This window comes from Haliotis rufescens, unplaced genomic scaffold, assembly GCF_023055435.1.
Source record: "Haliotis rufescens isolate VD_foot unplaced genomic scaffold, xgHalRufe1.0.p SCAF_17, whole genome shotgun sequence".
NCBI classification, from domain to species: Eukaryota; Metazoa; Mollusca; class Gastropoda; order Lepetellida; family Haliotidae; genus Haliotis; species Haliotis rufescens.
This window is the reverse complement of record NW_025963857.1, coordinates 13,087,653-13,140,568: the sequence shown is the minus strand read 5'-3', so window position 1 is coordinate 13,140,568 and position 52,916 is coordinate 13,087,653. Positions and strand designations below refer to the sequence as shown.

The window sequence follows — 52,916 nt, the reverse complement described above, 5'->3', positions numbered from 1 at the left end:
TTCCAGCAATATATCACGACGGGGAACAACGGAAATGGGATTCACACATTGGACCCATATGGGGAATCGAACCGGGCCTTCGGCGTAACGAAGTAATAGGAGTGACTGAGTGAGTGAGTTGGGTTTAACGCCGACAGTTATATCGCGGCGTCTCGGCTTAATGTAGGAGGAAAGCCCGAGGTGATGCAGGTCTTAGACGTTTACCACTTCGGTGAAACCCACGAGCACGGGTATGGTGCTGACAAACCTAGAAACATAATCGGGGCGAACCGGGATTCGAACCCACAATCATAGGTTTCTGGCGTGCCCAAGGGACGCAACTCTGCTGCACAGCGGATCGCGGCGCCTTAGACGACTGGGCCACCCGTGCCCCAAGAAGTAATAGGAATGTTTCATGAACAATATTAGTTAATTTACCATTGATTTCATTTCGTAATCAACTCGTCATGAACACCAACAATGTGCCTCTTGTCTATGTCATAGTCGCCTAAGGCGCTGAAATTCCTTAAGCGTGCCAGAAAACTATGATCGTGGGTTTGAATCTAGATTCTCCTGATTATGTTCCTAGGATTGTCAAATTCGTAAACATCCAAGACCTGCATCACTTCGGGCTTTCCTCCCATGTCAAACTGACACGCCGTGATAAGACAGGAATACTGTTCAAAGCGGTGTTGAACCAAACTCACCCACTCACTCATAATGTTTTACTGGCTCGCTTACTGACTTGTATTGAGGTGTTACGAAAATACTGCTTTTTATTCCAGATGAAACCATGTAAGCTGTTGCACAGAGGTCATGTACCATACTCAGTCATCGTGCGGACGACGCGCAGGCCAAGTGGTGTGTACAAGATAGCCTACAAGTGGGAAACTATCTATGTCAGTTCGCCAACAAGCAATATCATCAAGGAGCTTCGGAAACAGTTCAGTGGTGATGGCAAGCAGGAGATAGTAAAGTTCTTGCTGAATCTTCCCAAGGAGGAACTTGAGCTGGTGTCAGTGTTCTGGCTTAATGAGAGCATACACGTCCATCACTGTGGAAGGTCCTACCTGGAATGTATTAGAGACCTGCAGGGAAAGAAACCAATGCTTAACGACATACAACCGATTCTCTGCTCGATGCCAAATGCCGGTGTGACAGTTATCAATAATGATTCTAAAACTTCAAAAGATGATAGAGAACAATCACAGCATGTATCTATCCTACCTAGCCATGCTACTGAAGATCCAGACAGATATAGCCCTTTAGATGATCATAGTGCACCTACATTCCGCTTGATGCCGAGAAAGAGACCTGCGTGTGATGATGGAGAGAAATCACAGTTTCATACCGATGCAAAGAAAATAAAGTATGATCAACATGGACAACTGTCAAGGCATCTTCCGACAAAGAGTCCCAAGGACATTCCCATCTGTCGACGTCAAACAACCTTATCTTCTTCAGCCACAGTGCCGAGTACAGTAATGAACTTGAATATGAAAATAACTGAGATGTCACTGAGCAATGTTTCTACAATACCAGCCTTGGCCGTCTCATCCGGACGAAGATCTCAACCAATACGACCTTCTGAAGATAAGTCAATGAACCTTCAAAACTTTCATGAAAATCAAACAACCCATGATGTGCTTCAGCAGTTAGGTATTTCTCCCCGGTCACCAGAATTTGAAGCCAGGACCGAAAATGATAATATTGGGAAAGTGACTGGACATGCTGTACCAACGAACATCATTAGAAAAGATAAAAGAGTAGATGCGACACTTTCAACTGTCACTAAAGAGTACCAACCTGCCTGTCCTTCCACAATACAGGTAAATAAATATTCCCCAAAGAAGCTACAACGACAGAGCATCAGAAGAAAATGTAAATCTCCCAGGAAAGAGACATTAAGAGATCACTCAACGGTTCTAGGGAAACATTCACAGACAGGATCCCCTTGTTTCGAACCATCCTCTGCAGAGAAGGGCCAGAAACACACTGTCGGTTCTGCACATTCTCAACACACAAAAATAACACCTCGATATGAGCTTATGCAGCCTGAGAAGAGAACGAGGGGCAATGTCTATTCAGATCAAGAACAGAGAGTATCAACAACAAGTGGAAATGACCCTACTAAGAACAAGAAAATGACTCCAGTGTCTTCCGAATCAATTTCCGATAACAGTTTTGCAAACAAACCGTCTGTGGTCACGCCTAATGCTGTAAACCAGAAACCAGAACTAAATGTGTCCAAACTGTTGGAGAGAATGTTAAAAGCTGCACCAACCCAACAGAACCCACCAAACTTTCTTGGTCAGACAAAAACGCCTGGTGAAGGTAGAGGCTGTAAAACCAAGAATCCACAGTACAAAGGCCGAGGCTCCCATACTGGAAAGACTTTGGTTTGTGAGTCCATTGTCTCCAGTACGCAAACATATTCCTCAATCCAACACTCTCAGACAAAAGTTAGAAACAAAACATCCGGAGAAACACGTAAAATCAGGGCACGACAATTGCTTACGAAAGGCACAGATTCAACGCAAGGTGTTGGGGTATTCTCAGTGCTCAAGATCTTTGGCTCGAAAGTTTTGAATATGATGAACCCATTTGTAACTTCAAACGATGGTCAGTAGGGTTGCAAACGCTCAAACAACACTGAGCTTATACACTGCTTTAAACATGAGTGCAGTTGATGCGCGGCAGCAGCCCAAACTGATGTACTCTGTCGGACAAAAGAAAGTATTCACCCGAGGTTGATGATGAATAAAACAAACAGGAAATGGTCATTCGATGGTGATGTGTTTGATACAGGTATCACAGTAAACTGTTGTGTTTTAGACCTTACGTCTGCAGTGCCGCTATTCGCTGTGCAGATTGGGTCCCTTGGGCACTCCAGAAACCTATGATTGAGGTTTCGAATCCCGGTTCGCCCCAATTATGTTTCTAGGTTTGTTAGCACCATACCCGTGTTCGTGGGTTTCACCGAAGTGATAAACGTCTGAGACCTGCATCACTTCGGGCTTTCCTCCCACATTAAGCTGACACGCCGCAATATAACTGGAATACTGTTAAAAGCGGCGTTAAACTCAACTCACTTACTCTCATCCTTTCTGACAAACTTGTTATATCCCTGATTGTGTTTTGCGGAAGTGTCAGTAATTTATTCCTTGGGGTTTTGCTGCTGATATTACAGGAAGATAATAACTCATACCCCTGCAATGAAGAAGCCAAACATGAATGTGAATGTAAGGTGGAACAATGTGTACTTGTCTAACTGGAGCCTCGGATGATAGAAATGCCAATACGTGAATCATCAACTCATTGGTTAATAATTATTTTTCATGATTTCCTCCACATTATATTATCAGCAATTCTTTTTATAAGCCTGGATCTCACTGGTTCAGAAGACATCCTCCTTTCAGATCACGACCTTCACAGAAGAAATAACGTAATTTTTCCAGCAATACTTTCCGCAAGTTTAAGGAAGAGTTGGAAAACTGACGGGCCAAATCTGGTGAAAACGATCTGTCCTGCATTGTCCTGGTGGAACCAGACACTTCTAGTGAGTTTTCTACAATGACGACGTTTTCCTTGCCATTCACACGTAGTTACCTGTGCAGATGAGCATAATATAGGCCTTTAATAGTCTGACCTTTCGGGAGATACTCCATCAGTTTGACTCCTTTGGAAAACCAGAAAAATGAAGTCATCATGGTCACCTTGCCAGCTGATGGAACAGGCTTTGCCATTTTCGTCGGAGGAGACGTCAGGTTGGTTGGTTGGTTTGTTGTTTAACGCCGCACTCAGCAATATTCCAGCTATATGACGGCGGTCTGTTAATAATCGAGTCTGGACCAGACAATCCAGTGATTGATATCATGAGCATCGATCCACGCAATTGGGATCGATGACATATATCAACCAAGTCAGCGAGTCTGACCACCCGATCCCGTTAGTCGCCTTTTACGACAAGCATAGTCGCCTTTTACGGCAAGCATGGGTTGCTGAAGACCAATTCTACATCGGAATCTTCACGGGTCAGGAGACGTCAAGTGTTTCAACTGCTTTGACTGTTGTTTAATCCGATAGTGGGGAAGCCAAAACTCGTCCATGGTTACAAATCACTCAACTCATTGAGCTGGGTCTGCTTCAAAACGATGTTAAGTCTCACTAGAGAGGATGAACCTGAAGCGTTTCTAATCAGGAATCAGAAGACTTGGAACCCAGCGTGCTGAAACTGTTCACCATTGAGAATGTTTTTAACTCTGTTATGAGAGATGCTGATTGTATTGGCTATGTCGCGTATGGTGAGTCGTCAATCATCCCTTATCATATCAGTGAGTGAGTGAGTATGGTTTAACGCCGCTTTTAGCAATATTCCAGCAATATCACGGCGGGGGACACCAGAAATGGGCTTCACACATTGTACCCATGTCGGGAATCGAACCCGGGTCTTCGGCGTGACGAGCGAACGCTTTAACCACTAGGCTACCCGACCGCCCCCCTTATCATATCAAATATTTATATGTTTTCTTTAGCCGTGGCAGTTGAAGGTCTTCTTGATCTTGAAACATCTTCGTGACCGTCTCTCGTGTCTTCACCTCTTGAACTCCGCTGCCCACCTCTTAAAATTGGCAAAGGAAGGATCGTTATTAGATTCAACCTTAACATGAAGGGATATTTATTCGGTGCAAGGCCGATCGACTTTCAAGTCAACGGTGGGTAACTACTGGGCACCTTGGTAACTGATACAATGTAAGAGTTTGTAATGAGTGAGTGAGTGAGTATGGTTTAACGCCGCTTTTAGCATTATTTCACCAGAAATGGGCTTCACACATTGTACCCATGTCGGGAATCGATCCCGGGTCTTCGGCGTGACGAGCAAACGCTTGAACCACAAGGCTACCCGACCGCCCTGATTGTTTTGGAAGTTGTGAGAGATATTATGTTTAATGGCTTGAATGAAGTTCGGGTCGCCTCGTGGTCGCCAAGTCTATAATTGCATAGGCTGCCTATTGGGTATCCTCCCATTAGTTACACGTCCCATTTGTCACACACCTTAAAACAACATTGGTCATGGCTGAAGGCACTGACTGATCTGCACTATGTTACTTAAGTATTAGAGTGGAGTGATCAAAGAAAAGTAGAAACGTAATGTTGAACTTTATGTCGGGTATGAGAACTGCATGAAGTATATTAAATAGACACTTTAGAATTAATTATTTTAAGCCGTTTAAAATTCAGGCATGAATTTTATACTGTTTGAAATTCATGAGGCACAGCATATGAAGAGCTTCCATACTTAGAAGAATTTTCGATAATAATACATTTAATAGTTTTAAAAGGAAGAGAAGATTAATCACATCTATAAAATGATTAGTATACAACAGTATACTACAGTAGGATGCGTATTGTGTTGAGTAGGGGTTAGCCCACAGTGTGAGAAGAAAATTGTCGGGTTTGTGGTGGTAAAAAAGACTTAGGTAATACGTCAGAATCATTTTCTGGCAAAGCACAATTCCAAGTGACCGGAAAATGTATGCGGCTGTGTACAGTGAAACAGAATATGCTGATGTTCCAAACGGCCATGGTCAGCAAGAAGGGGAACACAACTGATGCCCATGGAGATGCCTAGTTCGTGCCCAAATGTCTCATACACACATTTCACTAAGGTGTTATTGGTGAAGAAGTCCATGGCCAGAATTTCACTTATTGTGTTTCCGTGGGTCTCGTAGCGACAGTCCAGGTTTGGCATATAGCATGTCTCCAACTGTCTACACACTGCTGGGCGATTTTGGTGTCAAATGAAACCCTATAGCGGGGCGTATTCATATGGAGTTGGATTATTTAAAACGTACGCACAAGCAAACACACACGCACGCACGAACACACACACACGCACGAACACACACGCACGCACAAACACGTACGCACAAACACACGCACGCATGAACACACACGTACGCACAAACACAGGCACGCACGAACACACGTACGCACAAACACACGCACGCACGAACACACACGTACGCACAAACACGCACGCACGCACAAACACAAGCACGCACGAACACACGTACGCACAAACACACACACACACACAAGCATGCATACACCCAAGCACACACACACACATACGCGGATACAAATGTATGAACATACACACGCACGTATGCACGCACACACTCACGCCTTTACATACACATACAGATGCTGCAATCAACTGGGTGGAGCCATGTTATGAGACCTAAAAATCCTTCCTGTTGGTTCTTCCGTCGAAAAATTTGGTCATGTACTTCCTGGCTTTGCGATCGAAGGGGCATTGAAATATCAATGCTCACACACATAGCAACAAAAATCAATGTGTTAATATATTAAACGATGTCAAACGATACGCGTGATCCCCAACCTCGTTGACAGCGGGGCGGTCGGGTAGCCTAGTGGTATAAGCGTTCGCTCTTCACGCCGAAGACCCGGGTTCGATTCCCGACATGGGTACAATGTGCGAAGCCCATTTCTGGTGTCCCCCGCCGTGATATTACTGGAATATTGCTAAAAGCGGCGTAAAACTATACTCACCCACTCACTCGTTGACAGCGGGTTACCGAGAGAAGACAAACACCGACTCGCGTTGATTTCGCCAACGGCCAGGCGTGATCTGTGGAGGGCGTCTTCTGGGTCAGAATCTTCATCATAGCTTTAAACATGAGCTGGATCAGGGGTATCTCAAAACTAAATTGCGGTCCGCAATATTTCAGCTTAATCACGGTGGCCAGAGCCACGCAAACCGTGGTTGAAAACATAAGCAACGACCCTTGCTGTTGGTGTACGATGACGCCGCCAGCCTTCTCACACAATATTACCACCCGGGCATAATTTGGCCTGACGGTGCGACGAGCTGGGGAACTATTCTACCCAGGAATAGTCCACGGGTTACAATGCTCTGTAGTCTGTCTTACAGACCCTGATACAAATATATCAAATAAAGCCCATGCAAGTCTATAATGTTTGGCAAGTCTAGATACTGCAGTATCTGAAAATGAAGAGAGTCTCTGGGCTCCCCTTTGTTATATTTTTATTAAGATAATTGAACAACTGTTTTTCTGTACGATATGTTCATTTCAGAGACAAGATGTTAGTCTTAATGCTCTGTATCAGGGCGTGTGTCGTGGCGCACACAAATAGGTGTTTTCCCAATCATAACATGAAATAATTATATTACTTTAACTTTTGTCTGTCCAAATTATATGATCAAGATAATTTCGTTTTTATTTTGAGGCTTTTAACCACAACTATTGAGGATTAATTATTTATGTCTTATATTAATGGCGGGTTATGAGTTACTAAACTCAGTATAGTCCTGTATCTGTATAAGATACTCAGCTAACCTTGGCGATGTGAGATATTCCCCTTTTTGTTTGTCAAAACACTTGCCACCTGCCTCCGTGGTGGATAGAGCGTCTGCCCGGAGACGGAAGGTCGGTGTTCGATCCCGTTAGAAGATGGTACTTGTTGTTACCCTGACTGGCAGTCTGTGGGCTAGCGCACTATTATACGGCATTAGTCCGGACTAGTACAAGCGCACGCACGCACGCACGCACGCACGCACACATACGCACATATGCATACGTGTCGCTTTAGATAATCGCAATAGTCTTGAATGCGACGTTAAAACCCCCATCAACTAAGCACAAGTCTTGCAACATCTCCATGCATACACGCACGATCGGCGTTTTTTCCTCGACCCTTATATCACAGGGTGGCTGTTGTTGACGGCATACCTCCGTTGAAGACTGAATGAGTTATCGTTATGCAGGGCTGCACTACTAAGAATTTATATAAGTGAAAATAGATTTCCCAGAACACTGACGCCTGTATGTAGGTCAGATACACAGTGATAACGCCGGGAGCGGGAGACGCAGTGTGCAGACATCCTAGATTCCGACATCAGCACCCAGACACACCCCTCACGTTCCACACAGGTAAGACAAGTTTATTCAGTGTTTATGTATAATTGTTGTTATCGACGTTTGTTGGTATCCGCGACAGTGCGAGTGATAGAGGTAGGAGAACATAGGGAGATTAATGGTGTGTGTGTGTGTGTGTGTGTGTGTGTGTGTGTGTGTGTGTGTGTGTGTGTGTGTGTGTGTGTGTGTGTGTGTGTGTGTGTGTGTGTGTGTGTGTGTGAGTGAGTGAGTGAGTGAGTGTGTGTGAACATGTCCTGTTATGTGTTTTCTTCTCTACATGACACTCTTTACTTTTGAAACACTAGTAGGGTGTCCTCACCTCGAAGCCACTTACATTGCTCTGTGTTACCCCCAAACAGACATTGAATAAACTTTGACAATGCAGGGGAGGCAACTCTGAGTTGGCGTCTGAAGCGAATTTCCTAAAAATCGGTGGCATGTTTGTTGTTTAACGCTGCACTCAGCAACGATTGTGAACTGTGGTTTGCTCACTTATTTCATAATTCGGGATCCGTCTCCGAATTGTATTACACATCAGTGCAAGGGAAGCAAGTCTGTTTTGTGCAGTTTTTCACGGACAAGATTCAGTTCGACCCCAAACGAGTTAGCGACCGGTCATTATATATTTTTTTCAAAGCGATTGGTGATTTTAAGTGTCATACGGTTGGAATTTTCCGAGGTAAGAGTCTGACGCGATTCCCCCTTTTTCATTCAATCCTCAAAGAAGACGATTACATTTGGACAGTCATTCATACAGGTAATGATAAACCTATTTTGTTTCATTCAAATACCACTGATATTGTTACTGTTTATTATTATCATCATTATTATAATTGTTGTTGTTGCTGTTGCTATTGTTATTATAATACAGGCCAGTATATGCTACAGTTTCAAAGTTCCATTGAATATTTCAAAGATGCAGTTTTGTGACCGATGAATACAGCGATCTTTAAATGTTGGCTTGTGAAGGTGTATGTCCAATGTCTCTGCTTTCAATTGTTTTTTTTACTTGATTGCAAGGTGTAATTATGAGATTGTTCATATCCATAGACGCAATTTGTCGACGATGTCATTCATCGGGCGAGGAGGATGTCGCCACTGTGGATGTAGAGAATACGTGAAGCCACCAGAGGGAGAGAAATGTTACCACTGCAACCACGAGATGGACCTTCACGTCGTCAAATATCAACCACAACCAACTGTTGGGACACCAACCAGCAAGACCGGTGAATCATCTGTTCAGAACACAATGGATGCTGCCACGGTGGATGTTAGCCTGATGCACACGGGAGAGGCGTTTGAACAAGGAGCCCCTGACGTATGTTTCGAAGAGACGTGGGAAGTCCGCGCACCGTCTGACTTGGCGCATGGACATTTCGTCAAGCCCCATGATAGAGGTGCAGTCATCACAAAGCGAGTATCACCAATGACAGGAAAGGATGGAGATATCGGATCTAGTGAAGGTAATAGTCATTCTACTGCAGCACCAAGATCAATAGATGCGAAGCCAGACAAAGAACAGTTAAGTCCAGTTCCTAAACGAACAGCGTCTGAGATCAGTACCCCAAAGAGGACACCGATAAAGGCATCCAATGTGTTCGTAGCTCCAGCACCTTACAATGGACCGGTATGTATTGGTACTTTGTAATAGATGTTTTTATGACATATCATACAAAAGCTATAAAGCTTCGACGTGTGATGATAAACTTTGAAGATGATGATCATGGTGTTGGTGGTGGATATATGATGTTTGATGATGATGAAGATGATGAAAAAAATACTATTTTTTTTCGGAATACTTTTTTGAAGACCTTTCAAGTTGATGAGTCCTTAATTCGGAGCCAACACTGTGAATCATCTTGCCCAGTCACCCAAACATGTCTTGGTCATAAACACAGTGTTTGCTTTGTTTGTAGAAACCATCTTGCTGGCGTCTTAGAATGAGCCATCTTGCCTACGGAACTGAACCCTCAGAAGCACTAAATGGCTCATACAAAATTGCCGAGGATGGTCGGACAATCTATGTGGGCAATGCCGAAAGTGCATCAATCAGAAGAGCACTGAGGAGACATTTCAAAGGAATGGACAAACAACACATTGGAGCATATCTAAGCACCCTACACGAAGAATACAAAGAGGAATTTATAACAGTGTTTTGGCTTGATATTACCATCAAACATGCCTGTAATTGCAGCTACCTTAAGTGTTTTGAAAGAATGGAAGGAAGAAAGCCAATGTACAACATGCAGGGCCATGCCTTCATCGCGCGACCAAAGCGAGTCGGTTCTTGTTCTGAATCTGGCCCAGATGATCACAAAATGGATACTCATGAAATCAAAAAATCGGAGTAAAGGATACTTTGCGAACATTTTGAATTTGAATAGGGCAAATGTATTCTCATTTGCATAAGTTGTGGTTAATTACTGTTTCTTTGTCTCACCTATTATTTTCATATGACTTGGTTGAGCTGAATAAAGATATCGTCAAAAGGAAGATTAACTTCGTTATTATTGTGGTCATATATTTGACATGGCATCAAAAGGGTTGTCGTCACGTTTACTGACATTTTTGGTTATTAATATAGCCAGTCAGCTTATCAGAGTGAGTGAGTGAATTGAGTTAAACGTCGCTTTTAGCAATATCACGGCGATTGACACCAGAAATAGGCTCCACACATTGTACCCATGTGGGGAATCGAACAAAGAGCTTCAACGTGACGAGCGAACGACAGACCATTTGTATTGGTTTAAAAGATAGGATATTTTTTATATAATAATAAGTGACCAAAACAATAACCTGTCTCGAACACTTACGAAAGGTGAGGGATAAGGGTGTTATATTGTGTAACATTGGTGATTTCGTCATGGCAGTCATATTGTGTGATTCATTATGCATGCTGTTGTCCATTAGTTTGTCTTGACCTGGCATGATTGGGAACGGGGCGGTCGGGTAGCCTAGTGGTTAAAGCGTTCGCTCGTCACGCCGAAGACCCGGGTTCGATTCCCGACATGGGAAGAATGTACGAAGCCCATTTCTGGTGTCCCCGGCCGTGATATTGCTGGAATATTGCTACAAGCGGCGTAAAGCCATACTCACTCACTCACTCATTCATGATTGGGAACAGGCCACAGGCAGTTATCGCCATAACATTGCTGACTGGTTGAAACAGCATTTTACTCGGTTACATTTCTAAATGACAATATTGTTTGTGGTAAATTTAAGTATTAATGTTATTTGTTGTTCAAAGCTGCATTCAGCCCAGTTATAGTCCAGCTACATGATGGCGGCTTTTTTAAAACTGTTTTTTTTCTGTACGATTCCGAGTCGAGCTGTCTAACAAATAGCAAAACCTATTGTATTTGTTCACGTTTCAGACATGGCAATGTTCACGGACATCAACCGAGACAAGAGAGGAGTTGTTCGGGGTAGGTGTCGAGACTGCCCCGAGGAATGTTCTCAGTATTCCCAGCCTGTCCTCAGACACAACTGTACATATTGCGGGTGTCCGGCGGCTCATCATGAGAGGGTGGAACCTCGACCTGAACTCATCATCAAGATAGAACCAGGGAAGGAGGGGGCAGGATCTCCGGGGCGGAGTGATGACCGACCACCACGCCGTCCGTCGAGAAGACCGGACGGGTGGTCCAAGGCCCAAGTCCAGCCAAGTACCTCCAGGCGAAATGAGTCGCCCACTGATTCACGACATCACCAGTATACATCACGTACAGTAATCCAGGTATTATTTCAACCCGTTAACTTAGCTCTTTAGCTTTAGAAAGTTTTAGAAGTTAGTTTGTCATTCGTGAGGTTTCATTTTAATGTAACCTTTCCTATATGGCTTATATTGTGTAAGCATCAGTGATGGATGGAGAACATGATTAACTAACGTTTGATCTTAGCTGCGACCGAGGCTTTGAACATAAGCACGTGCATACGTACGGTATTTGTTGTTACACCACAAACCTATGGAATGGGGGATGAAATTGACTTGATTGAACAGGTTTCTATCAGCTGCACTTTTAATATTTAACTTTAATGTTTCAGAAACGTTGTAAGACGTTATTTGTGGATGCTGGCGTCACATATTATCATCTTCAAGAGAAACTTACAAAAACTCAACGCGGCGTGTTCACAATTAAGTGGGAGGGAAAAATAATTTATGTTGGGGAGCCAAAGAAGACGCCCCTATTAACTAACCTTCGTGGTATCTTTACTGGTGGAAGCCAACAAGACATCAGCAAGTATTTGAAAAGTTTATCCAACGATTTGAAAGAGAAGCATGTCCGAATCGCTTGGCTGACACACGTGGATGACGACCCACACTGCGAAACGTGCAGAGAAGGCAAGAGAAAGCTTTCGTATCGACATTGTGTTTCAAATCTGCAAAGCAAGGATCCAAGGAAGGTCCTCTTGGATCTCAAGAGAAATTTTTCACTCCATTAGAATCAAAATGTTTCTCGTGTTTCAACTGACCACTAATTGTAGTGTTTAGTTTGAAACCTTTCTACTCCTGGCATCGTCTTTGTAGCTGTATGTCTCTTTATCTCAACAGTCTGTAGCATAATTGTGGTTTTAAGGATTTTCTGGGAAAATATATTTGTAGGTAAAATCCCAACTCCCCAGTATGCAACAAACCACTCAGGGTATAACAGAAGATTATGATGTTTGAACATGTATTTGGGTGAAGGAAAATGTCACATCTCAAAGTTCCTTTACCTTTCAAAGCTCTATTTACAAGACATTTCTACATATCTTGTGATAAGAACATTATAATGCTGGGCAGAATGTGAATTAGAATCACCTCATCATATTTTGTGTGATCCCCAGTAAGGTGCTCTAGCTTTAGTTGCCAGTGGCATACTGTTTTACTGTCCTTTGTCGATAGGTATTATCAAATAATTAACTTGTTTTCATCGCAATATTGCCGATGCGATGTAAAATGTTAAGTCGCTCACTCATCATATTTAGATATGATACAACCTGAGGCAAAGGAAATACGAGAGTATCCAGTAATTTAATATGTACTGTTTCCCTACTTTTGAACTACAGTAAACTATGGTTATAACGAACTCAAAGGAACTACCAATTTTAGTTCGTTATAACCGTAATTCGTTATCAGCATATATACAGCATAACTATAGCATATAGTCGGGACTAAAAAGTTAGTTCGTTATATCCGTTAGTTCGTTATAAGCGTGTTCGTTATAACCGTAGTTTACTGTATGCCTATGAGTTTGTGTTATGAGTAGATGCCCGAGCAGGAATAATCCCGAAGGCGTACGTGGGACTTAAAATATCAATCAACGGTTTATCTGGTTCAGAATCGGTTATCTACGATCGCCGTCATATTGACGTAAACGATTTACATTTGACTTAATCATTATCGTTATAATGACGTCTTTTGCACTTTGCATATGTTTTTTTGTTCTCATAATCATATTTTACAGAAAAGACATGGTCTTATCATAACTTGTTTTATAAAAAATATTTCTTTCAAACTTATATTCAAATAAAATTTGCTCAGAGAGTGTCATCTTTAATCCTGGGGGCACTGTTGATGAAATTACAGTAGCCTCATACCTCGACAGCGAAAAAGACAAACATAATTAGTGAGTGAGTGAGTATGGTTTTACGCAGTTTTTAGCAATATTCCAGCAATATCACGGCGAGGGACACCAGAAATGGGCTACACACATTGTACCCATGTCGGGAATCGAACCCGGGTCTTCGGCGTGACGAGCGAACGCTTTAACCACTAGGCTACCCGACCGCCCCACAAACATGAATAGGAAAGCAAGGCGGAACAATGTGTACTTGTACTGGAGCATGGGAAAGCCAGTACCGTGGATCATGAGATCGACAGATCCGGGGTAGAATAGGTCTTCAGCAACCCATGCTTGCCGTAAAAAGTGACTATGCTTGTCATAAGAGGCGACTAACGAGATTGGATGGTCAGAGTCGCTGACTTGGTTGATACATGTCATCCTATCTCATTTGCATGGATCGATGTTCATGATGTCAATCACTGGATTGTCTGGTCCATACGCTATTATTTACAGACCGCCGTCATATAGCTGGAATTTTGCTGAGTGCGGCGTTAAACAAACAAACAAACAAACATTAGATTGACTCTTCAGCAGCTCCTGCTCTGCCACGACATCTAGGGGTCAAATACTGCCCTCATGACCTAATATGGACAATGAAGTTTCTGCACTCACGACACAGCGATATAGGCAAAACAGTTCCTTCACTCATGAGCAAACTATATCAGCAAAGCAATGCATGTACTATTGATCCAACTATGTAGGCAAAACAATTCCCGAACTCATGCCGCATGTTCACAGGGAAACCAATTTTTACACTTTTATGACTCCACTATTCTTGCTCTCTTCTTTGAATATTTCTAAGCAAAGTAGAGAAAAAAACTTGTCGCCTGTGTCTACCGAAGTTAAAGCATTTCATTATGCCTTGAATTTTTCGTTTGTCATTATCATGCTCTCAAAGGTTCAACTATCTAAACCTCGTGGTTCTCGTGAACAAAACCTTTTTGGTGACATTTGCATCTTTTAATGTTTTCGGCAAAATAAAATAAATGAAATTCGAATGATTTGAAAGTATGATGTCATCAAATGAAGAAGCATACATGCCAAAGTATCGCTTCCACAATCCGACAGAGGATGGTATTTACACACCCGAAAATGCAAATGTCAAAATATATAATATAACCAAAAACGGGATATATATGTTTATGTTGAATCCGACTACTACACTCTAAACGTCATTACATTTTGAGTAAAGAGCATACAAATGGGTTTTCAATATGGCTTCACGTGTCCAGTAATTTAAAAGGGATAAAATCAGGGCGTGACTTACTCTTTGACCGAAATATGCATTTAGATAATATCACGCTTCACTAGTCAGTCAAGACATGTGATGAAAAATGCAGAAAAGAGAGTTTGGGTGATCCTGGAACAGTCAGGCTGGTTAAGCTCATCATCAGCTCAGGGCCCTTGCCCCCTCGACACGCAGCCCAGATAGCGAATGGGACTCCTCCCATGAAGCGCTGCCTTGTCAAACCCACTCAGACGCCCCAACACTGCAGCCTTCTGCATTATCCAGATTGTAAGAAGGGCTGTATTCCTGGTAGCAAACCCGAGTCGGACAACTTGGTACTTGGGATGCAAACGTGACATTCCGAAAGCGAGGTACGCATATTTGCCATGTTTTTCCTGAATCACATTAGTGTCAAAAGAGTCAGAAACGTCAATGATAGAAATGATTTATGATTGGATGTATCAAAAAAGTCAAGATCAGGTTTGTTGGCTTGTATACGTCTGAGGCTGTGAACGGACCTATTCCAAAGAATTTTTTATCCTTTTCTATGACCCGCCCTCTACATATTCCGGGTGGTACCATGGGTGTATCAAAACCACAAACATTGCGAAAATGCGTGATTTCATAAAAAAACCCACTATGAACATGCCAAAATGTCAATTTACAAATCAATAGCGCGTGTGACTACCTCTGGTTGCGATGCAAGCAACACATCTTCGTCTCATGGAATGGACCAGGCGTCGCACAAAGTCCTGTGGGATATCTGTCCATATCTGCTGGAGCATGTTTCGAAGTTCCTGGAGTGTCTGTGGAACACGTGGTTGACGTCGATCCATCTCATCCCACATGTGCTCGATTGGTGAGAGATCAGGGGAGCGAGCCGAACAGGGGATGACATTCACGTTGTTTTTGTTGAAGAGAATCCTGAACAAGTTGAGCAATATGAGGCCGGGCGTTGTCATGTTTATAGGTAATGCCTGGGCCATGACGACGTAAAAACGGTAGAACAACAGGGCCGATGATCTCGTCGTGGTAGCACCGTCCATTGAGATTTCCCTCTACCACTATCAAACGGGTCCTCTGTCCTGCTGTAATCACACCCCATACCATAACGCTGCCGCCCCCGAACCGATCTTCTTCCATGACACAATGATTGACGTAACGTTCACCTCGACGTCGGTACACTCGAATCCGTCCATCGCTGTGGCTGAGGGGAAAACGAGACTCGTCAGTGAAAAGAACTTGTCCCCACTGCATGGCCGTCCAACGTAGACGCTGTCTGCACCACTGTAGACGAGCTTGACGGAGTTTCCCGTCAAAATGGGACGTCTGGCGGGTCTTCTTGCGACAATCCCTGCACATCTGAGGCGACGACGTACGGTTTGTGAAGATATTCTTCGAAGGCCAGAGATGCTTCTTGCAGTCACTGTTGCTGGCTGGAATCGATTTCGTAGGTGTGTTGTTCGAATCCAGTTGTCTTGTCGATTATTGGTTACGCGTGGCCTGCCACTCCGAGGATGGTATCTGACTGCATTCGTCTGTTGCCAACGTTGCCATAAACACCAAATGGTGTTTCTGTGGATGTTAAATTGTCTTACAACATCACGTTGACTCGATCCTGCTTCAAGCATACCAATGGCTCGCAGACGCTCATTTTGGGACAGGCGTGGCATTTCGTAATGTTGAATAATTGCGTAATTTTGTTGTTTTTCTGAGTGGTTGTTGTCAGCACGATGCCAAACAATGCATATGGAATCCCGTTAACGCACATGTTTTTATACCCATTCTTGGGTAGTGAAATGCATGTGGCTTGCATAAAAGTCAACTTTTGCATGGAATGCATGCTTTTTTGTAGCAGTTGCGTTTTTATGACATGATTCCATACATGTACTACAATATTGAAAACCAAACTTTACTTGTTTGAAAAATACACTAAAATATTGGTGTCACAGGAACTTTTGTTGTTGAGTATATTTACATTTTGATGCAAAATCACACATTGACGGTTTCGAGTGGGAAGTGACTGGTCTTGAGCAGCAAACAGAAAGCCTTCTGTTTCACTTTTCAGGCCAGCCGCCAGCCGCCTTCATCCAAGCGAAGGACTTCTCAACACATTGCACATAGGGGCGGTCGGGTAGCCTAGTGGTTAAAGCGTGATATTGCTGGAATATTGCTAAAAGCGGCGTAAAACCATATTCACTCACTCACTCACTCACATTGCACATAAACTCGATGCAGTGGTCGTTCAGATAGCCTCTCCTTGAAAAACTGATTTTGATATGGCACTTCGCTTGGTTCACACTAATTTCTGTACCGCCCAGTAGTACAGAACAATCAACAAAATAAACAGTAACATTGAGATTATGTCCTACATACTTAGCTCGTTTAAGAAAACTGTGGAATGCCTTGTTTTCATCATGAGTCTTGATATGCTTCACAAAAAGATCATCAGGCAAGTAAATGAGTGCAAAAGTGCACAATACAAGTTTATTAATATTATTTTTATTATTTTTTATGTCCTGCTGTGGGTATATATGACCAAAGCTACATTATCCTTTGAGAATATGCTATGGAAATGCGCTGTGGTTATGAAGAAGAGTGAATGTTGGGTTTCATGCCGCTTTGAACAGTATTCCAGTTTTATCACGGTGTGTCAGCTTGATGTGGGAGGAAAACCCGGAGTGATATAGGTCTTGATCCTATCTCACTCATGTGTATAGTTTAGTTGGACTCACCTTGACATATCTTTGAAATAACATGTATGGCGTGTTTATGTGCGTGTATGTATGTGTGAATGCGTACATGTATTTACCTGCGTCTGCGTTATGTAAGTGCGCGTCAGAATCTAATATTCGCGATGCAGGTCTTTGTTTGACTCTGCTACAGGACAAGTTAATCGGAAATTCTCTAAGAAAGAACTTTCTGGATCAACCAATATTTATGTGACCAAAGAACAAAATTGAGATCCTCTGCCAAGGATTGATAGCTAGCTAAACGTGGCTACCCTTACTTAGGCTGGGCAAACACATAGTGATATACCTTAAGCTTGGCTCTCCCTAGACTAACACAAACTGCCGGGCAAAAGAAAGGATACACTGCAAACGTGGACTTGACCAAAACATTACAAACATCATCAAAACGTTACAAGGCTCCGCACACCATGTACACAAAAAAAAACATTTGAGACGGCTCGATCCCCGCTCGCGCCACACCTAAAGACGTTAAAAGATAGTACCTGGCTCCATTCTATAACAAAATGTTTTTTTTTATAGAGAGGTTGCGTCGTTTTCACAACAAGAAGATGTAACACTTTATGAGTACAACTAATATAGATATAAATATAGTTATCATTCTTATTAGAAGTTGTTCTCAGGGTTTATACGCCAATATTTAAACTCTAAAGATGAAAAGCAAAAACATTATGCAAAATAGAGAAATTATATCAACCATACCATGATTTAAGTCGGAAAACAATCACTCGACTCTGTTCATTCCGGAAGTAGAATCAACTTGACCCTTTGGGGCTCGTTGATTCTATTACCGGTTTCTACAGATTCTCATGATTTGTCCATCACGGAATCATTCGAGAAAGGACACGAGTCCACGTTCGGCTTGTCCTGGGGTGATGTGTGTCACAAATGTATTGTCGGAGCAAGGCCATGAAATATAAAGCCACCAGAACACAAAGTCTGGAGGAGAAATACATAACTTATCGAACTTATACACCCAGACATAGGTATACATGCATGTGTAGTCTCTGGAGCATCTACAGACACGTGTGTAGTCTGGAGCACCAACAGACACGTGTGTAGTCTCTGGAGCATCAACAGACATATGTGAATTTACTGGAGCATCAACAGACATATGTGTAGTCTCTGGAGCTTCAACAGACACATGTGTAGTCTCTGGAGCTTCAACAGACATATGTGTAGTCTCTGGAGCATCAACATACACATGTGTAGTCTCTGGAGCACCAATAGACACACGTTAAGTCTCTGGAGCATCAACAGAAACATGTGTAGTCTCTGGAGCATCAACAGACACATGTGTAGTCTCTTGAGCATCAACAGACATATGTGTAGTCACTGGAGCATCAACAGACACATGTGTAGTCTCTTGAGCATCAACAGACATATGTGTAGTCACTGGAGCATCAACAGACACACGTGTAGTCTCTGGAGCATCAACAGACACATGTGTAGTCTCTGGGGCATCAACAGACATATGTGTAGTCACTGGAGCATCAACAGACACATGTGTAGTCTCTGGAGCACCAACAGACAAATGTGTAGTCTCTGGAGCACCAATAGACACACGTGAAGTCACTGGAGCATCAACAGACACATGTGTAGTCTCTGGAGCACCAACAGACAAATGTGAAAGTCTCTGAAGCACCAATAGACACACGTGAAGTCTCTGGAGCATCAACAGACACATGTGTAGTCTCTGGAGCATGGATTTCAAAGACTTATAAAATAGTTGATAACTTTTTATTCTGTAAATTACTGAAAACATAACGTGATAAAAGGTAAAACTCAGTATACATGTATACCACCAGCTACAAATAATACCAGCATTTTCATACATTTCATAGCATATGATACATACATGTAGTTTGCTGACAGAACAAACTTTCATAGAATATTATTTTACATACCTATGTAAAATACATGTGCATATGAACGGGGTCTTAGATTGTGAAACAAATTTACAGTTTTGTGTATATAATGGACGATGTAATATTTAGCGATTCAGTATGCTGTTATTTCGAAACAATTGTTTGTCCATATGATTTTCTTGTAAGATTCCAACAAACAATATTCTTCATGGTACTTAACTATTTTCAATAATATTATGTTTTGTATGCTGAGAAAAGAATACGCTTCGCTTAAAACAAATATCCACCACTGCAGAGATACACCAACACTATCAGTTGTTACTTTTAAACACATACCTATACACATACATAGTACTATATTCTTTACAAGGATTATACTAGACTGTACAGGGAATCATTTGAAGTGGTATTTACAGCCGTGAACATATTTTCAGAAACAAAAGAAAACCGCGGAAGGTGCCGAGAAGATAGGGAAACATGCTTCATAGTTGAACCGAGAGTTACTAGGAAACCAACGTCCCTGCTATAAGGAGATCTTCAAATTTGTGACAGATTTCATAGCATATGGAAATGGGTTTCTGTGCTTGTAATTAGCCAATCGCCTATTACAAGATATCATTACTTATAGTCAACACTAGTATACAGTACACAGCAAATATATGCTGAAGAAACAATGTAACAAACAACTTTGATTAAATACGGAATCCATATTGGGGCATTAACACTGAAAAATGAACAACATAAACGTACGTCGATAGATCACTAGCCTCCATCAGGGGTATCGATAATGGACGTTTTTTCGCCTGCAACGAATGCCTGTTCTCAGGACTCTCTGGTTCCACATTGGTCCATCAGAATCTCCATGATGTCGTTTGCCGTCTTCAAACACCTTTGGCGTCGACTTTATACCCCCTTGTGAAGACATGTCTGATGTACCAACCACTCCTGACTTGGAAGTTTCCCCAGACGATCTAACATTTACCACTATACGGATTTACACAGTGTGGACCCCGAAATTGTCGTTCCATAAACGCAAAAGAAATGTTGAAGTCAGTTCTAAACATGGAGCAAAATTAAGTTAACTATTTGCTCCTCTCTTACGAAACCATACACATAAACTGAATTGATGATCACTGTACACTTAAGAATTCATTTTATGCAAGAAAACAAGACCTTGAAAATATAACTTGATATCAATTGACAAATATCACAACTGGCTGTATAAAAAGGCCGCATCTTTTGAATGCTGTCGGTTCAGTCCCAGTTATAATCATCGCGAGTCTTCGCAAAAGCATAACCTGCCCGATGAGGACTCACCAGTGACCTTGAATATATGAGATATTTCATTGATATATAATTGCGATTCGTTAAGGTATTAATTGTACTTGATACAAGATGAAATAATAGAAGTCAATTCAGGACACATATATAACAAAACAATACAACAGGCGTCAACGTCTCTTGTTACCCATTTTGAAGGGCGACCACCCCGAACACTAGTACTGACACTTCCGCAAAACACAATCAGGGATATAACAAGTTTGTCAGAAAGGATGAGAGTAAGTGAGTTGAGTTTAACGCCGCTTTTAACAGTATTCCAGTTATATTGCGGCGTGTCAGCTTAATGTGGGAGGAAAGCCCGAAGTGATGCAGGTCTCAGACGTTTATCACTTCGGTGAAACCAACGAACACGGGTATGGTGCTGACAAACCTAGAAACATAATTGGGGCGAACCGGGATTCGAAACCTCAATCATAGGTTTCTGGAGTGCCCAAGGGACCCAATCTGCACAGCGAATAGCGGCACTGCAGACGTAAGGTCTAAAACACAACAGTTTACTGTGATACCTGTATCAAACACATCACCATCGAATGACCATTTCCTGTTTGTTTTATTCATCATCAACCTCGGTTGAATACTTTCTTTTGTCCGACAGAGTACATCAGTTTGGGCTGCTGCCGCGCATCAACTGCACTCATGTTTAAAGCAGTGTATAAGCTCAGTGTTGTTTGAGCGTTTGCAACCCTACTGACCATCGTTTGAAGTTACAAATGGGTTCATCATATTCAAAACTTTCGAGCCAAAGGTCTTGAGCACTGAGAATACCCCAACACCTTGCGTTGAATCTGTGCCTTTCGTAAGCAATTGTCGTGCCCTGATTTTACGTGTTTCTCCGGATGTTTTGTTTCTAACTTTTGTCTGAGAGTGTTGGATTGAGGAATATGTTTGCGTACTGGAGACAATGGACTCACAAACCAAAGTCTTTCCAGTATGGGAGCCTCGGCCTTTGTACTGTGGATTCTTGGTTTTACAGCCTCTACCTTCACCAGGCGTTTTTGTCTGACCAAGAAAGTTTGGTGGGTTCTGTTGGGTTGGTGCAGCTTTTAACATTCTCTCCAACAGTTTGGACACATTTAGTTCTGGTTTCTGGTTTACAGCATTAGGCGTGACCACAGACGGTTTGTTTGCAAAACTGTTATCGGAAATTGATTCGGAAGAAACTGGAGTCATTTTCTTGTTCTTAGTAGGGTCATTTCCACTTGTTGTTGATACTCTCTGTTCTTGATCTGAATAGACATTGCCCCTCGTTCTCTTCTCAGGCTGCATAAGCTCATATCGAGGTGTTATTTTTGTGTGTTGAGAATGTGCAGAACCGACAGTGTGTTTCTGGCCCTTCACTGCAGAGGATGGTTCGAAACAAGGGGATCCTGTCTGTGAATGTTTCCCTAGAACCGTAGAATGATCTCTTAATGTCTCTTTCCTGGGAGATTTACATTTTCTTCTGATGCTCTGTCGTTGTAGCTTCTTTGGGGAATATTTATTTACCTGTATTGTGGAAGGACAGGCAGGTTGGTACTCTTTAGTGACAGTTGAAAGTGTCGCATCTACTCTTTTATCTTTTCTAATGATGTTCGTTGGTACAGCATGTCCAGTCACTTTCCCAATATTATCATTTTTGGTCCTGGCTTCAAATTCTGGTGACCGGGGAGAAATACCTAACTGTTGAAGCACATCATGGGTTGTCTGATTTTCATGAAAGTTTTGAAGGTTCATTGGCTTATCTTCAGAAGCTCGTATTGGTTGAGATCTTTGTCCGGATGACACGGCCAAGGCTGTATTTGTAGAAATATTGCTCAGTGACATCTCAGTTATTTTCATATTCAAGTTCATTACTGTACTCGGCACTGTGGCTGAAGAAGATAAGGTTGTTTGACGTCGACAGATGGGAATGTCCTTGGGACTCTTTGTCGGAAGATGCCTTGACAGTTGTCCATGTTGATCATACTTTATTTTCTTTGCATCGGTATGAAACTGTGATTTCTCTCCATCATCACAGGCAGGTCTCTTTCTCGGCATCAAGCGGAATGTAGGTGCACTATGATCATCTAAAGGGCTATATCTGTCTGGATCTTCAGTAGCATGGCTAGGTAGGATAGATACATGCTGTGATTGTTCTCTATCATCTTTTGAAGTTTTAGAATCATTATTGATAACTGTCACACCGGCATTTGGCATCGAGCAGAGAATCGGTTGTATGTCGTTAAGCATTGGTTTCTTTCCCTGCAGGTCTCTAATACATTCCAGGTAGGACCTTCCACAGTGATGGACGTGTATGCTCTCATTAAGCCAAAACACTGACACCAGCTCAAGTTCCTCCTTGGGAAGATTCAGCAAGAACTTTACTATCTCCTGCTTGCCATCACCACTGAACTGTTTCCGAAGCTCCTTGATGATATTGCTTGTTGGCGAACTGACATAGATAGTTTCCCACTTGTAGGCTATCTTGTACACACCACTTGGCCTGCGCGTCGTCCGCACGATGACTGAGTATGGTACATGACCTCTGTGCAACAGCTTACATGGTTTCATCTGGAATAAAAAGCAGTATTTTGGTAACACCTCAATACAAGTCAGTAAGCCAGCCAGTAAAACATTATGAGTGAGTGGGTGAGTTTGGTTCAACACCGCTTTGAACAGTATTCCTGTCTTATCATGGCGTGTCAGTTTGACATGGGAGGAAAGCTCGAAGTGATGCAGGTCTTGGATGTTTACGAATTTGACAATCCTAGGAACATAATCAGGAGAATCTAGATTCAAACCCACGATCATAGTTTTCTGGCACGCTTAAGGAATTTCAGCGCCTTAGGCGACTATGACATAGACAAGAGGCACATTGTTGGTGTTCATGACGAGTTGATTACGAAATGAAATCAATGGTAAATTAACTAATATTGTTCATGAAACATTCCTATTACTTCTTGGGGCACGGGTGGCCCAGTCGTCTAAGGCGCCGCGATCCGCTGTGCAGCAGAGTTGCGTCCCTTGGGCACGCCAGAAACCTATGATTGTGGGTTCGAATCCCGGTTCGCCCCGATTATGTTTCTAGGTTTGTCAGCACCATACCCGTGCTCGTGGGTTTCACCGAAGTGGTAAACGTCTAAGACCTGCATCACCTCGGGCTTTCCTCCTACATTAAGCCGAGACGCCGCGATATAACTGTCGGCGTTAAACCCAACTCACTCACTCAGTCACTCCTATTACTTCGTTACGCCGAAGGCCCGGTTCGATTCCCCATATGGGGCCAATGTGTGAATCCCATTTCCGTTGTTCCCCGTCGTGATATATTGCTGGAATATTGCTAAAAGTGGCGTAAAGCCATACCACTTCATTCATTAAAACTACTTACGGCAATCAAGGGTATCGACATGCGGCCTGTTTTTGGCACCATAGCCTGTTTGTCTTGTTTTCTATTCAATGGCCGCTCTGTCTTCGAAGATCTCTCTGTGTCCATATCTTGTCCTTTATTAATGCACGGTGTCTGGAAGTCCTTTAAACGTTCACACTCTTGTTTGGTATTTGTTTCAGGTTGCGACGTAACGTCATCAGAAGCACTAGCTATCAGCCCCAGTGCTGTCTCAGCAGTTCCCTGTTCGTCCTGGCAATGCAATACCCCATGTGCTGCAGGAGGCGGACAATCATTCCTCTGTGTGTGATCTCTTGGTTTTTCTCGAGGAACAGAGCTGTTTCGAACATGTGCAACAACCTTTGTTCCCTGTTCGTCTTGGCAATGCAATACCCCATGTGCTGCAGGAGGCGGACAGTCATTTCTCTGTGTGTGATCCCTTGGTTTTTCTTGAGGAACAGAGCTGTTTCGAACATGAGCAACAACCTTTGTCTGTTGGATTGAACCGTGCAAACTCGTACGAGATGTCGAGACCTGGCTCGGTTCCGGTTCAACCAGCTCCAGATTAGTCGGCCATGGGTGCTGGACATACACTGGTATGAAGTGTGAGTACAGCTTTATGTTGTGTGAGTTGTAGAGAGGATGCACCTGTGGCTTTCCAGAGTCATTCGTCCCAGGCAACACACCACGGTTATTCATGACTGTGCTGAAATGGAAAGTGTACATAAATGTATTGAGCGAGTGGGTGAGTGAGTCTGCTTTAACGCTGCTTTGAACAATATTTCAGTTATTTCATGGCGTTCCAACGAGTGGTAGTAAAGCCCGAAGTGATGCAGGTCTTAAACGTTTAGTGCAGTCCACGACCACGGGATTCGAACAAACGATCATGAACGATACGCTCCAAAGACCCACTACTCTGCACAGCGCATTGCGGCGCGTTGGAAGACTGGGCCGCCATACAGTTGATACCCCATTACTTCATAACTGTAATAAAGTCACAACCTTGACTTATATTGCTGAAAACAAGACTTGATAAACATTACATATTAACACATAATAAACATTAATAATAATGGGGGCACGGGTGACCCAGTCGTCTTAGTCGCCACAATTCGCTGTGTTGAGTTGCGTCCCTTGGGTATGCCAGAAACCTATGATTTTGGGTTCGAATACCGGTGTGTTCAATTATGTTTCTAGTTTATCTAGCACCAAACCCATTACCGTTTGACAAAAGTGGTAAACGTCTGTGACCAGCAGCACTTCAGCCTTTCCTCCAACATTAAGCTGACACGGCGTGATATGACTGGAATATTGTTCAAAGCGGCGTTAAACCCAACTCACTGTCTCACTTAATAACAATGCTGATCGGAAATGTAGTGTTTACTCCAATTATTAAAGTTTCAACATTCCAAAAGTAAAAAAATCTCTCTAGAATAAAGTGTGCGTGTGAAATAACGTTCAATAACAGTTGACCCTAAAAAGTGTGGGTTTCAGCTGCATGCTAAGAATGCTGGCAGGGGCCGACTGTGTGTTATCAGGGTCACGGTGACATTATACAGCTTGTTTCATAACACTGAATCGCTCAGATGAATCATTCTATGATTACTCCTCCTTACATTATATATCATCCGTTTTAAATCCCTCATTCATAATTGCTGACATTTAGCGCACTATTATACGACATTAATTCGAACTTGTTCAAGCAAGTAGAAAACACACACACACACACACACACACACACACACACACAGACACACACACACACACACACACACACACACACACACACACACACACACGTTAAGGACTGATTGTCGTTATGCAGGGCTGTTCTCGTCAGGATATGGCTGAAATACTGCCGATGTGACGTACTCTTTTAACTCACTCACTCTTCGACCCTTATATCACAGGGTGGCTGTTGTTGACGGCATACCTCTGTTGAGGACTGATTTAATTGTCGTTATGCAGGGCTGCACTACTAAGAATTTATCACAACGGAAGAGAAAGTAGATTTCCCAGAACACTGACGCCTATATGTAGGTCAGGTGCACAGTCTTACAACCTGGTGCAGGAGACGCAGTGTGCAGACATCCTAGATTCCTATTTCAGAACCCAAATACACCCCTCACGTTCCACACAGGTAAGACATGTTTATTCAGTGTTTATGTATAATTGCTCTTATCGTTAAAAGATGGAACTTGTTGTTACCCTGTCTGGCGCTCGGCATTAAGGGGCTAAAACAAGGACTGGTCGGCTCGGAGTAAGTATGCTGTGTCTGAGTGGGGTATTCATGTTAAACTGCGGCATGGTATCTCGGTGAGCTTGCACTATAAATCGGCATCAGTCCGGACCAGTACAACCAGCCACACACACACACACACACACACGCGTGCATGCACGTCGCTATATAAGTGCAATAATCTTGGACGCGACGTTAAACCCACCTCACGTCACTTGTTGGTATCGGCGACAGTGTGAGTGACAGGGGTGGGAGAACGTAGATAGGCACTAAATGGCTCATACAAAATTGCCGAGAATGGTCGGACAATCTATGTGGGCAATGCCGAAAGTGCATCAATCAGAAGAGCACTGAGGAGACATTTCAAAGGAATGGACAAACAACACATTGGAGCATATCTAAGCACCCTACACGAAGAATACAAAGAGGAATTTATAACAGTGTTTTGGCTTGATATTACCATCAAACATGCCTGTAATTGTAGCTACCTTAAGTGTTTTGAAAGAATGGAAGGAAGAAAGCCAATGTACAACATGCAGGGCCATGCCTTCATCGCGCGACCAAAGCGAGTCGGTTCTTGTTCTGAATCTGGCCCAGATGATCACAAAATGGATACTCATGAAATCGAAAAATCGGAGTAAAGGATACTTTGCGAACATTTTGAATTTGAATAGGGCAAATGTATTCTCATTTGCATAAGTTGTGGTTAATTACTGTTTCTTTGTCTCACCTATTATTTTCATATGACTTGGTTGAGCTGAATAAAGATATCGTCAAAAGGAAGATTAACTTCTTTATTTTTGAGGTCATATATTTGACATGGCATCAGAAGGGTTGTCGTCACGTTTACTGACAAGTTTGGTTATTAATATAGCCAGGCAGCCCATGAAAGTGAGTGAGTGAGTGAATTGAGTTTAACGTCGCTTTTAGCAATATCACGGCGATAGACACCAGACATAGGCTCCACACATTGTACCCATGTGGGGAATCGAACAAAGAGCTTCAACGTGATGAGCGAACGACAGACCATTTGTATTGGTTTAAAAGATTTATTTTATATATAATAATAAGTGACCAAAACAATAACCTGTCTCGAACACATACACTTACGAAATGTGTTATATTGTGTAACATTGGTGATTTCGTCATGGCAGTCATATTGTGTGATTCATTATGCGTGCTGTCGTCCATTAGTTTGTCCGGACCTGGCATGATTGGGAACGGGGCGGTCGGGTAGCCTAGTGGTTAAAGCGTTCGCTCGTCACGCCGAAGACCCGGGTTCGATTCCCGACATGAGTACAATGTGTGAAGCCCATTTCAGGTGTCCCCCGCCGTGATATTGCTGGAATATTGCTAAAAGCGGCGTAAAGCCATACTCACTCACTCACTCATTCATGATTGGGAACAGGCCACAGGCCGTTATCGCCATAATATTGCTGACTGGTTGAAACAGCATTTTACTCGGTTACATTTCTAAATGACAATATTGTTTAAGGTAAATTTAAGTATTAATGTTATTTGTTGTATAAAGCTGCATTCAGCCCAGCTATAGTCCAGCTACATGATGGCGGCTTTTTTAAAACTTTTTTTTTTTCTGTACGACTTCGAGTCGTGATGTCTAACAAACAGCAAAACCTATTGTATTTGGTCACGTTTCAGACATGGCAACGTTCACGGACATCAACCGAGACAAGCACGGAGTTGTTCGGGGTAAGTGTCGAGACTGCCCCGAGGACTGTCCTCAGTATTCCCAGCCTGTCCTCAGACACAACTGTACATATTGCGGGTGTCCGGCGGCTCATCATGAGAGGGTGGAACCTCGACCTGAACTCATCATCAAGATAGAACCAGGGGAGGAGGGGGCAGGATCTTCGGGGCGGAGTGATGACCGACCACCACGCGGTCCGTCGAGAAGAGCCCAGCCAAGTACCTCCAGGCGAAATGAGTCGCCTACTGGCTCACGAAATCACCAGGGTACATCACGTACAGTAATCCAGGTATCATTTCAACCCGTTAACTTAGAAAGTTTTAGAAGTTAGTTTGTCATTCGTGAGGTTTCATTTGAATGTAACCTTTTCTGTATGGTTTATATTCTGTAAGCATCAGTAATGGATGGAGAACATGATAACTATCTTAGCTGCGACCGAGGCTTTGAACATAAGCACGTGCATACGTAGGTTATTTGTTGTTACACCACAAACCTATGGAATGGGGGATGAAATTGACTTGATTGAACAGGTTTCTATCAGCTGCACTTTTAAAATTTAACTTTAATGTTTCAGAAACGTTGTAAGACGTTATTTGTGGATGCTGGCGTCACATATTATCATCTTCAAGAGAAACTTACAAAAACTCAACGCGGCGTGTTTACAATCTTATGGAAGGGAAAAATAATTTATGTTGGGGAGCCAAAGAAGACGCCCCTATTAACTAACCTTCGTGGTATCTTTACTGGTGGAAGCCAACAAGACATCAGCAAGTATTTGAAAAGTTTACCCAACAATTTGAAAGAGAAGCATGTCCGAATCGCTTGGCTGACACACATGGATGACGACCCACACTGCCAAACGTGCAGAGAAGGCAGGAAAAAGCTTTCGTATCGACATTGTGTTTCAAATCTGCAAAGCAAGGATCCAAGGAAGGTCCTCTTGGATCTCAAGACAAAATTTTCACTCCATTAGAATCAAAATGTTTCTCGTGTTTCAACTGACCACTAATTGTAGTGTTTAGTTTGAAACCTTTCTACTCCTGGCATCGTCTTTGTAGCTGTATGTCTCTTTATCTCAACAGTCTGTAGCATAATTGTGGTTTTAAGGATTTTCTGGGAAAATATATTTTTAGGTAAAATCCCAACTCCCCAGTATGCAACAAACCACTCAGGGTATAACAGAAGATTATGATGTTTGAACATGTATTTGGGTGAAGGAAAATGTCACATCTCAAAGTTCCTTTACCTTTCAAAGCTCTATTTACAAGACATTTCTACATATCTTGTGATAAGAACATTATAATGCTGGGCAGAATGTGAATTAGAATCACCTCATCATATTTTGTGTGATCCCCAGTAAGGTGCTCTAGCTTTGGTTGCCAGTGGCATACTGTTTTACTGTCCTTTGTCGATAGGTATTATCAAATAATTAACTTGTTTTCATCGCAATATTGCCGATGCGATGTAAAATGTTAAGTCGCTCACTCATCATATTTAGATATGATACAACCTGAGGCAAAGGAAATACGAGAGTATCCAGTAATTTAATATGTACTGTTTCCCTACTTTTGAACTACAGTAAACTACGGTTATAACGAACTCAAAGGGACTACCAATTTTAGTTCGTTATAACCGTAATTCGTTATCAGCATATATACAGCATAACTATAGCATATAGTCGGGACTAAAAAGTTAGTTCGTTATATCCGTTAGTTCGTTATAAGCGTGTTCGTTATAACCGTAGTTTACTGTATGCCTGTGAGTATGTGTTATGAGTAGATGCCCGAGCAGGAATAATCCCGAAGGCGTACGTGGGACTTAAAATATCAATCAACGGTTTATCTGGTTCAGAATCGGTTATCTACGATCGCCGTCATATTGACGTAAACGATTTACATTTGACTTAATCATTATCGTTATCATGACGTCTCAGGCAGCATAATAAGTACAGGTTGCTAGACAATCGCATCCGAGGTATTTACTGCCTTCCTGTGCACAGTACACTGTTTTTATATGTTTATACTTTAGACTAGTATATGTTTGACATTAACTTTTGCACTTTGCATATGTTTTTTTGTTCTCATAATCATATTTTACAGAAAAGACATGGTCTTATCATAACTTGTTTTATAAAAAATATTTCCTTCAAACTTATATTCAAATAAAATTTGCTCAGAGACTGTCATCTTTATTCCTGGGGGCACTGTTGCTGAAATTACAGTAGCCTCATACCTCGACAGCGAAAAAGACAAACATAATTCGTGAGTGAGTGAGTATGGTTTTACGCAGTTTTTAGCAATATTCCAGCAATATCACGGCGAGGGACACCAGAAATGGGCTACACACATTGTACCCATGTCGGGAATCGAACCCGGGTCTTCGGCGTGACGAGCGAACGCTTTAACCACTAGGCTACCCTACCGCCCCACAAACATGAATAGGAAAGCAAGGCGGAACAATGTGTACTTGTACTGGAGCATGGGAAAGCCAGTACCGTGGATCATGAGATCGACAGATCCGGGGTAGAATAGGTCTTCAGCAACACATGCTTGCCTTAAAAAGTGACTATGCTTGTCATAAGAGGCGACTAACGAGATTGGATGGTCAGAGTCGCTGACTTGGTTGATACATGTCATCCTATCTCATTTGCGTGGATCGATGTTCATGATGTCAATCACTGGATTGTCTGGCCCATACGCTATTATTTACAGACCGCCGCCATATAGCTGGAATTTTGCTGAGTGCGGCGTTAAACAAACAAACAAACAAACATTAGATTGACTCTTCAGCAGCTCCTGCTCTGCCACGACATCTAGGGGTCAAATACTGCCCTCATGACCTAATATGGACAATGAAGTTTCTGCACTCACGACACAGCTATATAGGCAAAACAGTTCCTTCACTCATGAGTAAACTATATCAGCAAAGCAATGCATGTACTATTGATCCAACTATGTAGGCAAAACAATTCCCGAACTCATGCCGCATGTTCACAGGGAAACCAATTTTTACACTTTTATGACTCCACTATTCTTGCTCTCTTCTTTGAATATTTCTAAGCAAAGTAGAGAAAAAACTTGTTTTTGCAACATCGCCTGTGTCTACCGAAGTTAAAGCATTTCATTATGCCTTGAATTTTTCGTTTGTCATTATCATGCTCTCAAAGGTTCAGCTATCTAAACCTCGTGGTTGTGAACAAAACCTTTTTTGTGACATCTGCATCTTTTAATGTTTTCGGCAAAATAAAATAAATGAAATTCGAATGATTTGAAAGTATGATGTCATCAAATGAAGAAGCATACATGCCAAAATATCGCTTCCACAATCCGACAGAGGATGGTATTTACACACCCGAAAATGCAAATGTCAAAATATATAATATAACCAAAAACGGGATATATATGTTTATGTTGAATCCGACTACTACACTCTAAACGTCATTACATTTTGAGTAAAGAGCATACAAATGGGTTTTCAATATGGCTTTACGTGTCCAGTAATTTAAAAGGGATAAAATCAGGGCGTGACTTACTCTTTGACCGAAATATGCATTTAGATAATATCACGCTTCACTAGTCAGTCAAGACATGTGATGAAAAATGCAGAAAAGAGAGTTTGGGTGATCCTGGAACAGTCAGGCTGGTTAAGCTCATCATCAGCTCAAGGCCCTTGCCCCCTCGGCACGCAGCCCAGATTGCGAATGGGACTCCTCCCATGAAGCGCTGCCTTGTCAAACCCACTCAGACTCCTGAACACTGCAGCCTTCTGCATTATCCAGATTGTAAGAAGGGCTGTATTCCTGGTAGCAAACCCGAGTCGGACAACTTGGTACTTGGGATGCAAACGTGACATTCCGAAAGCGAGGTACGCATATTTGCCATGTTTTTCCTGAATCTTGTCAATCACATTAGTGTCAAAAGAGTCAGAAACGTCAATGATAGAAATGATTAATGATTGGATTTATCAAAAAAGACAAGATCAGGTTTGTTGGCTTGGATACGTCTGAGGCTGTGAACGGACCTATTCCAAAGAATTTTGTATTCATCCTTTTCTATGACCCGCCCTCTACATATTCCGGGTCGTACCATGGGTGTATCAAAACCACAAACATTGCGAAAATGCGTGATTTCATAAAAAAAACCACCATGAACATGCCAAAATGTCAATTTACAAATCAATAGCGTGTGTGTCCACCTCTGGTTTCGATGCAAGCAACACATCTTCGTCTCATGGAATGGACCAGGCGTCGCACAAAGTCCTGTGGGATATCTGTCCATATCTGCTGGAGCATGTTTCGAAGTTCCTGGAGTGTCTGTGGAACACGTGGTTGACGTCGATCCATCTCATCCCACATGTGCTCGATTGGTGAGAGATCAGGGGAGCGAGCCGAACAGGGGATGACATTCACGTTGTTTTTGTTGAAGAGAATCCTGAACAAGTTGAGCAATATGAGGCCGGGCGTTGTCATGTTTATAGGTAATGCCTGGGCCATGACGACGCAAAAACGGTAGAACAACAGGGCCGATGATCTCGTCGCGGTAGCACCGTCCATTGAGATTTCCCTCTACCACTATCAAACGGGTCCTCTGTCCTGCTGTAATCCCACCCCATACCATAACGCTGCCGCCCCCGAACCGATCTACTTCCATGACACAATGATTGACGTAACGTCACCTCGACGTCGGTACACTCGAATCCGTCCATCGCTGTGGCTGAGGGGAAAACGAGACTCGTCAGTGAATAGAACTTGTCCCCACTGCATGGCCGTCCAACGTAGACGCTGTCTGCACCACTGTAGACGAGCTTTACGGAGGTTTCCCGTCAAAATGGGACGTCTGGCGGGTCTTCTTGCGACAATCCCTGCACATCTGAGGCGACGACGTACGGTTTGTGAAGATATTCTTCCAAGGCCAGAGATGCTTCTTGCAGTCACTGTTGCTGGCTGGAATCGATTTCGTAGGTGTGTTGTTCGAATCCAGTTGTCTTGTCGATTATTGGTTACGCGTGGCCTGCCACTCCGAGGATGGTATCTGACTGCATTCGTCTGTTGCCAACGTTGCCATAAACACCAAATGGTGTTTCTGTGGATGTTAAATTGTCTTACAACATCACGTTGACTCGATCCTGCTTCAAGCATACAAATGGCTCGCAGACGCTCATTTTGGGACAGGCGTGGCATTTCGTAATGTTGAATAATTGCGTAATTTTGTTGTTTTTCTGAGTGGTTGTTGTCAGCACGATGCCAAACAATGCATATGGAATCCCGTTAACGCACATGTTTTTATAGCCATTCTTGGGTAGTGAAATGCATGTGGCTTGCATAAAAGTCAACTTTTGCATGGAATGCATGCTTTTTTGTAGCAGTTGCGTTTTTATGACATGATTCCATACATGTACTACAATATTGAAAACCAAACTTTACTTGTTTGAAAAATACACTAAAATATTGGTGTCACAGGAACTTTTGTTGTTGAGTATATTTACATTTTGATGCAAAATTACACATTGACGGTTTCGAGTGGGAAGTGACTGGTCTTGAGCAGCAAACAGAAAGCCTTCTGTTTCACTTTTCAGGCCAGCCGCCAGCCGCCTTCATCCAAGCGAAGGACTTCTCAACACATTGCACATAGGGGCGGTCGGGTAGCCTAGTGGTTAAAGCGTGATATTGCTGGAATATTGCTAAAAGCGGCGTAAAACCATATTCACTCACTCACTCACATTGCACATAAACTCGATGCAGCGGTCGTTCAGATAGCCTCTCCTTGAAAAACTGATTTTGATATGGCACTTCGCTTTGTTCACACTAATTTCTGTACCGCCCAGTAGTACAGAACAATCAACAAAATCAACAGTGACATTGAGATTATGTCCTACATACTTAGCTCGTTTAAGAAAACTGTGGAATGCCTTGTTTTCATCATGAGTCTTGATATGCTTCACAAAAAGATCATCAGGCAAGTAAATGAGTGCAAAAGTGCACAATACAAGTTTATTAATATTATTTTTATTATTATTTATGTCCTGCTGTGGGTATATATGACCAAAGCTACATTATCCTTTGAGAATATGCTATGCAAATGTGCTGTGGTTATGAAGAAGAGTGAATGTTGGGTTTCATGCCGCTTTGAACAGTATTCCAGTTTTATCACGGTGTGTCAGCTTGATGTGGGAGGAAAACCCGGAGTGATATAGGTCTTGATCCTATCTCACTCATGTGTATAGTTTAGTTGGACTCACCTTGACATATCTTTGAAATAACATGTATGGCGTGTTTATGTGCGTGTATGTATGTGTGAATGCGTACATGTATTTACCTGCGTGTGCGTTATGTAAGTGCGCGTCAGAATCTAATATTTGCGATGCAGGTCTTTGTTTGAATCTGCTACAGGACAAGTTAATTGGAAATTCTCTAAGAAAGAACTTTCTGGATCAACCAATATTTTTGTGACCAAAGAACAAAATTGAGATCCTCTGCCAAGGATTGATAGCTAGCTAAACGTGGCTACCCTTACTTAGGCTGGGCAAACATATAGTGATATACCTTAAGCTTGGCTCTCCCTAGACTAACACAAACTGCCGGGCAAAAGAAAGGATACACTGCAAACGTGGACTTGACCAAAACATTACAAACATCATCAAAACGTTACAAGGCTCCGCACACCATGTACACAAAAAAACATTTGAGACGGCTCGATCCCCGCTCGCGCCATACCTAAAGACGTTAAAAGATAGTACCTGGCTCTATTCTATAACAAAATGTTTCTTTTTATAGAGAGGTTGCATCGTTTTCACAACAAGAAGATGTCAGTACAACTGTAACACTTTATGAGTACAACTGGACTCAAACATAAATATAGTTATCATTCTTATTTGAAGTTGTTCTCAGGGTTTATACGCCAATATTTAAACCTAAAGATGAAAAGCAAAAACATTATGCAAAATAGAGAAATTATATCAACCATACCATGATTTAAGTCGGAAAACAATCACTCGAATCTGTTCATTCCGGAAGAAGAATCAACTCGACCCTTTGGGGCTCGTTGATTCTATTACCGGTTTCTACAGATTCTCATGATTTGTCCATCACGGAATCATTCGAGAAAGGACACGAGTCCACGTTCGGCTTGTCCTGGGGTGATGTGTGTCACAAATGTATTGTCGGAGCAAGGCCATGAAATATAAAGCCACCAGAACACAAAGTCTGGAGGAGAAATACATAACTTATCGAACTTATACACCCAGACATAGGTATACATGCATGTGTAGTCTCTGGAGCATCTACAGACACATGTGTAGTCTGGACCACCAACAGACACGTGTGTAGTCTCTGGAGCATCAACAGACATATGTGAATTTACTGGAGCATCAACAGACATATGTGTAGTCTCTGGAGCTTCAACAGACACATGTGTAGTCTCTGGAGCTTCAACAGACACATGTGTAGTCTCTGAAGCATCAACAGACATATGTGTAGTCTCTGGAGCATCAACAGACATATGTGTAGTCTCTGGAGCATCAACAGACACATGTGCAGTCTCTGGAGAATCAACAGGCACATGTGTAGTCTCTGGAGCTTCAACAGACATATGTGTAGTCTCTGGAGCACCAACAGACACATGTGTAGTCTCTTGAGCATCAACAGACACATGTGTAGTCTCTGGAGCATCAACAGACACATGTGCAGTCTCTGGAGCATCAACAGACACATGTGTAGTCTCTGGAGCTTCAACAGACACATGTGGAGTCTCTGGAGCATCAACAGACACATGTGTAGTCTCTTGAGCATCAACAGACATATGTGTATTCTCTGGAGCATCAACAGACACATGTGTAGTCTCTTGAGCATCAACAGACATATGTGTAGTCTCTGGAGCTTCAACAGACATATGTGTAGTCTCTGGAGCATCAACAGTCACATGTGTAGTCTCTGGAGCTTCAACAGAAATATGTGTAGTCTCTGGAGCATCAACAGACATATGTGTAGTCTCTGGAGCATCAACAGACATATGTGTAGTCACTGGAACATCAACAGACATATGTGCAGTCTCTGGAGCATCAACAGACACATGTGTAGTCTCTGGAACTTCAACAGACATATGTGTAGTCTCTGGAGCATCAACAGACACATGTGTAGTCTCTGGAGCATCAACAGACATATGTGTAGTCTCTGGAGCATCAACAGACATATGTGTAGTCACTGGAACATCAACAGACATATGTGTATTCTCTGGAGCATCAACAGACACATGTGTAGTCTCTGGAGCTTCAACAGACACATGTGTAGTCTCTGGAGCATCAAAAGACATATGTGCAGTCTCTGGAGCATCAACAGACACATGTGTAGTCTCTGGAGCTTCAACAGACATATGTGTAGTCTCTGGGGCATCAACAGACATATGTGTAGTCTCTGGAGCATCAACAGACACATGTGTAGTCACTGGAGCATCAACAGACACATGTGTAGTCTCTTGAGCATCAACAGTCATATGTGTAGTCTCTGGAGCATTAACAGACATATGTGTAGTCTCTGGAGCATCAACAGACACATGTGTAGTCACTTGAGCATCAACAGACACATGTGTAGTCTCTGGAGCATCAACAGACATATGTGTAGTCTCTTGAGCATCAACAGACATATGTGTAGTCACTGGAGCATCAACAGACATATGTGTAGTCTCTGGAGCATCAACAGACACATGTGTAGTCTCTGGAGCTTCAACAGACATATGTGTAGTCTCTGGAGCATCAACAGACATATGTGTAGTCACTGGAGCATCAACAGACACATGTGTAGTCTCTGGAGCTTCAACAGTCACATGGGTAGTCTCTGGAGCATCAACAGACATATGTGTAGTCTCTGGAGCATCAACAGACATATGTGTAGTCACTGGAGCATCAACAGACACATGTGTAGTCTCTGGAGCATCAACAGACACATGTGTAGTCTCTGGAGCATCAACAGACATATGTGTAGTCTCTGGAGCATCAACAGACATGTGTAGTCACTGGAGTATCAACAGACACATGTGTAGTCTCTGGAGAGCATCAATAGACACTTGTGTAGTCTCTGGAGTATCAAGACCAAATATGTGTAATGTCTGGAGCATCAACAGACATATGTGTAGTCTCCGGAACATCAACAGATATATGTGTAGTCACTGGAGCATCAACAGACATATGTGATGTCTCTGGAGCATCAACAGACACATGTGTAGTCTCTGGAGCATCAACAGACATATGTGTAGTCTCTGGCGCATCAACAGACACATGTGTAGTCACTGGAGCATCAACAGACATATGTGTAGTCTCTGGAGCATCAACAGACACATGTGTAGGCACTGGAGCATCAACAGACACATGTGTAGTCACTGGAGCATCAACAGACACATGTGTAGTCACTGGAGCATCAACAGACATATGTGTAGTCTCTGGAGCATCAACAGACACATGTGTAGGCACTGGAGCATCAACAGACACATGTGTAGTCACTAGAGCATCAACAGACACATGTGTAGTCTCTGGAGCATCAACAGACATATGTGTAGTCTCTGGAGCATCAACAGACACATGTGTAGGCACTGGAGCATCAACAGACACATGTGTAGTCACTGGAGCATCAACAGACACATGTGTAGTCTCTGGAGCATCAACAGACACATGTGTGGTCTCTGGAGCATCAACAGACACATGTGTTGTCTCTCGAGCATCAACATACATATGCGTAGTCTCTGGAGCATCAACAGACATATGTGTAGTCACTGGAGCATCAACAGATACATGTGTAGTCTCTGGAGAGCATCAATAGACACATGTGTAGGCACTGGAGCATCAACAGACACATGTGTAGGCACTGGAGCATCAACAGACACATGTGTAGTCTCTGGAGCACCAACAGACACATGTGTAGGCACTGGAGCATCAACAGACACATGTGTAGGCACTGGAGCATCAACAGACACATGTGTAGTCTCTGGAGCATCAACAGACATATGTGTATTGACTGGAGCATCAACAGACATATGTGTAGTCTCTTGAGCATCAAGAGACATGTGTAGTCACTGGAGCATCAACAGACACACGTGTAGACTCTGGGGCATCAACAGACACATGTGTAGGCACTGGAGCATCAACAGACACATGTGTAGGCACTGGAGCATCAACAGACACATGTGTAGTCTCTGGTGCATCAACAGACATATGTGTATTGACTGGAGCATCAACAGACATATGTGTAGTCTCTTGAGCATCACAGACATGTGTAGTCACTGGAGCATCAACAGACACACGTGTAGACTCTGGAGCATCAACAGACACATGTGTAGTCTCTGGGGCATCAACAGACATATATGTAGTCACTCGAGCATCAACAGACACATGTGTAGTCTCTGGAGCACCAATAGACACACGTGAAGTCTCTGGAGCATCAACAGACACATGTGTAGTCTCTGGAGCATGGATTTCAAAGACTTATAAAATAGTTGATAATTTTTTATTCTTTAAATTACTGAAAACATAACGTGATAAAAGGTAAAACTCAGTATACATGTATACCACCAGCTACAAATAATACCAGCATTTTCATACATTTCATAGCATATGATACATACATGTAGTTTGCTGACAGAACAAACTTTCATAGAATATTATTTTACATACCTATGTAAAATACATGTGCATATGAACGGGGTCTTAGATTGTGAAACAAATTTACAGTTTTGTGTATATAATGGACGATGTAATATTTAGCGATTCAGTATGCTGTTATTTCGAAACAATTATTTGTCCATATGATTTTCTTGTAAGATTCCAACAAACATTATTCTTCATGGTACTTAACTATTTTCAATAATATTATGTTTTGTATGTTAAGAAAAAATACGATTCGCTTAAAACAAATATTCACCACTGCAGAGATACACCAACACTATCAGATGTTACTTTTAAACACATACCTATAAACATACATAGTACTATATTCTTTACAAGGATTATACTAGACTGTACAGGGAATCATTTGAAGTGGTATTTACAGCCGTGAACATATTTTCAGAAACAAAAGAAAACCACGGAAGGTGCCGAGAAGATAGGGAAACATGCCTCATAGTTGAACCGAGGGTTACTTGGAAACCAACGTCCCTGCTATAAGGAGATCTTCAAATTTGTGACAGATTTCATAGCATATGGAAATGGGTTTCTGTGCTTGTAATTAACCAATCGCCTTTTACAAGATATCATTACTTATAGTCAACACTAGTATACAGTACACAGCAAATAAATGCTGAAGAAACAATGTAACAAACAACTTTGATTAAATACGGAATCCATATTGGGGCATTAACACTGAAAAAAGAAACAACATAAACGTGTTTCGATAGATCACTAGCCTCCATCAGGGGTATCGATAATCGACGTTTTTTCGCCTGCAACGAATGCCTGTTCTCAGGACTCTCTGGTTCCACATTGGTCCATCAGAATCTCCATGATGTCGTTTGCCGTCTTCAAACACCTTTGGCGTCGACTTTATACCCCCTTGTGAAGGCATGTCTGATGTACCAACCACTCCTGACTTGGAAGTTTCCCCAGACGATCTAACATTTACCACTATACGGATTTACACAGTGTGCACCCCGAAATTGTCGTTCCATAAACGCAAAAGAAATGTTGAAGTCAGTTCTAAACATGGAGCAAAATTAATTTAACTATTTGCTCCTCTCTTACGAAACCATACACATCAATTGATGATCACTGTACACTTAAGAATGCATTTTATGCAAGAAAACAAGACCTTGAAAATATAACTTGATATCAATTGACAATTATCACAACTGGCTGTATAAAAAGGCCGCATCTTTTGAATGCTGTCGGTTCAGTCCCAGTTATAATCATCGCGAGTCTTCGCAACAGCATAACCTGCCCGATGAGGGCTCACCAGTGACCTTGAATATATGAGATATTTCATTGATATATAATTGCGATTCGTTAAGGTATTAAGTGTCCTTGATACAAGATGAAATAATAGAAGTCAATTCAGGACACATATATAACAAAACAATACAACAGGCGTCAACGTCTCATGTCACCCATTTTGAAGGGCGACCACCCCGAACACTGACACTTCCGCAAAACACAATCAGGGATATAACAAGTTTGTCAGAAAGAATGAGAGTAAGTGAGTTGAGTTTAACGCCGCTTTTAACAGTATTCCAGTTATATTGCGGCGTGTCAGCTTAATGTGGGAGGAAAGCCCGAAGTGATGCAGGTCTAAGACGTTTACCACTTCGGTGAAACCCACGAACACGGGTATGGTGCTGACAAACCTAGAAACATAATTGGGGCGAACCGGGATTCGAACCCTCAATCATAGGTTTCTGGAGTGCCCAAGGGACCCAATATGCACAGCGAATCGCGGCGCCTTAGACGACTGGGCCACCCGTGCCCCCAAAGGATGAGGTCATAAGCGAAGTCATGAAATACGCACGGTTCTTGAAGTAAAAACAATTTTTTGCCTTTTACACCTGGTGGAATCTGTTTCGGCAGATGATCCAAACTTGTCCGGCGTATTTTGCATTTACAAAGAAAGTGTATGTGGTGGTTTGATGGGGTGTGTACGGCTTACTAAAGCGTCCGCCATGTACTGACTGTTCAGAGTGAGTGAGTGAGTGAGTTGGTTTAACGCCGCTTTTAACATTATTTCAGTTATATCGCGGCGTGTCAGCTTAATGTGGGAGGAAAGCCCGAAGTGATGCAGGTCTCAGACGTTTACCACTTCGGTGAAACCCAGGAGCACGGGTGCTGACAAACCTAGAAACATTATCGGGGCGAACCGGGATTCGAACCCACAATCATAGGTTTCCAGCCAGCCCAAGGGACGCAACTCTGCACGGCGAATCGCGGCGCCTCAGACAACCGTGCCCCCCGACTGTTCAGAGCTGCATCAAGATGCCTCGATTCCAATATTCACCTGATTATGTTTGTCAGCACAATACGAGTGAAGGTGGGTTTTCAGTGGTAAGTGTGTATGTCTGTGACCGGGCAAAAGAAAGGATACACTTGAAAATTGGAGATGACAAAAAATGCCAAACGTTATCAAAACGTTACAAGGCGGAAAACAGTCGCTGCAACACTGCAAACGTAAGGTCTAAAACACAACAGTTTACTGTGATACCTGTATCAAATACATCACCATAGAATGACCATATCTTGTTTGTTTTATTCATCATCAGCCTCGGATGAATACTCTCTTTTGTCCGACAGAGTACATCAGTTTGGGCTGCTGCCGCGCATCAACTGAACTCATGTTTAAAGCAGTGTATAAGCTCAGTGTTGTTTGAGCGTTTGCAACCCTACTGACCATCGTTTGGAGTTACAAATGGGTTCATCATATTCAAAACTTTCGAGCCAAAGGTCTTGAGCACTGAGAATACCCCAACACCTTGCGTTGAATCTGTGCCTTTCTTAAGCAATTGTCGTGCCCTGATTTTACGTGTTTCTCCGGATGTTTTGTTTCTAACTTTTGTCTGAGAGTGTTGGATTGAAGAATATGTTTGCGTACTGGAGACAATGGACTCACAAACCAAAGTCTTTCCAGTATGGGAGCCTCGGCCTTTGTACTGTGGATTCTTGGTTTTACAGCTTCTACCTTCACCAGGCGTTTTTGTCTGACCAAGAAAGTTTGGTGGGTTCTGTTGGGTTGGTGCAGCCTTTAACATTCTCTCCAACAGTTTGGACACATTTAGTTCTGGTTTCTGGTTTACAGCATTAGGCGTGATCACAGACGGTTTGTTTGCAAAACTGTTATCGGAAATTGATTCGGAAGACACTGGAGTCATTTTCTTGTTCTTAGTAGGGTCATTTCCACTTGTTGTTGATACTTTCTGTTCTTGATCTGAATAGACATTGCCCCTCGTTCTCTTCTCAGGCTGCATAAGCTCATATCGAGGTGTTATTTTTGTGTGTTGAGAATGTGCAGAACCGACAGTGTGTTTCTGGCCCTTCTCTGCAGAGGATGGTTCGAAACAAGGGGATCCTGTCTGTGAATGTTTCCCTAGAACCGTTGAGTGATCTCTTAATGTCTCTTTACTGGGAGATTTACATTTTCTTCTGATGCTCTGTCGTTGTAGCTTCTTTGGGGAATATTTATTTACCTGTATTGTGGTAGGACAGGCAGGTTGGTACTCTTTAGTGACAGTTGAAAGTGTCGCATCTACTCTTTTATCTTTTCTAATGATGTTCGTTGGTACAGCATGTCCAGTCACTTTCCCAATATTATCATTTTCGGTCCTGGCTTCAAATTCTGGTGACCGGGGAGAAATACCTAACTGCTGAAGAACATCATGGGTTGTCTGATTTTCATGAAAGTTTTGAAGGTTCATTGACTTATCTTCAGAAGGTCGTATTGGTTGAGATCTTCGTCCGGATGAGACGGCCAAGGCTGGTATTGTAGAAACATTGCTCAGTGACATCTCAGTTATTTTCATATTCAAGTTCATTACTGTACTCGGCACTGTGTCCTTGGGACTCTTTGTCGGAAGATGCCTTGACAGTTGTCCATGTTGATCATACTTTATTTTCTTTGCATCGGTATGAAACTGTGATTTCTCTCCATCATCACACGCAGGTCTCTTTCTCGGCATCAAGCGGAATGTAGGTGCACTATGATCATCTAAAGGGCTATATCTGTCTGGATCTTCTGTCACACTGGCATTTGTCATCGAGCAGAGAATCAGTTGTATGTCGTTAAGCATTGGTTTCTTTCCCTGCAGGTCTCTAATACATTCCAGGTAGGACCTTCCACAGTGTTGGACGTGTATGCTCTCATTAAGCCAAAACACTGACACCAGCTCAAGTTCCTCCTTGGGAAGATTCAGCAAGAACTTTACTATCTCCTACTTGCCATCACCACTGAACTGTTTCCGAAGCTCCTTGATGATATTGCTTGTTGGCGAACTGACATAGATAGTTTCCCACTTGTAGGCTATCTTGTACACACCACTTGGCCTGCGCTTCGTCCGCACGATGACTGAATATGGTACATGACCTCTGTGCAACAGCTTGCATGGTTTCATCTGGAATAAAAAGCAGTATTTTGGTAACACCTCAATACAAGTCAGTAAGCCAGCCAGTAAAACATTATGAGTGAGTGGGTGAGTTTGGTTCCACACCGATTTGAACAGTATTCCTGTCTTATCACGGCGTGTCAGTTTGACATGGGAGGAAAGCCCGAAGTGATGCAGGTCTTGGATGTTTACGAATTTGACAATCCTAGAAACATAATCAGGAGAATCTAGATTCAAACCCACGATCATAGTTTTCTGGCACGCTTAAGGAATTTCAGCGCCTTAGGCGACTATGACATAGACAAGAGGCACATTGTTGGTGTTCATGACGAGTTGATTACGAAATGAAATCAATGGGAAATTAACTAATATTGTTCATGAAACATTCCTATTACTTCTTGGGGCACGGGTGGCCCAGTCGTCTAAGGCGCCACGATTCACTGTGCAGCAGAGTTGCGTCCCTTGGGCACGCCAGAAACCTATGATTGTGGGTTCGAATCCCGGTTCGCCCCGATTATGTTTCTAGGTTTGTCATCACCATTCCCGAGCTTGTGGGTTTCACCAAAGTGATAAACGTCTGAGTCCTGCATCACTTCGGGCTTTCCTCTCACATTAAGCCGAGACGCCGCGATATAACTGTCGGCGTTAAACCCAACTCACTCACTCAGTCACTCCTATTACTTCGTTACGCCGAAGGCCCGGTTCGATTCCCCATATGGGTCCAATGTGTGAATCCCATTTCCGTTGTTCCCCGTCGTGATATATTGCTGGAATATTGCTAAAAGTGGCGTAAAGCCATACCACTTCATTCATTAAAACTACTTACGGCAATCAAGGGTATCGACATGCGGCCTGTTTTTGGCACCATAGCCTGTTTGTCTTTTTTTCTATTCAATGGCCGCTCTGTCTTCGAAGATCTCTCTGTGTCCATATCTTGTCCTTTATTAATGCACGGTGTCTGGAAGTCCTTTAAACGTTCACACTCTTGTTTGGTATTTGTTTCAGGTTGCGACGTAACGTCATCAGAAGCACTAGCTATCAGCCCCAGTGCTGTCTCAGCAGTTCCCTGTTCGTCCTGGCAATGCAATACCCCATGTGCTGCAGGAGGCGGACAGTCATTCCTCTGTGTGTGATCTCTTGGTTTTTCTCGAGGAACAGAGCTGTTTCGAACATGTGCAACAACCTTTGTCTGTTGGATTGAACCGTGCAAACTCGTACGAGATGTCGAGACCTGGCTCGGTTCCGGTTCAAACAGCTCCAGATTAGTCGGCCATGGGTGCTGGACATATACTGGTATGAAGTGTGAGTACAGCTTTATGTTGTGTGAGCTGTAGAGAGGATGCACCTGTGGCTTTCCAGAGTCATTCGGCTCAGGCAACACGCCCCGGTTATTCATGACTGTGCTGAAATGGAAAGTGTACATAAATGTATTGAGCGAGTGGGTGAGTGAGTCTGCTTTAACGCCGCTTTGAACAATATTTCAGTTATTTCATGGCGTTCCAACGAGTGGGAGTAAAGCCCGAAGTTATGCAGGTCTTAAACGTTTAGTGCAGTCCACGACCACGGGATTCGAACAACTGATCATGAGCGATACGCTTAAAAAGACCCACTACTCTGCACAGCGCATTGCAGCGCGTTGGAAGACTGGGCCGCCAATACAATTGATACCCCATTACTTCATAACTGTAATAAAGTCACAACCTTGACTTCTATTGCTGAAAACAAGACTTGATATACATTACATATTAACACATAATAAACATTAATAATAATGGGGGCACGGGTGACCCAGTCGTTTTAGTCGCCACAATTCGCTGTGTAGAGTTGCGTCCCTTGGGTATGCCAGAAACCTATGATTGTGGGTTCGAATACCGGTGTGTTCAATTATGTTTCTAGTTTATCTAGCACCAAACCCATTACCGTTTGACAAAAGTGGTAAACGTCTGTGACCTGCATCACTTCAGCCTTTCCTCCAACATTAAGCTGGCACGCCCTCATATGACTGGAATATTGTTCAAAGCGGCGTTAAACCCAACTCACTGTCTCACTTAATAACAATGCTGATCGGAAATGTAATGTTTACTCCAATTATTAAAGTTTCAAAATTTCAAAAGTAAAAAAAATCTCTCTAGAATAAAGTGTGCGTGTGAAATAACGTTCAATAACAGTTGACCCACAAAAGTGTGGGTTTCAGCTGCATGCTAAGAATGCTGGCAGGGGCCGACTGTGTGTTATCAGGGTCACGGTGACATTATACAGCTTGTTTCATAACACTGAATCGCTCAGATGAATCATTCTATGATTACTCCTCCTTACATTATATATCATCCGTTCTAAACCCCTTATTCATAATTGCTGACATTTGCTATATTCTAATTTACGACAGAATGGGGTATTATATGTTATAAGTTATATATTGTTACATTATATATTAATTGGCAAAAAGGATACATAATTACCCACCTTTAGATGTAGTGTAGTTATCAACGAAAGGACATTTAGTCAGAGTGACACTACAAGTACGCATATCCATGTACGCTACTTCTCGCTAAGCTGTTGTCAACTAACGCTGTTGAAAACAGTTCTTAAAATGAACTAGATCGGGATTTACTCACCGCTGTTGGCTTTATCAGTGTTTTCAGCCTTCCTTACGAACAGCAATGTCAAGGACTTTCCGATTGACGATTTGTTTGTCGGCGAAGAGTCATATCGCTCCTTGTAAAATTTAGTCACTCCACATGAATGAACTGAATGATCTTGTTTATTTGTTTGTTTGTTTGTTGTTTCATGTCGCATTGAGTGATATTTCAGCTATATGACGGCGGTCTGTAAATAATCGAATCTGGACCAGACAACCCTGTGATTGACATCAAAAGCATCATTCTTCGCAACTGAGATAAGATGACATGCATCTGAAAGGTCGGCGAGCTTGACCACACACTGATAGATGTCAATGAAAAAGCACATACTGCCTAGTCAATGTACATGCTGTTTTTTTTAATAGTCGCTGATTGGTGATTAAAGAAATAGCGCCTTACTTACAGTGTGCTAGGTTTTGCAAACGGCTTCCGGCAGAGGGAGCCGCAAGCAGACGCAGACAGGTATACTACTATTCACATAGTTAAATAACGTACAGGGTTTATTAAGAAACAGGTTTTCAAGTTAAAATGCTCAGATGTCAAGAAATAGGTGGGTTAAGAAAAATTCAAAACCCTCTAAAATTTGTTGATACCCAATCAAAATCAAACCCCTGGGTAAAATACCCAAAAAACCAAAAGCCTATTTATAGCTCTGCAATTGGGATATATCAACATGTGGGACATATGTGTATCTCTCACAAACCCCTGATTGTCGTTATGCAGGGCTGTTCTCGTCAGGATATGGCTGAAATACTGCCGATGTGACGTAAACTTTTAACTCACTCACTCTTCGACCCTTATATCACAGTGTGGCTGTTGTTGACGGCATACCTCTGAGGACTGATTTAATTGTCGTTATGCAGGGCTGCACTACTAAGAATTTATCACAATGGAAGAGAAAGTAGATTTCCCAGAACACTGACGCCTATATGTAGGTCAGGTGCACAGTCTTACAACCTGGTGCAGGAGACGCAGTGTGCAGACATCCTAGATTCCTATTTCAGAACCCAAATACACACCTCACGTTCCACACAGGTAAGACATGTTTATTCAGTGTTTATGTATAATTGCTCTTATCGTTAAAAGATGGAACTTGTTGTTACCCTGTCTGGCGCTCGGCATTAAGGGGCTAAAACAAGGACTGGTCGGCTCGGAGTAAGTATGCTGTGTCTGAGTGGGGTATTCATGTTAAACTGCGGCATGGTATCTCGGTGAGCTTGCACTATAAATCGGCATCAGTCCGGACCAGTACAACCAGCCACACACACACACACACGCGCGCGCGCGTGCATGCACGTCGCTATATAAGTGCAATAATCTTGGACGCGACGTTAAACCCACCTCACGTCACTTGTTGGTATCGGCGACAGTGTGAGTGACAGGGGTGGGAGAACGTAGATAGGCACTAAATGGCTCATACAAAATTGCTGAGAATGGTCGGACAATCTATGTGGGCAATGCCGAAAGTGCATCAATCAGAAGAGCACTGAGGAGACATTTCAAAGGAATGGACAAACAACACATTGGAGCATATCTAAGCACCCTACACGAAGAATACAAAGAGGAATTTATAACAGTGTTTTGGCTTGATATTACCATCAAACATGCCTGTAATTGTAGCTACCTTAAGTGTTTTGAAAGAATGGAAGGAAGAAAGCCACTGTACAACATGCAGGGCCATGCCTTCATCGCGCGACCAAAGCGAGTCGGTTCTTGTTCTGAATCTGGCCCAGATGATCACAAAATGGATACTCATGAAATCGAAAAATCGGAGTAAAGGATACTTTGCGAACATTTTGAATTTGAATAGGGCAAATGTATTCTCATTTGCATAAGTTGTGGTTAATTACTGTTTCTTTGTCTGACCAATTTCTTTTTATATTACTTGGTCGAGCTGAATAAAGATTTCGTCAAAAGCAAGATTAACTTCGTTATTATTGAGGTCATTATTTGATATGGCATCACCTTTACTGACATGTTTGGTTATTAATATAGCCAGTCAGCTTATCAGAGTGAGTGAGTGAACTGAGTTTAACGTCGCTTTTAGCAATATCACGGCGATAGACACCAGAAATAGGCTCCACACATAGTACCTATGTGGGGAATCGAACAAAGAGCTTCAACGTGACGAGTGAACGACGGACCATTTGCAGAGATTTAAAAGATATCAATTCACAGAATAAGTGCATGTTGTTGTTTTTAATGATAAGAAGTGACCAAAAAATATTACGAAAGGTAAGGGTTAAGGGTGTTGTTATTTTGTGCGGCATTGGTGATTTCGTCATGGCATTTGGATAGTAGGGTTCATTATGCATGCTGTCATCCAATAGTTTGTCTTGACCTGGCATGATTTGGAACAGGCCTCAGGCCGTTATCGTCATAACATTGCTGACTGCGGTTGAAAAAGCGTTATACTCGGTTACATTTCTTAATGACAATATTGTTTGTGGTAGATTTAAGTATTAATGTTACTTATTGTTTGTTGTTTAACTCTGCATTCAGCTCAGGAATAGTCCAGCTGCATGATGGCGGCTTCTTTTTAACCTTTTTTCTGTACGATCCCGAGTCGTGCTGTCCAACAAATAGCCAAACCTATTGTATTTGTTCTCGTTTCAGACATGGCAATGTTCACGGACTTCAACCGAGACAAGTACGGAGTTGTTCGGGGTAGGTGTCGAGACTGCCCCGAGGACTGTCCTCAGTATTCCCTACCTGTCCTCAGACACAACTGTACATATTGCGGGTGTCCGGCGGGTCAGCATGAGAGGGTGGAACCTCGACCTGAACTCATCATCAAGATAGAACCAGGGAAGGAGGGGGCAGGATCTTCGGGGCGGCCTGTTGGAAGATCACAACCTGGTCTGTCGAGAAAACAGGACGGGCTGCCTACAGCTCAAGCCCAACCTCGTTCCTCCAGGCGAAATAAGTCGCCAATTGTTTCACGAAAACATCCGGATACATCGGGAGCAGTAACCCAGGTATAATTTCAGTTTAATTAGTTCTTGAGCTTTTGAATGTTTTTAGAAGTTCTTTGTTATTCTTGATTATCTTCGTTTTATATAACCTTATGGCTACTATTGTGTGACCACAAGTGATCGAGGGCAAACGTTATTAATTTATGTTTAATCTCAGCTGCAAACGAGGCTTTGAACATAGCACATATTTACGTCGGTTATTTGTTGTCATACTAAATGGTGTTTTCCCCAAACCCCTCCACCACAAGATATTTAGTAGTTGGTCTCTTAGACATTAGATGCTGAGTTTTTATACTTAGGTTTTTGCAATTAAATATTGAGTTTGGTTGATTAAACGAATTTTCATAACTAACCTTTTTAAATTTTACTTGTATATTTCAGAAACGTTGTGAGACGTTATTTGAGGATACTGGCGTCAATGTTTCTCTTCTTAAAAGAAACCTTAAAAGAAGAACACAACGTGGCGTGTTCACAATCCTATGGAAGGGATATATAATTTATGTTGGTGAGCCAAAGAAAACGCCCATATTATCAAGCCTCCGTAGTATCTTTGCTGGTAGAAGCAACCAAGACATCAGCACATTTTTGAAAAGTCTACCCAAAGATTTGAAAAAGAAGCACATCAGAATCGCCTGGCTGAAACGCATGGATGACGACCCACATCGCCAAACTTGTGGCAAAGGCAAGAAAAAGGTGGTCTCGTACCGACAGTGTATTTCAAAACTGCAAGGGAAGACTCCAAAGGATATCCTCAGGTATTACATGAGTGGACAAAACATCAGGCGATAGAATCAAAATGGTTGTCGTGTTTTAACATTCATCACCACATGTGTCCGTGATCTACAACAAGGCTCGTCCACCTCAAGGGCCGCCATGCGTCTCAACGGCGCAAGCCAATCAGAAGGCGCGTCAGGATATGGGTACTACATTCAGTGTAATATCGTTTTTGTTGGTATACCAAGAGATTGACAATGTATCAAAGAAATTCAGTAATCACCTATCTCAAAACAAATTATCTAATCACAGACACACACACAATGCTTTGACAATGATGTTTAGAGCGGCGTTAAACCAAACTCACTCACTCACTCTAACGTAACTATCATGGACTATCCCTTGTCGCCTTCAAGTGTACCAGCAACATATGCTTGTGGTAAGAGGCGACTTCGTAGATTGGTGGCATCATATGCCGAATGCGTGGCTGGGGCGTTGCTTATAATATATATCACTGGTTTGTCTGGTCCAGATTCTATTATCTATATGGTTGGGGCTAGGAATTCTCATCGTAGCTGTTAAAACGTGTTTATACTAAAAATACCAATCACTGGTTTATCTAGTTCAGATTAGTATTCACCGCCTTTCTGTACACAGTATGCAGTGTTTAATATGTTTTGTACTTTAGACTAGTATATGTCTGACATTTGATTTTGCACTTTGACCATGCCTTTATGTTTATACTTTAGGCGAGTATATGTTTTTTTGTTATGATAAATAACAAATTTTACCAATATGTCGACAGAAAACCAAACGTCTCAGCATAACTTGTTTTTAAAAAAAATATTTCTGTTAACCTTATATTCCAATAAAATTTGCTTATGGAGAATGCCATCTTTCACTGGACAAAATATCATCCATTCCAAAAAATCCAAAACTTGGAAATACCACCATTCCAATTGGAAATATGACCATTCCAATATTTGGAAAGGTCATATTTCCAAGCTTGGATTTGTTTGGATTTGTTTGGATTTGTTTGGAAATGTTTGGAAATATTTGGATACAACATGTCATAATCATATCTGTTAAACGTTGTACAACTTTTGACCTTATGTGAGATTAGTAATGACATGAAAGTAAATAATTAAGAGTATTTTGGCACTATGTTCCACGAAAAAGACCAAATCATGAGCAAATTTAACTAAAAGAAATTCTGTCATTTAAAGTGGCTACTCTTTATATCTAATTTCTTATCTTCCTTGCCTATAATCATATGACATTGACTTTGAACTTTGAACAATTAAACAAATATTTTGTTTTCCCATACCGACTTACGGTTGTCGTAGAACAAAGACCGTTTCGAGAATATAGAGGGCCTCATTATTATAATTTGAACTAATATACATATGTACATAATAGTACTAGGTATAAATGAATTTTGATAAGTGTTCGTACAAGAATATGAAATGCGAATTATCTCGGAATTATGCGCAACACATAGGGCTGAAAATTGTATAATTGTTCTGGAACTATCTGACTGTAATTCAAAACAGGGAACAATATTTCGTCAAATGAATTATTGAGCCAGGAATGCAACGATTTAAATGCTGAACAAATGAATAAACATATCTGGAACAGAGTTGACTGTTCATGTGGACAATTATATGCTACGTCTATTTCCAATGAAGTTTATCACCCCATGTTATAGCATTTGTTTCATATAAAAGATAGAAACCAAATAAATGGGACAATTAGTTGTTATGAATTAGCTTTACTTCTGTGACATATCACACAACTAAATGTGAATATGTTTATCAAATAATCAATTACAGTAAGTAACCTAGTGTCCTTATTTATACACAATTTAATTACGTATTGGGGTACACTATATAATACACATATACACGGATTGATTTTTGTTGTTGACAATTTAATCATAACCCAAATCATACAAATCAAAGTGTGAAAGTAGTGACTAACTTTATGATCAAGGGTATAAATACTCAATTGTTTCTATTAATCCTAATAGTATAACAATAAACCCTGTGTATATACTGAGCATATTAAGATACATCCGGATCTACGACCGCAGCCATATAATCAATCAAGGAAAGTATATTAGATTGAATTACAAATGTGCTATCACTTAAACAAAATGTTCCGTTATCCACGTAAGCCTAAACCTGAGAGAAATAAAGTTGTGTTCTGTTCTGAAGACGCCGTCATGATTAGTTGGCGCCAGTCTAGACTGTCCAATCAACGTGAATATACAAACCGTGATGTTACTTGACCAGTTGATGACACCTGTCAAACTCAAAGTGCCCCTGGTCCTCCACCCACCATGTGTAATACTTTAGCGTACTTGATTGTTTAATTTGCAGTTATATCACTGTTAGGCTGAGTGATGAGAGAATACATTTTGTTGTTTTTGTAAATGATCGTTTCCATTTTCAACGTGGTAACCTTATAAGTGACTAACTGTTTTATCATGATGAAATGAAACATATTAAAATAATCAGAGGGACTGACGATCGCATTTTTCGCATAAATGTCATGCTCGCATTAATTTCATGATTTACTGAAGATAGATTTGAACATTTCTGAGCAACGATCATGTTTGGGTAAAGGAAGTAATCTTATCTCCGCTTGCAATTGGATTCAGTTCCGAGATCGCAGCTTGACTGTTCGGTACGGCCGAAAGGCGGCATCCATGTTGTTCACGCTCCGCTGATCACGGATTCTGTATTCTGCTTATGAGCCGGGATGCGCATGAAACACGGGTGTCAAAACGAATATATTTACCAATTATACGTACGGTCAATTAGCAAGTCCAAGAGACAATACCCTGGTTCTACCACCTTTAGGTGTAATTACGTCGCATGCCCCTGGTTCACGGTTCGTCTGATCTCCCGTCATAAAACCACGATGTTTATTTACCTGGAGCCTCCGACAGCGCCGACTTCCTGTGTACGTGTACACTACTGCCTAGAAGTCCATTCCCCTTACACGCACCCCAACCGCCACTCGTGTGCAACGCGTGACACACTCATTAGAGGGGGAACAAACTTTTGACCAAAGGAGGACCCGTCTTAAGCTGAACCTGGAGGTGGTAACAAGGAGAGAACATTTTGTTATCCTGACGAAAAATGATAATACACATGTATTTGCTAATGTCTCCTTTCTTTATGTGATTTTGTGGGAATAACATGAATACTGTTGTGTTTAAATAGATCTGTCTTGTTTTATACGACCATTGCTTCTAAATCCGATGGTGTTAAGATAATACATGGTCCTGGAACATGTTATTGCAATTAAAATGCTTTTATTGTGATTTGACATTAACCGTCTGTAGTACGACTTTCAGTGATAATATGTATGAGGTTTGGCGGCGCATTGTTTTTATTGGACCCTAATTACTTTATGATGACTTGGACTCTTTATCTCAGCTCCATAGCCGTGAGGCTGGAAAAGAGCAGCATGTAATTAATGAGGGTGGGTTATATCAT

General features: G+C 42.1%; 2 protein-coding genes and 1 long non-coding RNA gene across 8 annotated transcripts; 1 reads left to right on the top strand and 2 right to left on the bottom strand.

Moving 5' to 3' along the window:
- Positions 1–7,853: 7,853 nt before the first annotated feature.
- LOC124127963 lies at positions 7,854–50,345 on the top strand. 5 transcript variants are annotated; one of them, XM_048397573.1, is made up of 4 exons: positions 7,854–7,958; positions 8,994–9,406; positions 48,338–48,699; positions 49,078–50,345. In XM_048397573.1, the coding sequence occupies exons 2-4, from the start codon at positions 9,010–9,012 to the stop codon at positions 49,483–49,485; spliced, it is 1,167 nt and encodes a 388-aa protein (XP_048253530.1). In that variant the 5' UTR covers positions 7,854–7,958; positions 8,994–9,009; the 3' UTR covers positions 49,486–50,345. The 5 variants fall into 5 exon arrangements, with proteins under 5 accessions (XP_048253530.1, XP_048253532.1, XP_048253529.1 ...); XM_048397572.1 differs by lacking the exon at positions 7,854–7,958 and adding an exon at positions 8,202–8,700; XM_048397576.1 differs by lacking the exons at positions 7,854–7,958; positions 48,338–48,699; positions 49,078–50,345 and adding exons at positions 8,204–8,700; positions 9,860–9,919; positions 26,585–27,101 and having other exon boundaries at positions 8,994–9,570.
- Positions 24,089–45,824, bottom strand: LOC125381168. 2 transcript variants are annotated; one of them, XR_007221729.1, is made up of 3 exons: positions 45,698–45,824; positions 24,566–24,785; positions 24,089–24,439 (listed from the first exon to the last, which is right to left on the bottom strand). It is a non-coding gene; the product is annotated as an uncharacterized LOC125381168 (long non-coding RNA). The 2 variants fall into 2 exon arrangements; XR_007221730.1 differs by lacking the exon at positions 45,698–45,824 and adding an exon at positions 45,546–45,682.
- On the bottom strand, positions 40,826–44,317 carry LOC125381161. The gene is made up of 2 exons (XM_048397571.1): positions 43,909–44,317; positions 40,826–43,091 (listed from the first exon to the last, which is right to left on the bottom strand). Exon 2 carries the CDS (start codon positions 42,768–42,770, stop codon positions 41,370–41,372), a length of 1,401 nt encoding a protein of 466 aa, XP_048253528.1. The 5' UTR covers positions 42,771–43,091; positions 43,909–44,317; the 3' UTR covers positions 40,826–41,369.
- Positions 50,346–52,916: the final 2,571 nt, after the last annotated feature.

Excerpts from the sequence above, each read along its gene's own strand:
- LOC124127963 (XM_048397573.1), top strand. The coding sequence starts at position 9,010 with ATGTCATTCATCGGGCGAGGAGGATGTCGCCACTGTGGATGTAGAGAA. Across the intron at positions 9,407-48,337 it reads AGATATCGGATCTAGTGAAG|ACATGGCAATGTTCACGGAC; the intron begins GTAATAGTCATT and ends TTCTCGTTTCAG. Across the intron at positions 48,700-49,077 it reads CATCGGGAGCAGTAACCCAG|AAACGTTGTGAGACGTTATT; the intron begins GTATAATTTCAG and ends TGTATATTTCAG.
- LOC125381161 (XM_048397571.1), bottom strand. The coding sequence starts at position 42,770 with ATGCTTAACGACATACAACTGATTCTCTGCTCGATGACAAATGCCAGT.